Raw genomic sequence first — 72,089 nt, 5'->3', positions numbered from 1 at the left:
GATAATGCCACAGCCGGGGGACACTTTTATATTGGTCCCTGCGGCCATGGCATTAAATCACCAACTAGTCACCCCTGGCCAGGGTACCCTGGAGGAGTGGGGACTCCTTAAATCAAGGGGTCCCCCCCCTCCAGCCACCCAAGGACCAGGGGTGAAGCCCGAGGCTGTCCCCCCCATCCGTGGGCGGTGGATGGGAGGCTGATAGCCTTTTGTGTAAAAAAAAATATTGTTTTTTTGTAGCAGAACTACAAGTCCCAGCAAGCCTCCCCCGCAAGCTGGTACTTGGAGAACCACAAGTACCAGCATGCGAGGGGAAAATTGGCCCGCTGGTACCTGTAGTTCTACTACAAAAAAAATACCCAAATAAAAACAAGACACACACACCGTGAAAGTATAACTTTAATGTACATACATGCATACTTACATACACATACACATACTTACCTAAGTTGACACGAAGCACTCGGTCCCCTTGTCCAGTAGAATCCATGGGTACCTGTACATAAAATTATACTTACAAAGAATCCGGTGTAGATCGGTCCTCTTCTTAAAAGTTATAATCCACGTACTTGGTAAAATAAAAAACGAAATACCCGCTCCACGCACTGAAAGGGGTCCCATGTTTACACATGGAACCCCTTTCCCCGAATGTCGGGACCCCCCTATAACTCCTGTCAAAGAGGGTCCCTTCAGCCAATCAGGGAGCGCCACGTCATGGCACTCTCCTGATTGGCTGTGCACTCCTGCACTGTCAGTCAGGCGGCGCCCTGTGGATACAATGTAGCGCAGCGGCGCTACATTATAGCCATGGTGGGAATTTTGCGGTCTTTGTGGTCTGTCAACCACAAGAGTGACCCTACTTAACCTCGCGGTCTACCGCAGACCGAAAAGTTCCCATCATTGGATATAATGTAGCGCCGCTGCGCTACATTGTATCCACAGTGCACCGCTGACTGACAGTGCAGGAGCGCACAGCCAATCAGGAGAGTCTATTTGAAAACTGCTTTTTTTACGATCTGTACTTTTTCACGGCAGTGTTTGGCTATTGCCGGCAGTGATTGTGAATACGAATTTTTAGCAAATTACCGAGTTGTATAAAATAACAGGCGTGTTTGACCGATGGTGTTTTCATTTGTATTTTTTTTCTCTGACTTCAAAACAAATACGAATGCCCTCATCACTGCCGAGATTTGAGTTTAGTAAATTCCCGAGATGACACTTTGAAAAAAACAAAACACCAAATCAGTCAAAATCGAGAGCTTAGTAAATATACCCCCATGTATTTCCCTATTTTACATGATATCACATTGTAGGGCTGCCAGTACACGTTATGCCACACAGTATTCACATTATGACATACAGCACCCACAATCCATATTATGTAATGTCTCACAATTCGGGCTGGGCATTGGAGCAGACCCAAATACTTAGCAGGCAAATCTGGTAAATTGGTACGCAAATGTATAACCTGGGTCCAGCTAAGCATCTGGGCCACATAGCAATGGCACCCTTTGCACCCGCTATAGTTACGCCAATGCTAGTGTACATGTATTTGCTACTGTAGAACAGTACTTGGGACTGGTGCATGTCTGCAGGTGCATTAGTTGTATGATAGTACTTAGGGAAAGACTGATTCATTATATGCAGCCTAAAGAAAACTCTATCCGTTCTCAGAAAACAAAATAATTCCCTTAAGTGGTCTAAATATTACTATTAACATTTTTTATCTATATCATTTTTGGTCTATGGCATCTGAGATTTTTTGGGACAATCAGAGACTTTCCATTTAAAAGTGAAATGCTCATTCATTACCAGCAGTCATAGGCATGCGCAGGGGGGGTGCCTGGTGCACACAGGCACCCCCTAATGTCTGGCACCCCGATCTCACATGCCTGATGTAGTGATCGCCGAGCAGGCTGATTACCGTCCCCTCTGTGCTGCACCCTGTCAGGACTGCATTACTGATTGGACGCCTGGGTTAATCAAGGGTGCCACTGCCACCGGCTTTCAAACTCCCGGCTCCACCTCCATGTACAAAAACAGCGTGATGTGACGTGATAACGTCATGGTGCTCGCACGCCCACCCGCCACACCCGCCACATGCCCACCTCTCTCCTTCTATGCTATGCCATCGCCAGCCACTGATGAGGAGCAGCATGCAGCCAGCGTTCCTCTTAGAAAGACAAATTCAATACTGGCAGGCGGTCGGCAGCAACATTGCCACGTCACTCGTTTTTCCAGCAGCAGCAGTACTAGTCTGTGACTGTCAGTGTCAGTGAGTGACTGACTTTAAGTAAGCTGCTGCAGCTTGCAGGGGAAAGAGAGGGGGAGCCAGACCAGGCTGAGAAGGTGCAGTGTAATTGCAGTGAGTGCCATCAGGGGTGTTTGTTTGGTGCACACCACAACATCTGACAATGCATCTGCTTTATTAGGATTGGTACAAGGGTGGATATTTTATATTGGGTTGACCGTCAATAGATGGTGCTAGACACGCCCAAAAGGCCCCTCCGACGGTGCACCCCCTAATAAAATGTGCTGCGCACGCCTATGCCAGCAGGGTTTCTCATCCTGAATTGTATGCCAGAGGGTGCAGTTAATTTGCCGGCTGTCAGGATCCCGACAGTCAGGATACCAACACCGAAATCCTACAGCCGACAGCTGGAATCCCGGCACACAGGGGCTATTCCCACTCGTGGGTGTCCATGACACCCATAGAGTGGGAATAGAGGAATAGATCCTGTTGCTAGCGTAGTGAGCCACTGAGCCTGCAGCGTGGTGAGCACAGAGAGCCTGCAAGACATACTGGCGGCCGGGATGCCGTTCTCGGAATACTGACAACCGCATCCCGGCCGCCGGTAAATCATACTGATGCCTATGCCAGCAATACAGAAATGAATTAAATCTAAAATGTAATGCTCATAAAACAAAAAAATAAAGAAAAGCAACAAGTAGCCAGTGATAGAGTGAAGCACCAGGGGGCATTAGATCGGTTTGTGAGAGCTATCTGCAGAACCCACTGATTTACTACTGTACTGGACCTTCATTATTTAAACGCAGTTGATATTCTGATGAAAATATGGATTGATTTAATAGAGCTTATTACTTTTCATCTGATACTTGGTGCCTGCGCCTGTTTGGTTGGTTGTGATGTGGTTACATGTCAAGGAATTTGTCTGAACATGAAGAAGAAATACAATAAAGGAAATTGACTAAAACCCTAAACATAAAGAACCTTTGGGAGGTGGTCTGCCAACGGGTGTGATAGATTATCCCGGCGTTCGGGATGCCGGTTTTGACATGACCGACCGCAGCATTCTGAATCCGAGAATGCCAAACAGGTTTGGGGTTGAAGCACCCTAACCCCCTACCCACACCACCTTAACGTTATCAGTGATGGCTGGGGCTTAATCTACGTGGGTGATGGCTACGGCTAACCATCCCCTAGTGCCAAACCCTAATCCCCCCTGATGCCTAAAACTACGCCCCAGGCTGGGACTGGCTGGCAACTTTTACCCTGGGGGGCAAGTCCAGAGCACTGGCCCGTAAGTAATGGCGCCATCTTAAATGGAGGTTTTTTTTGTTTAAAAAATATTTATTAATAAAAAGAAATTAGGCCTGGTGTAAATTATCCCAAAGATACTTTATTATAAATTTGTCAGTGCGGCCGCGGCTTCAGCAGAGCTGTGTAGTGCATGGGTGGCCAACCAGTCAGTGGCAAAGAGCCAGAAAAGATCTGTATTCAAGGGTAAGAGCCATATCATGCGCACGCCGAAGGAACGCGAGCAAAAATGGGGGCGTGGCATAGTTGTCACAAAGCCACACCCCATTTTTATGCGCACACCTTTCGGTTTGACGTTTGTAGGAGTATGACCTTGTGTCATAACCCCATTTTTAGTCATGTTATACAGTGCCACATACAAATAAAGCCCCTATTGTCACGATCCGGGTATCTGGACGCCATTTCTTACCTATCAGATGCCTCCTAAGGCTGGCTCAGCGCTCCAGGACCGGATCCCATCTGTTATCCTGATGTGCACATTCCCGCATCTTCTCCTGTCTCTCTGGACGCAGTCACAGTAACGCCTTATATATCTGGCATGACGTCTCCCGCGGCCTCCGCCGCCGTCCCTGAGCTTCTGCATTCAGAGTGGCGATTACGTCAGCCGCGGCCTCCGCTGTGTCCGCGTGGTCGGATGTGCATCTGTCAGCCTGGCGTCTCCTGTCTCCGGTGGCCGGCGCCGCCATTACTGTTTTCCAGACCACATGGATTACAATCCAAACTTCCCTCCAAGTGTCTGCATGGGCGCAGCCATCTTGGATTCTGTGAGCTGATCTTTCCTACCAATCCGTTGTCAGTATTATTAATTTGCATAATTGCCTAGCCAATGCCTTCCTTGCTGCAGGTATAAATACACTGTGCCTGAGCAAGGAAGGCGTCAGTGCTTTGGTTGTCAAACCTAGTTCCAGTTTGTCTCTCTCCTGTGATTGTCTTCCAGGTTCCAGCTCCTGTCTCCAGACTTCTGCTATAGAGACCCGCACCAGCATTCCATCTGCGGTGTAGCCTGACTCTCCGATCCATTCTGGACTCACCTGTTTCCAGCTACAACATCACCTGCTTCCAGCTCAGCTTCCAGCAGTGTACAGCTTCTCTTAAAGGGCCGGTGTCCTTTCTGCAGTTTACCACTCTCCACCGGTATTATTATTTCTCCGCTCTCAAATTCTACATTTCATCTATATTGCATCGCTCTCAAGCTTTATTTATTATTTAACTGGTTCCAGCCAGTATCCACTCCGTGCCAACACCTGTCTGGTTCTAACCAGTACCCACAGCAGCATTTTATCTACAGCAGTCCAGCTTTCCCTGGAACACCAGCTGGTACGACCCTGGGCTTTCCTCATTGCTACAGTTGAGCCTGGTAAGGACTTTCCAACTTGCAGATAATAAGAACTGTCTCATACCACCAGAGCTCTGTGGCCCCTGCCACCCTGTAGTACCCAGGAACTGTATTATTATTTCTCTGCTGATTTTTATGTTTCTTTTTACTGCTACTGTGATGCATGGAGTTTGTCATAAATAAATATCATTGACTTTTACTCAAGTTGTCGTGGTCACGCCTTCGGGCGGTTTCTCTTCATGTTACTTACATGTCCAGGGGTCTGATACAACCTCCCAGGTTCCGGTACATCTCAGCCCCTACAACTGAGGCTGCCTTCCGTCAGCTCAGGCCCTCAGTTGTGACAGTAAGCACTGACCAAATGAATCCAGCCGGAGACCAGGATCAAGCGGCCAGGCCGATGCAAGAACTGGCAGCCCGACTTGAACATCAGGAGGCTGCACAGGGCCACATCATCCGCTGTCTCCAGGGTCTCTCTACTCGGCTGGATGGGATTCAGACAACTCTCCGTGGATCAGGCGCATCTGGGGCGTCAACCACAGTGACTCCAACTATAACCCCACCCACCTTACCCGTTTCTGCTCCACGTCTTCATCTTCCAACGCCAGCAAAATTTGACGGATCTCCAAGATTCTGCAGGGGATTTCTCAACCAGTGTGAGATTCAGTTTGAGCTACAACCTGGCAATTTTCCCAGTGACCGTACAAAAATTGCCTACATCATCTCTCTTCTCAGTGGCTCAGCCCTCGACTGGGCATCACCGTTATGGGAGAGGTCCGACACCCTGCTATCTTCTTACACTGCATTCGTGTCAACATTCAGGCGCATCTTCGACGAGCCAGGTCGGGTAACTTCAGCTTCGTCTGAGATTCTCCGTTTACGCCAGGGATCACGTACTGTAGGACAATATCTTATACAGTTCCAGATTCTGGCATCTGAACTGGCATGGAACGACGAGGCCCTGTATGCTGCATTCTGGCATGGTTTATCCGAGCGTATTAAAGATGAGTTAGCTACCAGAGACTTACCCTCCAAGTTAGATGAGCTAATCTCACTTTGTACGAAAGTTGACTTACGTTTCAGAGAGAGAGCAACTGAGCGTGGAAGATCATCTGCTCCAAAATCTTCTGCTCCTCCTCCTCGCCAACTGTCACCAACTAAAGATGAACCCATGCAAATTGGCCGTTCCCGTTTAACTCCTGCTGAGCGCCGAAGACGTCTCTCTGAGTCTCTCTGTCTGTATTGTGCAGCTCCGTCTCACACTATTAATGCCTGTCCCAAACGTCCGGGAAACTCCAAATCCTAGCTCGCCAAGGAGAGGGCCGGCTAGGAGTAATGATCTCCTCTCCATCTCCTCAAGATTGTAATCTCCCAGTCTCGCTTCAAGTTGCTCAACGTTATCAGAACGTCATTGCCCTCCTGGATTCCGGAGCAGCTGGGAACTTTATTACCGAAGCCTATGTTAAACGGTGGTCCCTACCCACCGAGAGACTTCCTTCCTCCTTTTCCTTAACTGCCGTGGATGGCGTTAACATTTTTGATACAGTTATTGCTCTAAGGACTCTACCAGTTCGTCTGAGAGTGGGAGTTCTTCATTCCGAACTTATTTCACTTTTAGTGATTCCAAGAGCCACACATCCTGTGGTCCTGGGCCTTCCATGGCTCCGTCTTCACAATCCTACAATTGATTGGACGACTACGCAAATTCTGGCATGGGGTCCCTCCTGTGCTGAGACATGTTTGTTTAAAGTGTTGCCTGTCTGTTCTTCCTCCCCCAGGTCGTCTGATGTTCCACCTCCTCCATATCAAGATTTCACGGATGTGTTCAGTAAAGCTTCTGCTGATATCCTTCCTCCTCATAGAGAATGGGACTGCCCGATTGATCTCGTTCCAGGGAAGGTTCCACCTCGAGGCCGAACTTATCCGTTGTCTCTGCCTGAGACGCATTCTATGGAGGAATACATTAAAGAGAACCTAGCAAAGGGGTTCATTCGACCTTCTTCTTCTCCAGCCGGCGCAGGCTTCTTTTTTGTAAAAAAGAAAGATGGTGGTCTGCGGCCGTGCATCGACTACAGAGGTTTGAACGACATTACCATCAAGAACCGCTATCCTTTACCCCTGATTACTGAGCTCTTTGACAGAGTTAGCGGAGCTACCATCTTTACAAAGCTGGACTTGAGAGGTGCATACAATCTCATCCGGATCCGTGAGGGTGACGAGTGGAAGACCGCATTTAACACCCGTGACGGACATTATGAGTACCTCGTCATGCCCTTCGGATTGAGCAATGCTCCAGCTGTCTTCCAGCATTTCGTCAATGAGATTTTCAGAGACATTCTATACCGTCATGTCGTGGTCTATCTAGATGATATCCTCATTTTTGCCAACAATTTAGAGGAACATCATTTTTGGGTAAAGGAGGTTCTGTTCCGTCTCCGTGTCAATCATCTCTATTGCAAATTAGAGAAATGCGTCTTTGAAGTCAAGTCAATTCCGTTTCTAGGGTACATTGTGTCCGGTTCCGGACTAGAGATGGATCCTGAGAAACTACAAGCAATCCAGAATTGGCCGGTACCCTTAACCCTCAAAGGGGTCCAGAGGTTCTTAGGGTTCGCCAATTATTACCGAAAGTTTATACGAGACTTTTCCACCATTGTGGCGCCTATTACTGCTTTCACCAAGAAGGGTGCTAACCCGTCCAAGTGGTCTGAAGAAGCCATGCAAGCTTTTCATCTTTTAAAACAGAGGTTCATCTCTGCGCCTGTCCTGAAACAGCCTGACATCGACTCTCCTTTCATCTTAGAGGTGGATGCCTCCTCCGTTGGAGTAGGAGCGGTGTTATCTCAGAGGGCTAAAGATGGCCATTTACATCCTTGCAGTTTCTTCTCACGGAAGTTCTCCCCAGCGGAGCGCAACTATGCCATTGGCGACCAGGAGTTGCTAGCCATCAAGCTCGCTCTAGAGGAGTGGAGATATCTGTTGGAGGGAGCTTCTCATTCAATCACCATCCTTATAGACCACAAGAACCTTCTATATCTGAAAGGCGCACAATGTCTCAACCCTCGTCAGGCCAGATGGGCACTTTTCTTTTCCAGGTTCGACTTTAAACTCCAGTTCTGTCCGGGCTCTCAGAATCGCAAGGCCGATGCCCTTTCCCGCTCATGGGAGCAAGAAAATGAGTCAGAGTCTTCAGACAAGCATCCTATTATAAATCCGTTGGCATTCTCCACGGTAGGGATGGACTCTACGCCCCCATCAGGGAAAAGTTTTGTGAAGCCGACACTAAGGAAGAAGCTCATGCATTGGGCCCATGCTTCCCGCTTTGCCGGACATACAGGTATCCAAAAAACCCTGGAGTTTATCTCTAGGTCCTATTGGTGGCCAACTCTGAAAAAGGACGTTTTGGAGTTTATTGCATCTTGCCCAAAGTGTGCTCAACATAAAGTATCCCGCCAGTCGCCTGCGGGGCAACTGGTTCCACTATCTGTTCCCCGTTGACCATGGACCCATTTGTCGATGGATTTTATTACAGATTTGCCCATGTGCAACAAGTTTAATACCATCTGGGTGGTAGTTGACCGGTTCACCAAGATGGCACACTTCATTCCTCTTACCGGTCTTCCGTCAGCTTCCAAGTTGGCTCAAGTATTCATACAAGAGATCTTTCGACTCCACGGTCTTCCAGAAGAAATTATCTCAGATCGAGGAGTTCAATTCACAGCCAAATTCTGGCGAAGTTTATGTCAAGTCCTCCAAGTCAAGCTAAAGTTTTCCACGGCTTACCATCCTCAGACCAATGGTCAAACTGAGAGGGTGAATCAGGACTTGGAGTCCTTCCTCCGCATCTATGTGTCCTCCTCTCAAGATGACTGGGTTCAATTACTTCCCTGGGCCGAGTTCTGTCATAACAACCAGTATCATTCTTCATCTTCTTCAACACCATTCTTCACCAACTTTGGATTCCACCCTAAAGTCCCTGAGTTCCAACCGCTTCCAGCAACTTCTGTTCCCGCAGTGGATATCACCTTGCATCAGTTTGCCAATATCTGGAAGAGCGTACGATCAGCTCTGCTCAAGGCATCGTTCAGGTACAAGAAGTTTGCGGATAAGAAGCGTCGAGCAGTTCCTGCTCTCAAGGTGGGTGATCGGGTATGGTTATCCACGAAGAATTTGAGGTTAAGAGTTCCCAGTATGAAGTTTGCACCTCGCTACATCGGTCCTTTTAAAATTGATCAAGTCATCAATCCTGTTGCTTACAGACTCCAGTTGCCTCCCTTCTTAAAAATACCCAGGACATTCCATGTTTCCCTGTTGAAACCGCTAATCTTGAATCGGTTTCATTCCTCACTTCCTCCAACTCTGAAAGTCCAAACTCAACGAGGCGTTGAGTATGAAGTAGCCAAGATCCTGGACTCACGTCACCGTTACGGTCAACTTCAGTATCTTATTGACTGGAAGGGTTATGGCCCTGAGGAACGTTCATGGACCAATGCTTCTGATGTCCATGCTCCTGCCTTGGTCCGGAGATTCCATTCCAAGTTTCCTCAAAAGCCAAAGAAGTGTCCTGGGGCCACTCCTAAAGGGGGGGGTGCTGTCACGATCCGGGTATCTGGACGCCATTTCTTACCTATCAGATGCCTCCTAAGGCTGGCTCAGCGCTCCAGGACCGGATCCCATCTGTTATCCTGATGTGCACATTCCCGCATCCTCTCCTGTCTCTCTGGACGCAGTCACAGTAACGCCTTATACATCTGGCATGACGTCTCCCGCGGCCTCCGCCGCCGTCCCTGAGCTTCTGCATTCAGAGTGGCGATTACGTCAGCCGCGGCCTCCGCTGTGTCCGCGTGGTCGGAGGTGCATCTGTCAGCCTGGCGTCTCCTGTCTCCGGTGGCCGGCGCCGCCATTACTGTTTTCCAGACCACATGGATTACAATCCAAACTTCCCTCCAAGTGTCTGCATGGGCGCAGCCATCTTGGATTCTGTGAGCTGATCTTTCCTACCAATCCGTTGTCAGTATTATTAATTTGCATAATTGCCTAGCCAATGCCTTCCTTGCTGCAGGTATAAATACACTGTGCCTGAGCAAGGAAGGCGTCAGTGCTTTGGTTGTCAAACCTAGTTCCAGTTTGTCTCTCTCCTGTGATTGTCTTCCAGGTTCCAGCTCCTGTCTCCAGACTTCTGCTATAGAGACCCGCACCAGCATTCCATCTGCGGTGTAGCCTGACTCTCCGATCCATTCTGGACTCACCTGTTTCCAGCTACAACATCACCTGCTTCCAGCTCAGCTTCCAGCAGTGTACAGCTTCTCTTAAAGGGCCGGTGTCCTTTCTGCAGTTTACCACTCTCCACCGGTATTATTATTTCTCCGCTCTCAAATTCTACATTTCATCTATATTGCATCGCTCTCAAGCTTTATTTATTATTTAACTGGTTCCAGCCAGTATCCACTCCGTGCCAACACCTGTCTGGTTCTAACCAGTACCCACAGCAGCATTTTATCTACAGCAGTCCAGCTTTCCCTGGAACACCAGCTGGTACGACCCTGGGCTTTCCTCATTGCTACAGTTGAGCCTGGTAAGGACTTTCCAACTTGCAGATAATAAGAACTGTCTCATACCACCAGAGCTCTGTGGCCCCTGCCACCCTGTAGTACCCAGGAACTGTATTATTATTTCTCTGCTGATTTTTATGTTTCTTTTTACTGCTACTGTGATGCATGGAGTTTGTCATAAATAAATATCATTGACTTTTACTCAAGTTGTCGTGGTCACGCTTTCGGGCGGTTTCTCTTCATGTTACTTACATGTCCAGGGGTCTGATACAACCTCCCAGGTTCCGGTACATCTCAGCCCCTACAACTGAGGCTGCCTTCCGTCAGCTCAGGCCCTCAGTTGTGACACCTATACAGTGCCACATACATATAAAAACACCAAAAAATGGGTGCCTCCACAGCGCCAAATACATATATGTCCCCACAGTGCCAGATACATATATTCCTCCACAGTGCCAGATACATATATGTCCCCATTGTGTCAGATATGCCCCCACTGCCAGATACACATCTCCCCAGTGCCAGATATGCCCCCACTGCCAGATACACATCTCCCCAGTGCCAGGTATGCCCCCAGTGTAAGATACACATGTCCCCCAGTGCCAGATACACATGTCCCCCCAGTGCCAAATATGCCCACCAGGGCCGGTTCTTGCCCTTTTGGCGCCCCGGGTGGGAAATAGGGGTGTAGCTTCATACAGGGGGTGTGGTCAGTTACGCCCCCTGTACAGTAGAGTAGCCCCGCTGAAAAAAAATAAAAAATAATGAATACTTACTATCCCCGGTCCCGACCACTGCAGACCTCCGCCGGTGCCGCTCCTCTCCTCGGATCTGGCATAGACAGACACTAGAGGTCAATTATGACCCCTAGCGTCTGTGTCAGTCCCACAATGCTGTGCGGTGTGCGATGACGTCATTGCACACCACACAGCAAAGGTCCTCTCCACGAAGGGAAACTAGACGCGTAGCGTCTAGTTCCCTTCACAGCGGGGGACCAGCGGGGGACACAGCGGGCAGCGGGGGGCACAGCAGTAGCGGATTTTGCCATGGTACGGCGCCCTCCGGATGGCACCGGCGCCCTCCGGAAGGTGGCGCCCCGGGCAAAAGTCCTGCTTGCCCGTGGCAAGATCCGCTACTGATGCCCACAGTGCCAGATACACATGTCCCCCCAGTGCCAGATATTCCCCAAGTGTCAAATATGCCCCCACTGTCAGCTACACGTCTCCCCAATGCCAGATATGCCCCCACTGCCAGCTAAACATCTCCCCAGTGCCAGATATGCCCCCAGTGCCAGATACATGTCCCCCCCAGTGCCAGATATGCCCCCAGTGCCAGAAACACATGTCCCCCCAGTACCAGATATGCCCCCAGTGCCAGAAACACATGTCCCCCCAGTGCCAGATATGCCCCCAGTGCCAGATATGCCCCCCAGTGCCAGATATGCCCCCAGTGCCAGATACTCGTCCCCCCAGTGCCAGAAATGCCCCCAGTGTAAGATACACACGACCCCACACTGCGCCCCCCCAAGTGCTGCTGACCGCTGCGCTGCTGCTCTGCTCAGTCTGCTGCTTGTGAGGGGAGGAGAGAACAGCGTGCGCCTCTACTGCCCCTCAGTCTCCACTCTCCGGTGGCGTTGTTTCTCTCTAATTAGGCGCCGGTCTGTGAGCCAATCAGAGTTCGCAGCCCGGCAGCTAAGACTCCTGATTGGCTGCCGGTCCGCGAGTTCTGATTGGCTCACGGGCCGGCGCCGGACACTGCAGACTAGGGCAGCGGGAGGCGCTGCGGGAGCTTACGAGCCGCATGTGGAGATAGAAAGAGCTGCATGCTGCTCGAGAGCCGCGGGTTGGCCACCGCTGGTGTAGTGGAGGGTGGCGGCCGGCCCGTGACCCTTGGCAGTAGCGTGGGCCGTGGAACACATGGCACCCTGCCCCCCGGGCCAGCCCGCCTCTGGCCCCCGGGCCCTAACACTAATACCCACTCAGATACTTGCCTTCAGGGTGTCGGCTGTCATTGTACTGGCGCTGGTATCCTGAGTCGGGTTTCCGGCATCGGTCATGCCAAATGTATCCCCAGCCAACATGTCCCCCTAGCTTCTCTGCCCGGTCTTATAGCAGTTGCTGCACTGGTAATCATTTATAGCTGTATACTGTATATATGTGCATATCACTACATACTGTATATGCACATATAACTGTATACTGTATATGCACATAAAACTGTATATACAAATACTGCATAACTGCATAATATACTGTATATATACACATATATCGGTATACTGTATATACACACATAACTCTATATGGTATATGCACATGTAACAGTATACTGTATATGAAGATACAACTATGTATGCATGTATAAGTATGTGCTGTATATGCACATATACCATAACTGTATACTATACAATGTAACAGGTGACCAATAAACATTAATGTCTTTTTGTTTACCATCATATTATTTAAATGAAGACACTGGATGAATAATTTATTGTAATATATTATCACAATAGATTACATTAAATAATTAATCCTGAGGATTCATTTAAATAAGAGGCGACAAAGAAATACAGATGGAGCCACACTAATCGTGACTCCATCTGTGCCTGGGCGCGCGCGCCCGGGAGTGCCTACAGCCGCGTCTGGGGCGCGCACGTGTCCGTGAGGGCGTGAAGCGCACGTGTCCCATTCAGTAGAATGGGAGCGTCTCTGTTCGCTCCCGGTGTGACTATACGGACGGATCGCTAGGCACGCCAGGATCGCTCTTATGCGATGGAGCCGCACTAGATAAGTACAGCTCCATCTGTATACACTGTTTATTGGTCAACTGCTGCTACCTATACCTTGCCCTTGGTATTGTAAGGATACTTTTATTATTACAATCCCCCTCACACCTAAGCACTCACCTGGCCTCAAGTCCCTTACACCATGAAGCACTGAAAAGGCTGGAGAAGTGAGCCTGTGGAGAAGTTGCCCATGGCAACCAATCAGCAGCTCAGTACAATTGTATAGTATGCAAATTATAACTGTTACTTCAATGATGATGGGTTGTCATGGGCAACTTCTCCACTGACTTACTTCCCCACACTTTTCACTGCTTCATGAATAGACCCCAAAGACTCTTAGGGGTCTATTCATACAGAAAACGAAAACATAATTGCTACTTATCACTATACATCGCATCGCTTCGATGCGATGTATAGCTGTAATAAGTAGCAATTCATGTATACTCACCCTTCCGTCGATGCGCTGCGGTGTCTGGGGCTCCTGCGGTGAGGTCATCTCCAGCGGTCCTTCCCAGCGATGCGCGGGGTCCAGCGGCGGGTCCCTTTGCGCATGCGCAGGGTGTTGACCTCCCGGCAGGCTGCAGTGGTTGCTAGGAGGTCGGGGGGCGGAGCCAGCGCGAGGTGCAGAGCAGCAATCAGGGAAGCATTGAGCTTCCCTGACGTCTCCGCACTACAGTTCAGGTTACGCCGTCCTGAGATGGCGAACCTGAACTCCATCAAAGGTATGGTGATGCGATTCAGGCAGAGAGCAGGGGTACCGCTGGAGAAGTCAGAGACTTCTCCACGGTAACCTGCTCTGTGAATTGCAGTAGGCAGAGAAAAGCCCTGTTTAACGCAAAAAGGGGCTTTTCACTGCTGCATGAATAGACCCCTTAGTGCATTATTCACCTCATGTAGCAGAAATGTGGTTTTGAGTTATTGTTGTTACTAACAATTATACAATTCCTTTAAAAAAAAACACAAGTGCAATCACTGCAATCAGACATTTATCTATTTTTATTTATATTTATTCGATTATCTATTTATATGTCTGTCTGCCTGTGTATCCATTCTGATTTATATTAATATATGTGTGTGTATAATTATTTCTTGCAGATTGTTAACATGAGACAGGTAGTCACTGTAGAAATTATATTTAAACCCTTAATTGAAACCAATAGTAAAAAGAACCTCTAGTATACTGGTTAGATAATTGTCTGCGAATGGGATAAAATCTCTTCCTAAGCTCCTAGTACAGGACATGGCACCAGGTAGAAGCGGTTGTCATAGAAAGATTAAACTCGGACACCTGTAATTTCAGCATGACAATAGTCCGAAAATCAGGGAGGTTGTTTCACTCCACAGACACCTAAGTAGGTGAAACAGCTGAGAGTCCTGAGAGAGAGGGGTTACCTAGGACCTCACCCCGCTACTTGCTAAATATAGGAATGTACACTGCAGCCGGACAGCCCTCTCTCGCTCCTCCTCCCAGCAGTCTCACCCTGCATCAGCGCTACTTCTCACTCACTGTCTCTCAGGCTGTCACACGCTGAAGGCTCCTCTCCTGCTCGCCTCTTCTCAGTCCCGTCCCCGGCAGGATGCAGCAATGGTGAGTGCTCGCACGTCCCCTGATGTTTCATCCATCTCTGTTCCAGCTCTTTGGCTTCGGCTTAAGCTACATTACTTCTACCCACTGCGTCTCCTTACTGCGGCGGGTACGGGGGCACAGTGACACTGCGGCGGGACGGGTAGGGTGGCACAGTGACACTGATATCGGCAATCATCCTCACAAGTATACGAGTATGTGTGTTCTCCGAGATCACAGGGAGCCGTGTGTGTACCAGTTGCTGCCTGCCTGCCTGCAGCGTTACCCGGTGCCCGGGCTTACAGCACAGTGATAGCTGCTTGCGGGGCTGGCGGTGTCTCTGGCTGTACCGGGCACTGGCCGGAGGCGGTGCGGAGACTTTGGTTGGGAGTTGGAGGTTCCGCAGCGGAGGGGACGCCGCATGTGACACACACCAGTGTCATGTATGTCAGGGGCAAGGCCCCCGGGGCCCCCGCTGCTGCTTCTGTGCCACCTGTCTTCTCGTTTTCCTCCAAGCCTTACTGGCGGCGGCATGTGGCGGAAATACATTAACTTTGTGTTGACACTTGTATACAATAAGATGTACTTGGAATTCATTCATTGTCACTGATTCTCTGCCACTTGCCTACTGTACCCTTGATAAAGTATTTCTGGAGATTGTGAGAGCAGCACCTATGAGCGCGGTGTGGAAGGTGGCGTGTACTGCTCCGCCTGAGAAGCGTGTTATAAAAATGACTTCCATCCGCCTATAAATGAGAATTATCCTGGAGCCAATGTGTTTTCTGTCGAAAACAGCTATAATTGGATAGCTCCATCGGGCTAAATGGCGATATTACTCTGTTTTTATACCACCGAAAAATTAGTACTGCTAATAGGATACATCCCTTAATGAAAAGTATCAATTCTGTTTCATTTTCTACCATAAATGAATATACCCCGCTGGCACTTTTCAGGACTTGGTCATGCACTGCATTATCTTTTACTCACAAGTGGTTCTCTATAAGTGGCCACAAGAAATGTTATTTGGATATGAATGTAGCATAGGGATCATTGTGCCTTATAACAATAAAGGGAAATAGACAGTACTAATGATTCCATTTGTATGTATATATTTCTGATTTAATTCTCAAGTGTATAAAGGTGCATTTCACAGAAAACTCCTGCAGAATGCTAATTAATACTACAGATTGCAATCCCCTTTATAATGAATGGGGACTACGATCTGGCCCCTACAGTATGTACTAAACCCTGGAAAGTGAAGCTTTTCAGAGTTTGGCCACATTACATTACACCATCTTCAGATGGTGTAAACTCCTTTAAGTCTATGGAGGCATGGTAGCAGTAGAGAGATCTTGGAATCCCTCTCCCTTAGCTTCGGTCTGGCTCCGATTCCGGAAACTGACACTGTGCGCATGCGCAGTACCAGATTGCCCCAGAAGAGTTTTTCACAAACGTGAAAAACTCCTTCAAGATCCCGGGGATGTAACATGCAGGGAGAGCGGTTATTGCTACAACTGTCCATGTGGGTTTCCCAACGTACCTATCGGGGATCTATTCCCTAAAACATGAAAATATCCTCCGCCAAACAGAGTGTTATTCTCCATGGGCCCTTTCACATTGCACAGTGACCCGTGTCGACCCGTCAATATGCCGGGTTGATACCGGGTTATTTTTGCGATGTGAAAGGGGTATAAAGGTGCATACACACTTGCCGAGAAAATGAGTAACGTCGCTCATTTTCACCCTTCCTGAGCGATGTTGCTCACTTTCTCGGCAAGTGTGTATGCTGCCACCAACCAGCGATGCGCGGCTCCGTGGGTTGCTAATGACCCTCGCTGTCGGCGTGCAGGCAGCTCAGTTTGAACTGTCGTCCAAGAGCTGCCTGCACGGCTCGGCAGCTGAGTGACGTCACCGAGTGATATGAATGTCATATCGCTCAGTGTGTATGCCCAGCCGCCGACCGCCCCGGCCCAGGAGGAGAAACACTAGGCAACGCCACTCATAGATCACATCGCCTAGTGTGTACCCACCTTTAGGGTTCTGTTGGAGCCTTGAAACACTGCATTGTGGGAGAATGCAGTAACAGAACTGCCTCTTCCCAACTTATCTCTAGTGTGACTAGACACAGATGGCATTAAGGTTTAAACTAAAGGGGGGTACTCAGGGAGAGATCCATGCTTAAAATCTAAGCAATCTGACTAGATTGCTTAGATCTTAAGCACAGATCACTCGTGTGTACCCCCCTCAGCGATAGTGATGCGTGGCCCCGCACATCGCTATCGCCGGTGCTAGATTGAGCCTGCATGCAGGCCAATCTAGCACATCGCTCATTTCACCCGCTGGGTGAAATGAGCGCCCCCCCCCCCCCGTCCTCCCCCGCATCGCTCAGCACACATCACGCTGTGCTGAGCGGCGGGAGAGATGTTTGCTGAGCGGTTCGCTCAGCACACATCTCTCCCATGTATAGGGCCCTTAAAATAGCATAGGAGAAGCAAAGTTTCCCTCATATCTGTAAATTCAGGACCTACGCAGCACCCGTTGAATCCATGGAGTATGCAGGAATCTGACAGCTGAAAAGAAAAGGTGGAGAAGTCTATGATTTCTCCAGATTTATAGCTTTACTATGTGTGTAGAAACTGAATAGTTTCCAGCTAAAATGCTGAAGAAAAGCCATGTATATATCTTTTTATAAATAGAGCTCTACTGTCAATATTGTAACCTGGATACAGTTGTGTCAATTGATAGCGACCAATGTTGCCGAATGAGTCACTGCTGTGTATGGAGAGGTCAGCTCTTATCTTCTACACTCAGTGGCCCACTGATGATAGCAACATGCACATGCAGAAGACTTGCGTGTCCAGTTCCCAGCATAATCAGCAACTAGATTAACCTGAACCCCTTCATGCTTTGAAACATTTAAATTAACAAATGGAAAATAAAGAAACATACAGTTTGAAAGATGGTCTCCCATAAGTTTTATGAAATATTTTTTAGACAATATAGATCAATTTAATATATAAAACACGGCATATGACGCATACTATGCTGAGTAAGCTGCCAGTGCAGAAGTTTTCCTGGGAGGTGGTTAGGGTTTAGTGGCAACATATAAAGAAGTTATTGAAGAAAATAAGCAAACTGTTTTCTTTGTCATATGTAAATATTGCGTTGTTGCATAACGCTGGCACTGTAGTTAAAATAACTACCTCACAATACTAGAGGTTGGGTTTTAATTCTAATTCAGACTACTATCTGAGTGGAATTTGTACTCCCTGCATTCAAGTAGCTTTATTCTGACTGTTCCTGACCAAAGACATTACTGGTAGATTAAGTAGCTTTGGACTCTATTGGCCTAGGTGTGTTTGTTTGTGTATTTGTGGTAAAGAAGTCACTTCTCTGCCTTTTGTCAAAAGAACAAGTGTAGATCTACATGTACTTATGGGGTTTAAAGGCATGTCATGGAAGTGAAGCAGTGTTACTTGGCGAGGAGTCTAATGTGGTGCATTTGTACAAACTGCAGGTTAAAAAAAATAATAATCTTAGAACAACCCGATACAAGAAAAAGGCCTGCGGTTTGTGCACTTTGACTGTCCTTTACCAGTTTTACTGTCTACATACAGTTTAGATGCCATATCCTGATTACTAGTCAACAGCAGTGGTTCCCAACCTTGGTCCTCAGGTATCCCCAACAGTTTGTGTTTTTCAGGTCACCAAGCAGGGGTGTGGATCATAGCATAGACAGTAACTAGGTCGACAGTGACTAAGTCGACCACTGTTGGTCGACAGTGACTAGGTCGACACCTGAAATAGGTCGACATGGTCACTAGGGCGACATAAACAAGGTTGACATGGAAAAAGATCGACATGAGTTGTTTTGGTGTCGTTTTCTTAGTAAAGTGACCGGGATCCTCAATTAGTGCACCGTGTCCCCTCGCCATACTTCGGGCTAGGTGTGTTCTTTTGCTACCGCTGCGCTCGGCACAAGTTACCGTTCCCAATTGTAGTCCACGTGGATCCTAAAGTATGAAAAAGCTAAAAAAAAAGTAAAAATGTGAAAAACTCATATCGACCTTTTTCCATGTCGACCTAGTGACCATGTCGACCTATAGACCATGTCGACGTAATGCATGTTGACCAATAGTGGTCGACCTAATGACTGTCGACCTAAGGATACCCCAAGCAGTTAAACAGGTGTATTCATTTCTCACTGACACATTATAAAAGACCCACAGGTGAAGCTAATTATTTCACTTGCAATCCTGTGAGGAGACCTGGAAAACATGAACTGTTGTGGCTACTTGAGGGCCACGGTTGGGAACCACTGGTCTACTGTACAGACTCCACATTCGTGGTGGTTGCTGACTAGTATACAAAACAAAAAGCATATTGCAGCACTTATTGCCTATTAGCCATTGACGTATGGAGGAATACAGTATCTTAGGTGTTGGTTACAAAGACGTGTGTGGGTGGCACTTCCGTTAGAAGTTAAATAGGGTTTGTGCTACAGCCTAGTGCTTGGTTAAGAGCAGGTAATAGCTGTCCCAAAAAATGATTAAACCCATAATTCATTTAACTTCCCAAATACTAACATTAGTAGGTTTATTTATACAAAGGAGAAAACCCTTTTTTTGGTGTAAATTTGTGTTTTTGTCCCCAGATAGGGCTTCTCCCTATCTATCAAAGGGTCAGGGGCTAGCTGGCAAATTATAGCATTGGACCCAAGAACATATTGCTGGCTCTTGAGATTATTGTTAAACAGTGCTTTACGGATAGCACAAGGAGATGAATTTATCAAAATGCAAAACAACTATTTTTAAATTATTTTCTTTAATTTGTAAAAATTCTGATCACTGTGTAATACAAAGAGCAGATTAGTTACCCTCCTGCAGTACAGAGAGACTAGTGACGACCAACATACAGTACAGTACAGAAAGCAGACTGGTAATCCCCATATAATACAAAGAACATTTCTGTGACCATCACACAATATCAACCCCTTCCTCAAAAGCAAAACTTCTTCAGCCTAGTCATAGCAAACATTAAAACATCATTAACCCCTATATAACCAGCACCATCATTTATTAATTTCCACATCATCAAATCCGTACTCATTTACCCTTCATTATATCCCTGAGTCTGATCAGAAGACTGAAATTGTGTGCCCAGTGTATCTGTCGCTGTATATTTTTGCCCACTGTATATTTCCCTGTAAATGTGTTCTCAGTGTATCTGTCGCTATAAATGTGTGCTCAGTTTATCTGTCCCTTTAAATGTGTGCTCAGTGTATATTTCCCTTTAAACGTGTGCTCAGTGTATATTTCCCGTTAAATGTGTGCTCAGTGTACCTGTCCCTTTAAACGTGTGCTCAGTGTATATTTCCCTGTAAAAGTGTGCCCAGTGTATCTCTCGCTGTAAATGTGTGCTCAGTGTACCTGTCCCTTTAAACGTGTGCTCAGTGTATATTTCCCTGTAAAAGTGTGCCCAGTGTATCTCTCGCTGTAAATGTGTGCTCAGTGTACCTGTCCCTTTAAACGTGTGCTCAGTGTATATTTCCCTGTAAAAGTGTGCCCAGTGTATCTGTCGCTGTAAATGTGTGCTCAGTGTATCTGTCCCTTTAAATGAGTGGCGACTGCATATTTCCCAGTAAGTGTGTGCACAGTGTATCTGACGCTGTAAAAGTGTGCTCATCGTATCTGTTGCTGTAAACATGTGCTCAGTGTATGTTTCGCTGTAAACTTGTGCCCAGTATATCTGTCGCTGTAAACATGTGCCCAGTGTATGTGTCGCTATAAACATGTGCCCAGTATATCTTTCTCAGTAAAAGTGTAAAGAAACAATTTTTGAGCACTCTGGGTTATTAAGTCATATTCCAGGTTATTAGGAGATATATGGGTGTTAGAGGTTTACGAGGGAGTGGGAAGTATAGAACTATGTACATCTGCTTACATGAGAGTGTCACACTTTGTAGCACTAATACATGCCCCATAACCTTGTAGTATAGAACTACGTACAACGTACAAATGCATGCATGTGTGTGTCACACTTTCTACACTCATACATGTTCCCTAACCTGGTAATCTAGAACTATGTACATATGCTTGAATGTGTGTGTGTCACACTTTCTACACTCATACATGTTCCCTAACCTGGTAATCTAGAACTATGTACATATGCTTGAATGTGTGTGTGTCACATGTTGTAGCACTCGTACATGCCCCCTAACCTAACTGGAGTATGTGTCAACCAAAGGGGCCCATTTATCAATAATAGCATTCGCATTGCAATCTGAGCGTATATTGGTGCCCAAAATCGCTTTGCAGTGTACACTTATGCCTCCTGGATGTAACAAAGATTACACACAGGGACATGGGTTCCGAAAGGGCAAAATACCTGGATTGCTCCGTACCATGGGGGTCATTCCGAGTTGATCGCTAGCTGAAAATGTTCGCTGCGCATCGATGATGCAAAAAAGGCACTTCTGTGCATGCGTATCCGGCGCAATGCGCACGCGCAACGTAATTTCACAACGGCCGATGCAGTTTCACACAAGGTCTAGCGAAGCTTTTCTGTTGCACTGCTGGCCGCAGAGTGATTGACAGGAAGGGGGCGTTTCTGGGTGTCAACTGACCGTTTTCAGGGAGTGTTCGAAAAAATACAGGCATGCCAGGAAAAACGCAGGCTTGGCAGGGAGAACACAGGGCGTGTTTGTGACGTCAAATCCGGAACTGAACAGTCTGTAGTGATCGCAAGCGCTGACTAGGTCTGGAGCTACTCTGAAACGGCACAATTTTTTTTTTTTGTAGCCGTTCTGCGATCCTTTCGTTCGCACTTCTGCTAAGCTAAGATACACTCCCAGTGGGAGGCGGCATAGCGTTTGCACGGCTGCTAAAAACTGCTAGCGAGCGAACAACTCTGAATGACCACCCATATGCTAGTTCCAAGAGGTCCGGGTCTGTTCTGCTGTCTGCAAGTAGTATGAGTGTGGTAAAGGTGGTAAGTAACAAGCATGCTGATAAAATAAAGCTTATTAATAATATGCTGGTTGTAAACTATATGCATTGTGCGGGTGTGACTGCAAGGAACACCAAACACTGTAATTGCAAGTCCGGAGTCACATTAATTACAAAGTGCAATCCATAATATAACAATCACATTAATTACAAAGTGCAATCCATAATCTAACAATCAGATATTTCCAAAGCGTTTCGCCTTTATTAGGACGTCCTCAAGTTCTTGATGAAGTCCTGGTAAAGGATGAATTACATTGCACCTCTACAGGTACCCATGTTGATTATGTTTCATGCTTGCGACCTAGCGGTTTAAGGGTAGAAAAGGTTAGTATCCTATATAATAAAGGCTAACCCTCCTCCTTACCTCTATAGGGGGAATTCAAGTGTTTTGCGCGGCGGTGGCCACTAGATGGTGCCTGACAGAGCAACTCAAGTGTTTCAGGTGCGCACAGATCATAGATGGCTGATTGCCATTTACTTTAGTACCAGAGCCAGATTTACACACAAAGGCCCCCCACCCCCATCTATCAAACAGCTTTCAGTGGAGTGCTAAATAACGTTTCCACTCACCGTGGTATATCTATATAAGATGAGCCTATCCCACGGTGAGCGGTAGTGATATTTGCCCTGCCAGCGCTGCTGTTTACACTGCAGAATGATGAATGATCTTTTTCACTAGGGGGTCTATTCATGCAGCAGAGAAAAGAACTGTTTTGCGGTAAACAGGGCTTTTCTCTGCTTACCGCAATTCACAGAGCGGGTTACCGTGGAGAAGTCCCTGACTTCCCCAGCGGCACCCCTGCTCTGTGGCTGAATCGCATCACCATACGTTTGTATGGTGACTGCAATTCATGTAGGAACGGAAAGCCCAGCTTTCCGTTACCCTTCGCAAAACCTCATCGCCATCTCAGACAGGCGATGGGGAGGCTTGTACAGGAGAAGAGCAATGAAGACGTCCGTCTCCTGCCTTCTCCCCGCCCCCTTCCGTGACAAGAGCCAATCAGAGGAGCCCAGTGCATATGCATTTGCATATGCCGGGTCACCTCCTCCTTGCTGCCCTTGCCCGCCGCTGGAGGTCTCGTTTCCCCGGCACATGCGCAGATTACACCTGGAGGCAGGAGGGGGACACTGCGCATGTGCAGAAGATCCCAGCCGCGGTATGAAGAGAGAAGACTGGGGAAGCCGGGATCGCGGAACAGCCGGATACCGCATTGCATCAGGGAACAGGTAAGTATTAATGAATTGCGTTAAACATCTGAAAAAACCCCTGAAATAAGAATGCGATGTTTAGTGATAAGTTAAACATAAACATCGCATTCTTACATGAATAGACCCCTAGAGTCTGTATCTACCGCACATGCGCTAATTCCCGGCACATGCTCAGTAGTGATTTCCTGATACTGCGGCCATCTCGGGACTGCAAGCCGAGCAGGGCGATGCTGTGCTACCTCTTCTCCGCCCCTCATTTCCATAGAAACCTGGCAGCCGCAAAGCATGCTGGGCTTACTTCCTGGAGCCGGGAGGCAGCGCAGGACAAACACCGCAACAGCGTTGTTTTAACAGCAAGAAAAAGGCGACGAATTGGAATAAGGTAAATGAGCGCTATTATAGAAATAGCGCTTGTTGATAAATAGACATTTGCATGCATCATTAAGGGGTGGACGCTAAGCTGATAGTGCTGCTTAATAACAGCGCTGTCAGGCATACTAAATAGAAACAAGCCTAATTATTATGGAAAATGAGTTTCCTGCAGGGAAACTCGTTGATAAATGGGGGTCAATATATGAGTCAAAGTGTACATGTGGGCATTATACACAGGTTCAGCAGTATATAGTGCTGGAAATTTGGTAAGCTTTGATCAGAGATGTGTGTGAAAGATAGGCAGGTGAGGCACTGCCACACCTGTCAGAGACTTTCTACTCCAGAGTTTTCACTATAAAAATGATAAGAATAAAACAAAGCAGATATCTATAATATATTCTTTGTATTTTTCATATACTTTATATAGTCAAACTCTGGCGTATACGTCAGTATGACAGGAAAGGCTTTACCTCACCTCACCGTACGTCACTGGTATTTGAAAATAGAAGCTGATTGGCTGGGACTTTATCTCTGTCACTCTATCTCTCTCTAAGGCTCAGTACATAGTGGAATATTAACTATGTGTGCTTTATGTAAGGTATTGTGAAAATACTTAATGTGCTGTCCATATAGCTTGTATGTTATGTGTAGTCATCTAGTTCATTCTAGTGCCTCTTCCACTGCAGGACCTGTTTTTGACCCCACTATATTATTTTTTATATTATTTCTACAATTCATGCAGGTACTTTTAGGTGCAACTTTTTGGGTGATTGGTATGATATCAATGACATTGTTGGCAACATAATGTTGAACACAGCATGCTGACATAGTACTAATATTAGTCTATGCATTGGAACTGTAACCGTGTTGGCACTATGGGGGGAATCCAATTAGCCCCGATCCATTTTTGACTGATAAAAATGAGTTGATATCGTGATTAATGACCGATGGTCATTATCACGGTATCCTATCACAGCCTGTTTTCATCGGCCAAAAACGTACCCGTGATCGTGCGATAACACACAGGATCGAGGTTAAGTCCCCAATCCCATGTGTTATCGCGGCTCCGGCAGCCCGCTTAGCGTGGATTATGCTTCAGGTGCCTGAGGCACCCGAAGCATAATCCCCGAGAAGTGCTGGTATCAGGGGGAGGAGCGCGCCACATCGGGGTTAATAGGATAGCCCCCGGCAATACAATTACCTGCGGTCATTGGCCGCGGGTAATTGGATACTCCCCTGTAACTTTAAACATAGTGGCAAAGCCTAATGTTAAAAGTTATAATGCTGCATTTGTACTGAAGGAATTCTATGGATGGAGTTTATTGTTAAAATGGAACATTTCAGATGTCGTTTTCCTTCTAATTAATATAATAGCTGTCTTACCTAGTACGTCATCAGTGACATTTATCACCTTCTCCCCCCCCCCCCTTTCTGCATCTCTGGACCTGCAATTAGGTAGACTTTCACAATCTTGTGACACCATTCCCAGTATTAACAACTTGCTCAATAGACTTCAAGGAAGTAATGATGGCAGTAAGACTGTGGAAAGCAGGAATACTTTTTACCGTGTATTTTCAACTTAACATGCACATGTTTATGATACATATTTTGGAATCTGTGGCCTATGAACTGATAAGGGCCCTACACACTGGCCGATTTTTTGAAAGATATGAACGACCTCGTTCATAAATGAACGAGAACTCGTTCATATCTTTCAGTGTGGAGACTCCTGCGATGAACGATGCGCGGCCCCGCGCTCGTTCATCGCTGGTCTCCCGTCGGCTGTGCATGCAGGCCAATATGGACGATCTCGTCCATATTTGCCTGCACTTCAATGCAGCCGCGTGACGGGGGGAGTGAAGAAACTTCACTCCCCCCGTCACTGCCCCCCCGCCGCCGGGTCGCTCGTCGGCCGTATCCGCCGTTGGGCAGCTCGGCGGCGGGTCGGCCAGTGAGTAGGGCCCTTTACCTTGAACATGCTCATAAAGACGCACATTGAGTTGGAATTGACATTTTACTATAATTTCCTGCTATAAAAAAATAAAACATGGCATTTTTAGAAGAGTTTATAAGTGGTTTATCATGAAAGGAAGTTTAAGATGAAAATGACCTCTTCTGGAACAAGCACCAAACACCTTAGGGTTTGGTAATTAATAGGACAGTTAACTGCTCACAATGTATTCCCCACATGTAAACAAATATAAAGGTAAAGGTGCAGAAATTTACCAAGGTTGTAACTCTTTCCTTGAAATACTGACGCTTTGAAATGATAAAGGTTCTGTGGCTGATGTACAGGGCCGTTTCTAGACAATTTGGCTCCCAGTGCGAGATTTCAAAATGGGCCCCCCCCCCCCCCATTGCTATAAAAAAAATTGTGTGCCCCCCCCCCATATAGCTATAAAAAGAAAAAGCATGCGCGCGCCGCTCCCGACAAGGGTGTGTGGCCTGATTAAAATGGGTGTGGTCTCATTAAAGTGACAAGGGTGTGTGGCCTGATTAAAATGGGTGTGGTCTCATTAAAGTGGGCGTGGCCTCGTCTGATATCATCACGCCCACCACAGGGGAAAAAAAATAAAAATAAAAAAAGTCCCCATTTTACACATTACAGGAGGCAAGTGTCCCCATTTTACACAGTGCGGCAGGCAGGTATCCCCATTTTACACATGGCGGCAGGCAGGTGTCAAGTGGGGGGGGAGGAAGGGGGAGAGAGAGAAAGATAGAGATAATACTTACATCTTTCCGCTCTTCGGGTCCCGCCGCCTCACGTCCCTCGCGCCGGCCGCCTCCTCCTTCCAGGCTAATCTCTCCTCCCTCTCCCCGAGCGCTCCTGCTCGGGGGGGCGGGGCTTCGCGGAATGACGTCACAACGCAAACGCGTCATTCCGCGAAACTCCGCCCCCCGAGCAGGAGCGCTCGGGAAGAGGGAGGAGAGGAGATTACGGACACACAAAGTGCCGCGGCGGGCGCCCCGTGCGGTTGCACGGCTCGCCTGCCGCTAGAAACGGCACTGCTGATGTAGTTATTTATTTAGTCAATATTTATTAACAGTTTCCTATATAGAGCAGCAAATTCCGTTGACCTTACAATTGGGAACAACAGTGATAGAACAAAATTGGGTAATACCAGACAGACATAGAGGTAGAAAAGCCCTGCTCGCAAGCTATAAGGAAATAAGGATTGATACACAAGGATAGGTCTTATCTATTGCATACAGGTCCAGCAGATTGCAAAGGTTCTTGGTGGCCTGTATTATATGGTCACACGGCAACTAACCCTGGGGTCAGGAGGAAGGTAAAGTGAAGAAAAAAAAAAAATGATGATATGTGTGGACTGTACAGTGAGGATGTAAATGGACAGGAAAGTTTATGAAGGTTATTATTATTACCAGTTATTTATATAGCGCACACATATTCCGCAGCGCTTTACAGAGAATATTTGCCCATTCACATCAGTCCCTGCCCCAGTGGAGCTTACAATCTATATTCCCTATCATATGTACACACAGACACATTTACACTAGGGTTCATTTTGATGGGAGCCAATTAACCTCAGTATATTTTTGGATTATGGGAGGAAACCCACGCAAGTACGGGGAGAATATACAAACTCCACACAGTTAGAGCCATGGAGGGAATTAAACCCATGACCTCAGTGCTGTGAGGCAGTAATGCTAACCATTACACCATCCGTACTGCCCTGTTATGTGGGCAGGTTCGGAATTTTATAAAGTTGTCTGAAGAGGAAAGTTTTCGGGGAACGCTTGAAAGTTTGGAGACTTAAGGAGAGTCTTAAGGGAGATACATACGGAGAGATCCGTGCTTAAATTCTAAGCAATCTGACCAGATTGCTTAGAAATGAAGCACGGATCTCTCCGGGTGTATGCCCGTCGCAATAGCGACGTGCGGCCCACGTGCTGCTATCGCTTACTCTAGATTTGGCATGCATGCCAAATCTAGTTAGATCGCTCATGGTAGCATACTGGTTGGTATAAGGCAGGGGCTTGCTGTAAGGTAAATGGCTCAGGAGGCACTAGCTAGTACCATAGCCAAATGTGCACACAATTCAGTTGTTTGTTCCCCTGAATGCCACTAGATGGCGCCCAATGGAACAATTCAATTGTTGCTCAGGTTGTGTTTGCATGCAGCCAGGGAGACAAATTTCAGCTTACAGGCTCCTGATGTGCGAGCTGAAATAGCATAAACTCTGTGGTTTTTTGAGCGCCCTAACCTGTACTTTAGACTGGTTTAGCTGCTTTCCGCGGCTAAATCCAGTACTAATTGGCATGCATACAGGACATGTACGCCCAACGTGGTTAACAAATGAATAGCCCCGGTGGGCGCCCACAAAACAATTGAATCGGTTGTGTATACTGCTGGAAATTTGGTGAGCTTTGATCAGAGATGTGTGGAAAAGGAAGGCAGGGGAGGCATTGGCTCACCTGCCATGGACTTTTTACTCCAGAGTTTTGACTATAAAAAGGATTAGAATAATACAAAGAAGATATTTAGTATATATTTTTTGTATTTTTCATATACTTTATAGTCAAAACTTTGGCGTATACTGGAGTATGACAGGAAAGGCTCTGCCTCATTTGCCTCACTCCACCGCACGCCACTGGTATAAGGTCCAGTGTACAATAAACAAACATGCAATAAAGAAGTAAACCATTATGTTGACAAATGTATGCAATGGGATCTGGTCTCTAGGTCGACAGTAACTAGGTCGACACTATCTAGGTCGACCACTATTGGTCGACAGTAACTAGGTCGACAGGGTTTCTAGGTTGACAGGGTCTCTAGGTCGACAGGGTCTACGTCGACAGATCAAAAGGTCGACATGATTTTTTCACAATTTTTTTTACTTTTTTTTATCATTTTTATACTTAACGATCCCCACGGACTACAATTGGGAACGGTAACCTGTGCCGAGCGCAGCATGGCGAGCAAACACGGTGCACTAATTGGGGTTCCCGGTCACTGTACGAAGAAAATGACACAAACCCCCCCATAAAAAAAACATGTCGACCTTTTGACCTGTCGACCTAGACCCTGCCGACCTAAAGACCCTGTCGACCTTGAGACCCTGTCAACCTAGTTACTGTCGACCAATAGTGGTCAACCTAGACACTGTCGACCTAGTTACTATCTACCTTCCATACCACTCCCGTATGCAATATAGCAGATCCAGATCCCTCTATGCAGAAGAAGATAAATGTAGTAAACAACCAAAGCTGCATACACACAGTGCGATATAACTACCAGTATGGAGTATATAGTCCATATCGGTAGAAAACATAGTGCATATCGCACCATGTGTATACATCTTGCGATGCCGATGCGCGGTCCCACGGGATCGGCATCGCAAGAAAATATAGACTGTGCAGGCAGGCCAATGTTGACTATATGCATCCGGCCAGATCGCATAGTCAATATCGGCCGTAGCCTGCATTGCACCGTGTGTATGCAGCTTTAATTGTGTTTACATGAAATCAAAGAACAACACACATGCACCTAAATACACACACATGTATTTAATACCACTATATTAATTATACAATGAAAAACAAATCTATTTTGAGTTAGTTAAAAGAAAAAGTAGGAATGGTAAAGATGGTTATGAGTTACAAGAATTACAATCCGACATTGCTACAGGCATTACATAATTACAATCGAAACATAGTTTAGAAATAAAAAATGACTTATATGTTGACATTACTTATATATCTAATTATAAGGTCAATAATTATATCAAAACTGGTTGCCAGTTTAGTACACAATGAGGGGAGGTAGTAGGGTATGCTGGTGTACGTAGAAGGGACAAAGCAGAGGGCGTGAGAAAAATAAGATTTTACTTACCGGTAAATCTATTTCTCGTAGTCCGTAGAGGATGCTGGGACTCCGTAAGGACCATGGGGAATAGACGGGCTCCGCAGGAGATAGGGCACTTTAAGAAAGCTTTGGACTCTGGGTGTGCACTGGCTCCTCCCTCTATGCCCCTCCTCCAGACCTCAGTTAGGGAAACTGTGCCCAGAGGAGATGGACAGTACGAGGAAGGATTTTTGTAAATCTAAAGGCGAGATTCATACCAGCCACACCAATCACACCGTATAACTTGTGATAAACTTACCCAGTTAACAGTATGAACAACAACATAGCCACGGTTCCACCGAAAAACTATAACATAACCCCTATGTAAGCAATAACTATATACAAGTCTTGCAGAAGAAGTCCGCACTTGGGACGGGCGCCCAGCATCCTCTACGAACTACGAGAAATAGATTTACTGGTAAGTAAAATCTTATTTTCTCTAACGTCCTTGAGGATGCTGGGACTCCGTAAGGACCATGGGGATTATACCAAAGCTCCCAAACGGGCGGGAGAGTGCGGATGACTCTGCAGCACCGATTGAGCAAACAGGAGGTCCTCCTCAGCCAGGGTATCAAACTTATAGAACTTTGCAAAGGTGTTTGTCCCCGACCAAGTAGCTGCTCGGCAAAGCTGTAATGCCGAGACCCCTCGGGCAGCCGCCCAAGAAGAGCCCACTTTCCTAGTGGAGTGGGCCTTAACCGATTTTGGTAACGGCAATCCTGCCGTAGAATGCGCCTGCTGAATCGTTTTACAGATCCAGCGAGCAATAGTCTGCTTTGAAGCAGGAGCGCCAACCTTGTTGGCCGCATACAGAACGAACAAAGCTTCAGTCTTCCTGATTCTAGCCGTTCTGGTCACATAAATCTTCAAAGCCCTGACTACATCCATGGACTCGGAATCCTCCAAGTCCCATGCAGCCACAGGCACGACAGTAGGTTGGTTCACATGAAAAGATGAGACCACTTTTGGCAGAAAGTGAGGGCGAGTCCTCAACTCTGCCCTATCCACGTGAAAAACCAAGTATGGGCTTTTATGTGATAAAGCCGCCAATTCGGAAACACGTCTTGCCGAAGCTAACGCCAACAACATGACCACTTTCCACGTGAGGTATTTCAACTCCACAGTTTTGAGTGGTTCAAACCAAGGTGACTTGAGGAAACGTAACACCACGTTAAGATCCCAATGCGCCACCGGAGGCACAAAGGGAGGCTGAATATGCAGCACTCCCTTCACAAAGGTCTGAACTTCAGGAATAGAGGCCAATTCTCTTTGAAAGAAAATGGATAAGGCCGAAATCTGGACCTTTATGGACCCTAATTTTAGGCCCAAAGTCACTCCTGTTTGAAGGAAGGGAAGTAGACGGCCCAAATGGAACTCCTCCGTAGGAGCAGCTCTGGCCTCACACCAAGAAACATATTTCCGCCATATACGGTGATAATGTTTTAACGTCACGTCTTTCCTAGCCTTGATCAGGGTAGGAATGACTTCCTCCGGAATCCCTTTTTCTGCTAGGATCCGGCGTTCAACCGCCATGCTGTTAAACGCAGCCGCGGTAAGTCTTGGAACAGACAGGGCCCCTGCCGCAGCAGGTCCTGCCTTAGAGGAAGAGGCCACGGATCCCCTGCGAGCAACTCTTGCAGCTCCGGATACCAAGTCCTCCGTGGCCAATCCGGAACAATGAGTATTGTTCTGACCCTGCTTCTTCGTATTATTCTCAACACCTTGGGTATGAGAGGAAGAGGAGGAAACACATAGACCGATCTGAACACCCAAGGTGTCACCAGAGCGTCTACCGCTACTGCCTGAGGGTCCCTTGACCTGGCGCAATACCGCTTTAGCTTTTTGTTGAGACGGGATGCCATCATGTCGATTTGAGGCAGCCCCCAACGATCCGTGATCTGCGCGAAGACTTCTTGATGAAGTCCCCACTCTCCCGGATGCAGGTCGTGCCTGCTGAGGAAGTCCGCCTCCCAGTTGTCCACCCCGGGATGAACATCGCTGACAGCGCGCTTACATGGCCTTCCGCCCAGCGTAGCATCCTGGTCGCTTCTGCCATGGCCATTCTGCTCCTTGTTCCGCCTTGGCGGTTTATATGAGCCACTGCCGTGACATTGTCTGACTGAATCAGAACCGGTTTTCTCCGAAGCAATTCCTCCGCTTGACGCAGGGCGTTGTATATGGCCCTCAACTCCAGGACGTTGATGTGGAGACAAGACTCTAGGCTTGACCAGAGACCTTGGAAATTTCTTCCCAGTGTCACTGCTCCCCAGCCTCGGAGGCTTGCGTCCGTGGTCACCAGGACCCAGTCCTGAATGCCGAACCTGCGACCTTCTAGTAGGTGAGCACTGTTCAGCCACCACAGGAGAGATACCCTGGTCCTGGGAGACAGGGTGATCCTTTGATGCATTTGTAAATGGGACCCGGACCACTTGTCCAAGAGGTCCCATTGAAAAGTCCTCGCATGGAACCTGCCGAAAGGGATGGCCTTGTAGGAAGCCACCATCTTCCCCAGGACCCGCGTGCAATGATGCACTGAAACCTTTTTTGGTTTTAATAGGTTCCTGACCATGGCTATGAGTTCCTGAACCTTTTCGATCGGAGGAAAAACCTTTTTCTGGTCTGTGTCTAGAATCAGCCCCAAAAAGGTCAGACACGTTGTAGGGACTAGCTGGGACTCCGGTATATTGAGAATCCAGCCGTGTATCTGCAACGTCTTCATGAACAGAGACACGCTGTCCAGCAACCTCTCCCGAGATCTCGCCTTTATGAGGAGATCGTCCAAGTATGGGATAATTGTGACCCCCTGCCTGCGCAGGAGCACCATCATTTCCACCATTACCTTGGTGAAAATTCTCGGGGCCGTGGAAAGCCCAAACGGCAACGTCTGAAATTGGTAGTGACAGTCCTGCACTGCAAATCTCAGGAACGCCTGATGCGGGGGGAATATTGGAACATGAAGGTAAGCATCCTTTATGTCCAGGGACACCATCCAATCCCCCCCCTCCAGGCTGGCGATGACCGCCCCGAGTGATTCCATTTTGAACTTGAACCTCTTCAAGTACAGGTTCAGAGATTTCAGGTTTAAAATGGGTCTGACCGAACCGTCCGGTTTCGGGACCACAAACAGGGTTGAGTAATATCCCTCTCCTTGCTGGAGATGAGGAACTGTGACAATCACCTGTTGAATATACAATTTTTGGATTGCTGCCAACACTAGCTCCCTCTCTGACGGGGAAGTCGGCAGAGCCGATTTGAAAAATCGGCGATGAGGCAAGTCTTCGAATTCCAGCCTGTATCCCTGAGAAACAATCTCTAATGGCCAGGGATCCACCTGCGAGTGAACCCAGACGTGGCTGAAATACCGAAGACGAGCCCCCACCAGATCTGCCTCCCCTCGGAAAGCCCCAGCGTCATGCGGTGGACTTTGCAGACACAGGGGGGGACTTCTGCTCTTGGGAACTAGCTGTGTGCAGCTTTTTTCCCCTGCCTTTCCCTCTGGCAACAAAGGATGATCCACGTACCTTCTTGTTTTTATTGGAATGAAAGGACTGCATTTGATAATGAGGTGCCTTTTTTGTATGCTGCAGGGGGACATAAGGTAAGAAATTTGACTTACCAACCGTAGCCGTAGAGACAAGATCCGAGAGGCCGTCTCCAAACAACTCCACTCCTTTGTAAGGCAAGGACTCCATATGCCGCTTTGAATCGGCATCTCCCGTCCACTGTTGGGTCCACAAGAGCCGCCTAGCAGAAATAGACATAGCATTTATTCTGGAGCTTAATAAACAAATGTCTCTCTGAGCATCCCTCATATACAAGGCAGCATCTCTGATATGCTCTATGGTCATTTGAATGGCGTCCCTATCTAAGGTGTCAATTTCCGTAGATAAGGAATCTGCCCGTGCCACAACCGCACTACAAACCCAGGCCGACGCCATAGCCGGTCGAGCAATAGTACCGGAATGATTGTAGATGTGCTTTAAGGTAATTTCCTGCCTGCGATCAGCAGGTTCCTTGAGGGAAGCCGTATCCTGAGAAGGCAGTGCCACCTTTTTGGACAAACGTGTCTTGTCAACTTTTGGCGAAGATTCCCAGCGTATCCTATCAGTTTGTGGAAAAGGATACGCCATGAGAATCCTTTTGGGAACTTGTGATCTCCTATCGGGAGATTCCCAAGCCTTTTCCCCCAAGTCACTTAATTCAAATGAGGATGGAAAAGTGACTTCAGGCTTTTTCCCTTTATACATGTGTACCCTCGTGTCAGGGACAGGGGGTTCCTCAGTAATATGCAAAACCTCTTTAATGGCAATAATCATGTACCGTATACCCTTAGCCACCTTCGGCTGTAATTTTGCATCTTCATAGTCGACACTAGAGTCAGTATCTGTGTCGGTATCTGTGTCATCGATCTGGGATATGGTGCGCTTCTGAGACCCCGAAGGACCTGGTGCCCCAGGGACAGGCATGGACTGGCTACCTGACTGATCCCTAGCTTCTGCCTTGTCTAATCTTTTATGCAATAGATTGACATTTGCATTCAAGACATTCAGCATATCCACCCATTCCGGTGTCGGCGTTGCCGACGGCGACCTGACGTTCAAGCACACCCCCTCCACATTAAGCGAGCCTTCCTCGTCAAACATGTCGACACACGCGTACCGACACACTTCACACACACACAGGGAACCCCTTTCCTGAAGACAGTATCCCTGTCAAGGCCCTTTGGAGAGACAGAGAGAGAGTATGCCAGCACACACCCCAGCGCAATAACCCTGGAGACCAACACAAAATGTTTTTCCCCAGCAGCGCTGTATAATATGTAAACCGCCAATTATGTGCCCTCCCCCCTCTCTTTTAAGCACCCTTTCACCGTGTGTAAGCAGGGGAGAGTCCGGGGAGCTTCCTCTCAGCAGTGCTGTGGAGAGAAAATGGCGCTGGTGAGTGCTGAGGGAGAAGCCCCGCCCCCTCGGCGGCGGGCTTCTGTCCCGCTCAAACTTAGTAAAATATGGCGGGTGCTCTTTTATATACATGTACAGAGCCCACCTGTACATGTATATAGTCTTTTTGCCATGCAGAGGTTTATATTGCTGCCCAGGGCGCCCCCCCCCCCCCCTTCGCCCTGCACCCTTACAGTGACCGGAGTATGTGAGGTGTATGGGAGCAATGACGCACAGCTGCAGTGCTGTGCGTTACCTCAGTGAAGCTGAAGGCTTCTGCCGCTTGACGACTTCTGTCATCTGTACTTCTAGCTCTGTGAGGAGAACGGCGGCGCGGCTCCGGAGGTGGACGCCCAGTAAGAACCTGCGTTCACACCCTCTGGAGCTAATGGTGTCCAGTAGCCGAGGAAGCAGAGTCTATCTTTGACAAGAAGGTCTGCTCCTCTCTCCTCAGTCCCTCGATGCAGGGAGCCTGTTGCCAGCAGTGCTCCCTGTGAAAAAGTAGTAAAAGGTAGAAAGAAAAAAAATCCAAACAAAAATGCTTCTAGGCAGAGAACTCTGGAGAGCTCTCTGCAGTGCACCCATCTTGCTCTGGCACAGTGTAAAACTGAGGTCTGGAGGAGGGGCATAGAGGGAGGAGCCAGTGCACACCCAGAGTCCAAAGCTTTCTTAAAGTGCCCTATCTCCTGCGGAGCCCGTCTATTCCCCATGGTCCTTACGGAGTCCCAGCATCCTCAAGGACGTTAGAGAAAATGAAATCAAGAGTTTTGGTGTATTTGTTATGCAGGGTCCAATGGTCAAATACTTAGGAGCTGATTCTGAATTCAGAGCAAATTTACACTATGGAAAACCATGAGTCACTGCACTTGGTGCAGGTTTAGAATTTGGAGAGAGATTTGGGGGTATATTTATTAAATGTTGATTTTTATCGATTTAAAATAGATGAAAATCAATCTAAATCAATGTTGGGTTTCCAGGGCTAAAACACACATTTTCTTAAACGTAAAAATTTATATTAAAAAATTGTTAGTAGTTGTTTGGTTTTTTGCTTCTGAAACCGAGCAGAACGCTAAACTGTATTGCAAACGAAAACCACCCAGCATTTGTGGGCTACTGCAGGGATTCTCAAACTGTGTGCCGTGGCACCCTGAGGTGCCTCAGCACTTGCAGGGGTGCCTTGAATAGGTGATACAGGACCAAATTATTTATGGTCAGTGTAATAGGCAAAACCGGTGCTGGTGCTGTCAAACATAAAATATGTGGACAAATAGAAGCAAATCTTGCACCTCACCACACAATTCAACCTAAGGATGACATAGAAACACAATTTAGTTAATTTAATATTTCAGAATTTCTCAATAAGTAATTTTTGGCCTAGAGGTGCTGCGAAAAATATTCTAATACTCCAGGGTGCCGTGGGAACCACTGGGCTACTGTATATACATACGCAGACAGCATTTACCCAGCATGCAAAAGAAAATATAAATGTATTTACACTTCTTGCGTTAGAGCATGGGCCCTCATTCCGAGTTGTTCGCTCGCAAGGCGAATGTAGCAGAGTTACACACGCTAAGCCGCCGCCTACTGGGAGTGAATCTTAGCTTCTTAAAATTGCGACCGACGTACGCGCAATATTGCGATTACAAACGAGTTAGCAGTTTCTGAGTAGCTTCAGACTTACTCTGCCTGTGCGATCAGTTCAGTGCTTTTCGTTCCTGGCTGACGTCATAAACACACCCAGCGTTCGCCCAGGCACTCCCACCGTTTCTCCGGCCACTCCTGCGTTTTTTCCGGAAACGGTAGCGTTTCCAGCCACACGCCCCTAAAACGCCGTGCATCCGCCCAGTAACACCCATTTCCTGTCAATCACAATGCGAACGTCGGAGCGATGAAAATGCCGTGAGTAAACTTACTTTCATCATAGTAAAGTTACTTGGCGCAGTCGCAGTGCGAACATTGCGCATGCGCACTAAGAGAATTCTCACTGCGATGCGATGAAAATCTCCGAGCGAACAACTCGGAATGAGGGCCATGGTTTGTCCAAGTGCAAAGTTATACCTTACCTCACCTCTGAACTGAAGTGTATGTCAGGAAAGCTCAGTCATTATACACTCCTTATATATATATATATATATATATACATACATACACACACAATGGGGCAAAAAAGTATTTGGACAGCCACCGGATTGTGCAAGTTGACCCACTTAAAAAGATGAGAGAGGTCTGTAATTTCCATCATAGGTACACTTCAACTGTGAGAGACAGAGGTGGTCATTCCGAGTTGTTCGCTCGCAAGCTGCTTTTAGCAGCTTTGCACACGCTCAGCCGCCGCCTACTGGGAGTGAATCTTAGCATAGTAAAATTGCGAACGAAAGATTAGCAGAATTGCGAATAGACAGTTCTTAGCAGTTTCTGAGTAGCTCCACACTTACTCGGCAACTGCGATCAGTTCAGTCAGTTTCGTTCCTGGTTTGACGTCACAAACACTCCCAGCGTTTGCCCAGACACTCCCCCGTTTCTTCAGACACTCCCGCGTTTTTCCCAGAAACGGCAGCGTTTTTTCACACACACCCATAAAACGGCCAGTTTCCGCCCAGAAACACCCACTTCCTGTCAATCACATTACGATCACCAGAACGAAGAAAAAACCTCGTAATGCCGTGAGTAAAATTCCTAACTGCATAGCAAATTTACTTGGCGCAGTCGCAGTGCGTACATTGCGCATGCGCAATTAGCGGAAAATCGCTGCGATGCGAAAAAAATGACGGAGCGAACAACTCGGAATGACCACCAGAATCTGGAAAAAAAAACTAGGAAATCACATTGTATGATTTTTAAACAATTTATTTATATATTCTTGCGGAAAATAAATATTTGGACAAGCAAAAAGTTTAACTCAATACTTTGTAATATAACCTCGGTTGGCAATTACAGAGGTCAAACATTTCCTGTAGTTCTTGACCAGGTTTGCACACACTGTAGCAGGTATTTTGGCCCACTCTTCCATGCAGATCTTCTCTTGATCTGTCATGTTTTGGGGCTGTCGCCGGGCAACACGGACTTTCAACTCCCTCAACAGATTTTTTATTGGGTTGATGTCTGGAGACTGGCTAGGCCACTCCAGGACCTTGAAATGCTTCTTATGGAGCCACTCCATAGTTGCCCGGGTGGTGTTTTTGGGGTCATTGTCATGCTGGAAGACCCAGCCATGTTCCATCTACAATGCTCTTACTGAGGGAATGAGGTTTTTGGCCAAAATCTCACGATACATGGCCCCATTCTTCCTCTCCTTAATACGGATCAGTCCTGTCCCCTTTGCAGAAAAGCAGCCCCAAAGCATGATGTTTCCACCCCCATGCTTCACAGTGGGTATGGTGTTCTTGGGATGCCATTCATCATTCTTCTCCCTCCAAACACGGCGAGTGGAGTTTATACCAAAAAGTTCGATTTTGCTCTCATCTGACCACATTGCATTATCCTAATCCTCCTCTGGATCATCCAGATGGTCACTGGCAAACTTTAGACGGGCCTGGACATGTGCTGGCTTAAGCAGGGGGACCTTTCGGGCGCTGCAGGATTTCAATCCATGACGACGTAGTGTGTTACTAATGGTAACCTTTGTGACTGTGGTCCCAGCTCTCTTGAGGTCATTGACCAGGTCCCCCCGTGTAGTTCTGGGCTGATTCCTCACCGTTCTCAAGATCATTGATAACCCGCGAGGTGAGATCTTGCATTGAGCCCCAGGTCGAGTGAGATTGTCAGTGATCTTGTATTTCTTCCATTTTTTTATAATTGCGCCAACAGTTGATCTCTTCTCAACAAGCTGCTTGCCTATTGTCGAGTGCTCATCCCAGCATTGTACAGCTCTACAATTTTGTCCCTGGTGTCCTTGGACAGCTCTCTGGTCTTGGCCATGGTGGAGAGGTAGCAGTCTGACTGCTGGAGGGTGTGGACAGGTATCTTTTATACAGATAACCAGTTCAAACAGGTGCCATTAATACAGGTAATGAGTGGAGGATAGAAGAGCCTCTTAAAGAAGAAGTAACAGGTCTGTGAGAGCCAGAAATCTTGCTGCTTGATAGGTGTCCAAATATTTATTTTCCACAAGAATAATCAAGTAAATTGTTTAAAAATCAAACAATGTGATTTCCTGTTTTTTTTTCCAGATTCTGTCTCCCACAGTTGAAGTGTATCTATGATGGAAATTACAGACCTCACTCATCTTTTTAAGTGGGTCAACTTGCACAATCGGTGGCGGTCCAAATACTTTTTGCCCCACTGTGTGTGTATGTGTATATATATATATATATATATATATATATACTAAACCTCCAGCATGCACAGAATACTAAATTTTATAAAACAAATACACATGAGATGAAGGTTTATATTCAGCAAGCAAATTTCTGCTTAAATTGTACAGGAACGAGCATATCTGCATAATTTCAGTATCCCATTATTTAGCAAAGGGTTAACGGAGAAGATAACACAGTTATCTCCATTAATACCCTGCTCCTACAATATCGCACTGTAGAGAACAAGCCATTGCTCTGTATAGCACTTTAACGTTTTCAGCTATTCATGTAGCAGGAAAACATAAAAAATGGGAAAAAAACGACATTATATAATGCAATCTCAGAATGACATTTTATGAAAAGAAATCCTTATTTCAACCGAAAACTGCAGGGACAACCAGTGCCTGCAGCCGGATGAAACTCCACCCACTCTCAACCTCTCATTTGTTAATTACACTGGCACTTACTTTTTCCCTCACACAGAAAAAGAAAAAAACAGCACTTACTTTTTTTTATTCTTACAGATACATAGAAGTCTGTATGTCAGCTGTAGCACACATATGTACTTCTATGGATCTGTAAGAATAAAAAGAACCAATTTTTTTCATCAAAACATGAGTGCTATTTTTTAAATCTTTTTCTGAGTGCTGGAAAAAGTGAGTGCCTATATTTAAACCCTCCTGGACCCTGCCTGCACCACCATCTTAATTTTCAGTGTGCTGTCTTGTTCTTTTTAATTAATATATATATATATATATATATATATATATATCTATCTATCTTAACATATAGGGGAGGGGATACGGTCATTAGTTCGACAGCACTTAGGTCGACCACTATTGGGCAACATGCATTAGGTCGACATGGTCAATAGGTCGACATGTATGAGGTCAACGTGGTAAAAGGTCGACATGAGTTTTTCACATTTTATTTCCATTTTTTTTACTTTTTCATACTTTACGATCCACGTGGACTACCATTGGGAACGGTAACTTGTGCCGAGCGCAGCTGTAGCAGAACAACACATCTTGCCCGAGGCATGGCGAGCCATGCGAGGAGACACGGTGCACTAATTGGGGTTCCCTGTCACTTTACAAAGAAAACAACACCAAAACAGTAAAAAAGCTCATGTTGACCTTTTTCCATGTCGACCTATTGACCATGTCGACCAATAGTGGTCTACCTAATGACTGTCGACCTAAGTGTGGTCGACCTAATGACCCATACCCCAGGGGAGGGAGTAGTTTTTCACATTTTATTTCAATTTTTTTAACTTTTTCATACTTTACGATCCACGTGGACTACAATTGGGAACGGTAACCTGTGCCGAGCGCAGCAGTAGCGGAGCGAGTCACCTTGCCCGAAGCTGCGAGGAGACACGGTGCACTAATTGGGGTTCCCCGTCACTTTACGAAGAAAATTACACCAAAACAGTCAAAAAACTCATGTCGACCTTTTTCCATGTCGACCTATTGACCATGTTGACCTACTGCATGTTGACCAATAGTGGTCTACCTAATGACTGTCGACCCTGGGGGAGGGAGTAGTATTCATTCAAAGCAGAGAAGCGCCTGGAAGGGCTACATATATAACCAGTGTTCGCAAATACGCGCTATAGCGCGTATTTTACCCGGATCTGAAGGTGGGGACTCACTTTTAAAACATGTGAGGGTCCCCGGGGACGCGCTCCGCTGCAGCCAACTCCTTGTAAACTGACGGCGACGGCGCTTCTTGCCCATACAGAGCGGAGGTGGAGCCTTACCACTGGCAGTCTGGCGGTGCCCCCTCCCCCTCCTAGTCACGTGCAGCGGCATCACACGGGGGCCGGGCAGAGAGAGACGACGGCTCTGCGACTGCTGTACGCTGTGGGCGGTGACTCACCAAGACCGTGAACTGCAGCTCCCTCCCAACCCGATATCTGCCTCCCTCTCGGCTGCCTCCTGTGTGCTCTTGTGCTCTCCCGCGATCTGTGTGAAGGAGAGCAGCGGTGACCGACCAGGAATCTCACCTCCAGCCCCTGCCGTGTTTGTCCACCATACTGCTGCCGTGAGAAGAGCGGGCTGCACCATTACCATCAGGTGTCCCCAGCATCCCTACGGACGCCCAGCTACCGGGCCTGTGATAGGGGAGCCAGTTCCCGAGGTGGCCGCATTGGGTACACCCCCCCCTCAAACTTCTCACTTTTATCTGACGGAAGCAGCGGTGACAGCACAGGGCCCTGGTGCGGAAGGTACGTTCCCATATAGCAGGCGGCAGAGGGGGAGTGAGGTGCATGCACAGAGCGGAGTCCTAGCTTTCATGTCCATGGGTATGTAACTGAGTTGATCACCTGGAGTAATATGTGCTTTCTACAGTAGTTTTGTAGTAAGTGTGCCCCATGTACAGAGTCTTTAGTATATATAGCATTAAGGTATATGGTCTTCGTTACTGTACTGCGGCGTGCTCTACCTGGTGCAGTGTGTATAACATGCTCTACCTGGTGCAGTGTGTATAACGGCATGCTCTACCTGGTGCAATGTGTATAACATGCTCTACCTGGTGCAGTGTGTATCACGTGCTCTACCTGGTGCAGTGTGTATCACGTGCTCTACCTGGCGCAGTGTGTATAACATGCTCTACCTGGCGCAGTGTGTATAACGTGCTCTACCTGGCGCAGTGTGTATAACGTGCTCTACCTGGCGCAGTGTGTATAACGTGCTCTACCTGGCGCAGTGTGTATAACGTGCTCTACCTGGTGCGGTGTGTATAACGTGCTCTACCTGGCACGGTGTGTATAACGTGCTCTACTTGGCGCAGTGTGTATAACGTGCTCTACCTGGCGCAATGTGTATAACGTGCCCTACCCGGCGCAGTGTGTATAGGAGGTTCTACCTGGTGCAATGTGTATAAGCGGCACTACAGTGTGGTGTAATGTGAATTGGCACTATTATGTGGTCACGCCCCTTCCCCATGAAGCCATGCCCCTAAATTTTTGCGGCGCGCCCCGCCTGTAGTTTTGATTCTTGGAGGTGGAGCTCCAATTCACTTTCTGCCAAAAGGCACCAAAATATCTAGTTAAAGCTCTGGGGCAGAGTGTCCTGCATGCTACACAGCCCAGCAGCACTGTCACCCCATTACCCCACCTTGCAATACTTCTGTAGTGTCCAAATAAGATTAATATTAATAAAAACCTTAATTCCGATGGGACCCAGAAAAGGACCGGTAGGACCCCAATTTTTAAAAGTGAGGGGTCCCTGGGACCCACTTTTTTTTGGGCTCAGCGCGATCACTGTATAACGTACATATAAATAAATATACTACATATAAATAAATATATAGAATCCACAGTACTCACCATTCCTAGATTTAGGGTGCAACGCAGTATGTGGCCACATTGATGCACCCCAAATTTAGTAACGTGGATTAGTGCTTTTTGTTCATTAGATTCATTTTTTAATTCATATTTTTGTGATTACATTTTCTCATGCACCCTATTTTATCTGATTTATTATAGCTTGTGTCAGCTGTTTTCCTAGTTTCTTTGTAGCAGGTGTTTTGGTAACTGCCTCATCTTTAAAAGCAACGTTGCTGTGAGCTTTAGACCAGGTAGCATACAGTACCTAAAGTTTAACACTAATGTGATAGCTATTTTTATGGTAATTATTTTGAGCAATTGAGTAGGACCTGCAGCATAGTGGGGTTCCTTGCCGTGAGCTGCAGGCTTAAATGCATTGATCATTGCATGAACTAAAACTCCACTGTTTGTTACTGTTAGTTAATGTAGTAAGTGCAGAGCCCCAGTGATTTCTACATATATGTATATGCTGTGCGGGGATGGGGCCTGCACAGAGCAAGCAGTCTTTTTGGATACATGAAAAGACTGCCTGCGGGCACTACACCAGAGACAGCAGTTAATGCAACCACTGTCTCTGAGATTTTTTTCCTTAATAGTGGGGAAAAACTGGAGAGAAAAAAATATTGTGTGTATGTTACCCGAAAATATTTGGGGCAATAACGACATTTTTGGTGAATAGAGCCTGAAATCTTTGTTTTTAATTTTATACATTATATAGGTAAAAACAAGTTTAAGTGAAAAATAGTATTCTGTGATTAATCCTTTGCTTGCGATAAGTACATCCCTATTGTGTACCCCCAAATGTAACTAATTATTTCACCCTCTCATTTGTCTTTCCAAAGGATATGCTGCAACAGCAACAATTTATGTGCAAAGTGAAAGTACTGTATGTGTAGGTCTGTTAGCCACACCTGCCAGGGAAATGTGGAAATTATTGTGATATAAATCTGAAATAATTGGGGACAGTTCAAACCGATGTTAATAGCTCCGTGAAGGTGGTTCCGGAGCTATTCAATTGGCCTTGCTATTAATGCCGATCAGAGGATTTCTTCTCGCACCCTTCTAAGCTGCAAGCAACACTCCGACTAAACTAGTGCCGTGATGCTGTTTTGTGCCTTTAGCTTGGCACAAACAGCATCGTGTCAGACACTTAAGTCGGAGAATGACGGTTCTACTGACTAAACATCCGGCTTAAGGCGCGTGAAGTGACATCTCCCGCGATGAGGACAATTGAATTGCTCTGGGACATCCTTCCAGGTGCTATTGACATCGCTTTTAATTGAATTGACCCCAGGCTTCACGAGGAGTGAGATGCTACCGTGTCTGTATGGAGACTGTGGTTTGAATTACAAAAATGGGTCTCCAGAGTCAGTCTAAAGCTGCCAGGGCAAGCTTGACATTATGAAATTACTCAGTCAGCTTTTATTTGTGCCTTTCTTTTATCTTTATCACTCTGAAATTAGTAAGTAACACTCCCTCGACTGTCAATAATACACTGACGATTAGCTTTAGTGCGGCTGCATATTTAGCTTTTTTTCCTGTGTAATCATGTGACTATAGAAAATGAGTTACTGAAGAATAGAGACTATACAGTAATAACATTCCTTGGTGAAGAGAAATCTGATATATAGTACTTGTCTCATAAAGATGCATTGTTGTGTCAAACAGGTGCACTCACTCACATATATTATTATACCAATGGCTGCAGTCATTTCAAATTACTTCCTTATTGCTTACATTTTTTTCAAGACGTCCTTTGCAATACAGTATTTAAAATACTGTAACAAGCACATACTGGATTCAATTGGGAGTACAAAACTGTTCATTATATTCTTTCAAAAAATGCTCAGTTACATCTACTTAACATATACAGTGGTGCTTAAAAGTTTGTGAACCCTTCAGAATTTTATATATTTCTGCTGAAATTTGACCTAAAACTACCTCAGTCCTAAAAGTAGATAAAGAGAGCCACATCAAACAAATGAGACAAAAACATTGCAGTGCTTATTTTTTATTTAGGAAAATGATCCAATATCACATATCTGTGAGTGGCAAAGGTATGTGACCCTTTGCTTCCAGTTTGTGGTATGGCCCCCTTGTGCAGCAATAACTGCATTGAAACGTTTCCAGTAATTGTTGATTAGTCCTAAACATCGGCATTGAGGAATTCTACCCCTTTCCTCTATAAAACAACGTCAACTCTGTTATGTTGGTGGGTTTCCTCCCATGCACTGCTCGCTTCAGGTCCTTCCACAACATTTCGATTGGATTAAGGTCAGGACTTTAAATGTATTCATCTTTACCCATTATTTGGTCGAATGACTTGTGTGCTTTGGGTCGTTGTCTTGCTGCATGACCCACGTTCTCTTCAGATGCAGCTCATGGACAGATGTCCTGACATTTTAATTTAGAATATTCTGGTATAATTCAGAATTCATTGTCCCATCAATGATGGCAAGTCGTCCTGGGCCAGATGCAGCAAATCAGGCCCAAACCATGATACTACCACCAACGTGTTTCACAGTATGAGTTTTTTATGCCGTAAAGCAGTGTTCTCCTTTCTTCAAACATAACACTTCTCATTTAAACCAAAAAGCTCTATTTTGGTCTCATCTGTCCAAAAAAACATTGTTCCAATAGCCTTCTGGCTTCTCCAGGGGATCTTTAACAAACTGCAGACTGGCAGCAATGTTCTTTTTGGAGAGCAGCGGCTTTCTCCTTGCAAACCTGCCATGCGCACCATTTTAGTTCAGTGTCCTCCTCCTGATGGTGGACTCATAAACATTAACATTAGCTAATGCGAGAAAGGCCTTCAGTTGCTTAGATGTTACCTTGGATTCCTTGGCGACCTTGCAAACTAGTAGATGCCTTACTCTTGGCGTGATCTTTGTTGGTCGACCACTCCTGGGGAGGATAATAATAATCGGGAATTTCCTCCATTTGCACACAGTCTGTCTGACTGTTGACTGGGGGAGTCCAAATTCTTAAGAGATGATTTTGTAACCTTTTCCAGCCTGATGAGCATCAACAACTCTTCTTCTGAAGTGCTCAAATCTCTTTTGTTCGTGGCATGCTACACTTCTACAAACATGTGTTTTGAATATCAGACTTTGATAGATCCCTGTTCTTCAGGTTGTCCACTTATACCTGATTGTCATCCCATAGATTGAAAATACCTAACTCTAATTTCATCTTCAAAATATCTGCTATGCCTAAAGGTTCACATACTTTTGTCACTCACAGATATGTGATATTGGATCATTTTCCTAATTAAAAACTGAGCATGTATATTTTGTCTCATCTGTTTGATTTGGTTCCCTTTATCTACTTTTAGGACTTGTGTGAAAATCTGAGGTAGTTTTAGGACAAATTTCAGTAGAAATAAAGAAAATCCTGAAGGGTTCACAAACTTTCAAGCACCACTGTATACGTGAATGATAAATATTACTGGTACGAGTATTTGTGAAAAGACTAAAACTACATTCTATAACCATGAAGCCATTGTAATTAAATGGCCACATTAAGAAAAATTATAAGAAGTCCACCAAATGCTGTCCCTACCGATCACAAAAATGTTGTGTAATATTATGGGGTATATTCACGAAAGTGTGGGTTTATAGAAGTTAACATGTTGCCAATAGCAACCCATCAGATTCTGACTATTATCTTCTAGAAGGTGCTAAATAAATGATAAGTAGAATCTGATTGGTTGCTATGGGCAACATCTCCACTCTAAACCCAAACTTTAATAAACATAGCCCTAAGTATTTTTGGAATAATGAAAAAAAAAAAAATAAGAGGTGTAGATAAGATGGCGGTAGGGAAATGGTCTTTCACTGGTGAGCTTGGTAATTAATTATAATAACAGGAATTCATGTGTCAGTTAATTGGGTGAGAAATGAATAGTTTTATTATGTTACTGTATTCCAGTTTTATTATGTTACTGTACACCCATCACCAAATTAGTTTACTGAACTAGTCTATTTAAGTAATCTGTAATATGCAGCTTCCAATTGATATTACATTGCAATGTACTGTGTTACTGGATACTTAAAGTACATGCATAGAACGCTAAGTAAGTAAAGTATGTGAATAAGTAAACACATACATTCTTATTCACAAAGCTTTTTTTTCTTGCTTTGTTGAGTATTTATCAAATAATAGAGCAATTGTGGGGTCAACGCAGTTGCTATTGAATTTGTATGACACGTGATTATGTTCTAACTAGATATGCTGCTTATGTTACAACCTGTGCACGAAATCCTGTCATTGATGAAAGATCAGCTTAAGAGCTACTTGCTCTCTGGTCCCATTGTATTTAGATCTTGAAATTGGTGCTTTATAGGAAAGTGTAAAGTGAAATACAGAATGCATTATTTTGTATTATTAAATAGTGATATATTCAGTGGTACCTCTGAGTAACCCAGTAGCAGCTATGCGCTGATTTTTAGACCTGATGTTTTGTGAGCCCACGTGAAAGCATGATTTGATATTATTAGTGCCAAGAAAAACCTTTTGAAACTACTTATTTTTTTTTACTTTCCAATGGGGAATGTGGTAGGAATGTGCTGAGGGAGCATAGGAAATGAGTACAGATGTCCTGTATATTATGATCCTGGAGAGTCCCCGGAATACTTCCTGTTGTTCGTTGAACAGCAGTTTTTGTTACAGGATAATGAGATGTGCTAGTTACGTGCTGTATAAAGGTGTATCTAACAAGGAAACATACTACAGGTATTTCGTTTTTGCTTGTGTGCACCATATTTTGCCAACTTTCATATGACTTCTTCTGTTTCCTTATACACTTCCCTTTAACAACGGATGAACCATTGATGTCATATGGAGCCGAAAAAGACAAGGGCTGCATATACAGAAATGTTGCAGTCAAGGAAAAAAACCTTCTGGTCATGGTCGGAGGCTGCCACAACAACATAATGTGAATGATCCTGAGTCGGAAGCAGATTCTCCCCTCTATGTGCTAATGCCGCTACAAAGTCATTCCCTGGTGTAGATCTGGGTGTCTGAATGTGCAAGGACTGGTACGCCCACTGACAGCATTCGTAGACACTGAACAACTGCTTGGTGCGTCTTTAGACACCAGCATAGGTTGTACCATGGAAAATTGCACATGACCTCCTATGTGAGCTGTTCAGTGTCTCTGGATGATACAGGGCTACGGCACTCCAACAAGATGCAACATCTCTGTGCGTCTTTTTAGCCGCCCCCTGTTACTTCCCAGTTACTGTCCAGGAATGCCCCTTACATTTCTGATACTGTGCCTCCAAATCTGTACAGACACCATCAGGACACGTGCCTTGTGCGACTTAGACACATATGAAAAGCACTACTCAACTGTGTCCAACATCACCGCTGCCTCCGAATAAGGCCCAATGTTCCTGTGTTCTGTGGTTGGTAATGAGTATTACTCAGCACAAGGGCAAAGTGGTCGGTATTGCTTCCTCAGGTCATGTGTGTGTGTGAGTTTCCCCTGGATGTGTGTGTATGTGTGTGATTGTGTAAGTTTCCTCTGGATGTTTCTGTGTGTTGTTAATAAATATTGTTTTTGAACAACTTGGATGATAAATAGATCTATATAGTTACCTACGGGGCGATGTATCAAATCTTGGAGAAATAAAAATAGAGAAGTTGTCCAAAGCAGCCAATTAGCTTTTTTCACTTATCTAACACAGTCAATGACATGGCAGTTACAGGCAACTTCACTTTATTTCCAATGCTTGATACAGTTAACCTCTGGGGATTGAATCCCACTGTCCTTTTTCCTCCTTACCGAGGAAGGACCCCACTGCTGGCCATATAGGAGAGTCACATGTGCTACTTCTAGTGTCTATCATACAGCTTAGCCTCACTGCCATCCCATTACCCAAAGGGTGTAGACTACCTGTTGCTTAAATCCAGGGATGAAATGTTGCAACTTCCATTTGTGTACTGTTACATGCTATACGTACCACTCTGCTTTATAGTTAATTAGGTATGTGTTCATAGCAGTTTAAGTGTAGTTATCATACCAAATGTTACTTATTGTTGCAAGCTCCTCTTTCCTGGCCACAACACAGTTATATCCTTTTCCACTGAAATCCGTGTTTGACCCAGGTTTTGGAACACCGTTTCAACCCGGGACAGACCCTGTGTACACTACTGCCTTGACCCAAGTTATTCCCGGGTTGGCCTCCTTCACACTGCACCCGTGTACATTGTGTTCCTGTTCTGCCGGCACTTGGAGATGGGTTGGGTATGGGTGACCGGTGGCTTGGACACTGCCAGTCACCATACCAACGCCGGGATCCTGGTGTCTAGAATGCTGACTGTCGAGCTTTCCACCGGGTGGGATTCTGACGTCTGTCACATAACCGCATCCCCTTGGAGGTGATGTCATCTCCAAATACTGGTGAGCCTGCTTTCCCTGCTTTTAAAGTGACCAAGGGACCTTGGTTATTGTGGCAGTGGAAAAGGGTTAATATATTAGGGTAGTATTGATATGTTTAGTATTCTTATTAGATTAGTAATCATAGGTTTTTAATTAGAACCATTGGTGCCTCCGGTACACTATATTTGCCTAATTATGCACCTGTGTCATTATGCACCAGAGGGAATGCTATGATGACACGGTTCACAAGTCAACCTAGTGAAGTGTGCAGGATCGGGATGGTAGCTTATTCTATCAGGGGTTTGGAGGAATCCCAAAAATTTGGCATAACGACAGTTCCAGAACAGTAGGCAAGTAAACCCTTGTACAGTATTCTGAAAGTTACTGTTACAGAAACCTGTTCTGAGTACACATGTTACTCTGCATACCTCAAAAAGCTGAACAACCTGATTCAATATGAGTTCAACATTTTGAGTGGTAGAAACTGGTCCATAACATGAAAAAAGCTTTTATGGAGGATAATGTACTAAATACTTAATGTGGGGTCGAGTGAATGACGCCGGGAAAGTGGTCCCGGCGCTATTCAATTGAGTGCGCTGCTTTGGCCGACTAGTGGATTTCTGCTCGCACCCTCCGGAGGAGCAAGCAGAAATCCAACAAAACTAGTGCCGCAATGCTGTTTTGTGCCCTTGCGCAGTGCAAACAACATCGCTGCGGGGCATTTATGTCGGAGAGTGCCCGTTCTCATGCCTTCAACAGGGTGTTTAGGCGCGAGAATTGGCACTCTCCGACATACAGGTATTCTTGGACAAGGCAGCTTGCTAAATTGAATAGCAGCGGGACCTCCCTCTGGGCGCTATTAACTTCACAATCAATTGAATGTTCCCTTAGAACTCCACTATAGCTTTTGAATGTTGAAACTGATGCAGACTACTTTAGGGAGTGTGCATGTTAAGAGTCTGATTGCTTTCATTATATATTTTGGTCAATCTTCGTTAAAGTGAATTTAGCAGACTTCGAATATTAATGGCCTGATACTGAATGGATTTATTTGATTTAGACACGGGTCTGCGGCCATAGTGGGCATGCATGACCCTTCTCCTTGTGGCTGCATCCAGGAAGAATGCAGCCGCAAGATGATTGACAGTGGAGGGCATTTGCGGGGTGGCGACGCGGTGTTGGGGGGGCGTGGTGGTCCAAATGGGGGAGGGCTGAGAGCGTTTACGTGGCTGATGCATGATGTCACATTCAGTCACTCTGATTAAAAAAATGGCAGCAGACCTCATGACACGCTGCCGGAGGTCAACCTTAATTTGATGTGTCCGCAATGTAATTGCAGACACATCGGGAGGCGGCTCGTCACACATGCTGGGTGGCCTTGCCCTGTGCTTGGCGGCCCCCAGCATGTGAGGAGATGGACGCAGATCTGGCTGCATATGCAAAAGAGTTAAAGGGTTTTGTAAGGTTGGTCCGAGTACAGCAACTGTTTGAGCAACTGTGAACATATGCAGACACAGAAGCATATGAGTAAGCCAAATTATCTGCGGGTAGGCAAATAGCAGGTAATGATATCAGTCAGCAGCACTAGCAACCTGCTTGTGCATTCTTTGTTGCTTTGGCATATATTATGCTCTTGTGTGCATGTTTAAGTCATTTTACTTTCTCATATGTGAGCCAGGGAGTCATTTCCAATGTATTGCAGAATTATCTACAGATTTATTGATGTCTAACAGCAAATGCATACTAATACGAATTGGGCTACTGTGTGGCATAATGTGTATTGGCAACCCTACATTGTGACATAATGAGAAAAACTAGGGCACCACTATGGGGGATAATATTAACTAAGGCTCTACTATGGTTCAGAAAATAAACTAGGGCGCTATTATGTACTATAAAATTACCAGCTGCTGCAGAGAGGTATGTCTCTACAAGCACTGGGACAGGGGCTCCTTCAAAATGTTGCTATGGGGCCCACAAAGTTCTGGCTACACTTCTGTAGATGAGCATTAACATATTACAAATACATCTGAAAACATTCAGAGTCAGGAGGAAATAAAAAAGGAGCAATTTGCAACTTGGTAAAACCATGTTGCACAGCAGGTTGGGGCAGGTATAAAATGTGCATAGAGATTTACATTTCTAAGTCCAGTTGAGGTGCATCCTAACTCAGTTCTAAGTTTCAGTGAAAAAACAAAGCTGCCAAGTGTTTATTCACTACATGCAAAAAAATAGGTGCAATTGCTCCCCTTGCATTGCCACATGGTTTGTGTTCCAAGTGCAAATAACTCCTTGGGCTGTGTTTGCGAAGTGGCGGATTTTGTAAGCCGGGTTAGAGGTGAAAATTTAAAGCAGCACTCACGTTCTGTGTAAAGTCACTGCTTCATCTTTCTATCTACTGTATTTCAGAATCAGGCCCATAAAATTTTATCCACCATATACTGTAAAAATAATTTGCTTGCAAATCTTGTATCAAGATTGGATGTGGTCTTTATAACCAAGTTTTGGTTAGTAAAAATAGAATTCTTTATTTTATTACATGTCAGTACAGAGCAGGATAGTTTTACAGATACATTTTGTTTTATATGTAATACATAAATATGTAATTGTGCTTAATACTAATCTATACATACGGTATATCATCAATACAGTTAAACATGTGTCCTGCTGCCAAATAGTCCTCACAGAGCACAGTTTGATTCCCATGTCCTATTCCCTTCCATTAAACAGCATTTTACTGCTCACAGAGGAGAAAGCCCTCTTTCATTCCAAAGTCCCATTTAATTGCCTCGAAACTGAAGAGGCTTCTCTGTAATGTAAACGTGCCGGGCAGGGTGTGCGAAAGGCGTCCTGAAGGTGATCTGAATCGTGTTAACTTCTCTAGTCTCTATCTACACAGGAGCAGGAGAGCTGGTTGATAAGTGTGCTATTCAGTCCTAAAAGTAAACACCATACATACTCTCCCATCCCCCTATTTGCTTCTAAAATCTTAAGTAAGTAAGCACAAAGAATACATAAATACTCCCAAAATTCAAAAGTAGTATATTCTCCAGATATATAAATTCTCTGATGCACAGTGATTACTACTGCGGATTGTATAGTGCGTTTTGTGTGATTTTGCTGTGCGCATGCTCAGAATGCATACATACAGTATGTGAGAATGCACACCTGCATACATCTGATACTTGTAGCTCCACACAACTGGAAAGGCTGAACACTGGATGGAAGGTGCCGTCAAATGTTGTCTGCGTACAGTAAAGTGTTTTTACGCAAATGGGGCTGATGCAGCCCTGCCTAAACACACAGCTGTGCAGTTGGAAGGCATAGCTTTGTATCTGCTACAGAGCGGCAGCAAATACAAACTAATGGTCAAAAATCAGGAGCCTATGCTGCCGGTGTGGAGGAGTGAGCATCTAGGGGAATGTGCCATTATTCCATGTTTTATTTACTTATTTATGCACAATTTGCCAACAATACAGTAGCTGTCAAAGTAAGTAATACATTTGGTAAAGAAAGGACACAGAGGTAGACTCTCTTTGTTGGGGCAATCTGTCGTTAAAAAAATATATACTTCATTAAATTTCACCTTAAAACAATAGACATGCCACTTCTTGGTTCACATAACATAACAGAACACAACATATTGGATGCACAAAAGCATACAATGTAGCAAAGATATATTGGACAAAAGCATACAATGTAACAAAGAAAAATTGGATAAATAACTTAGTATTAAATCAACTGAAACAGTACATATTTTTTTCCCTCTTGTATCAATCTCATACATAAATGAATTTATCTTGGTAGATTCCCTTGTAGGTCTTGTACAGAATATTGATTCAATAAATATAAAAGAATGTTCCAGCCAATGATCTTTGTGATTTCATACTTGGATAATAAAATGTAGCCTGCAATCACATATTGTCCAGGCTGTCTGTATTTGGCAATGTTTACATAGGTTCTAAATATTCAACAAGACATAAAAATTCTCAAATATTTTTTATATAGTTACAGTATACCCGTTATACAGGAGCTCCCAGAGTGCGACCCACCTCAGGCCCCATGCCGCTGCTGTCTGCAACCTTGCATATTGCTGGGTTGGTGACGTCAGCGGTGACGCGCTGGGGGCTGCGCTTGGAGATCACATGATCTCCCAGCGCTGGCCGTCAACACAGTGTGAATAAAAAAATGGGTCGCATCGACCCGGCACCCGTTCACACCGCACAGTGAGCCATGTTGAACACGAGTTCAACCCTGCTCACTACCAGGGTTGAAATACCGGGATATTTCCCCTGGCACCTTTCAGACCTCACAAAAACATGGGTTATGTGCACTCATGTGCCAATAACCTGTGTTCAAAGCTAATGGTCTGAAAGGGGTAGTATTTAAAAATATTTATGCTTTCTTTTAGAACATGGGGATAGTTGAGCCTGTGTATCTGTGCAGATTAAATGTGATACTTTTGTAGCGACCTTGGTGCGCTATAGTTCCCATCATAACAAGTAACCAGTGACAATTTAATGCAGTTTTATATGTAAACAATACTAGTTCTGTGTTTATATAACACACAGAGGCTGGGATTTAGTTACCTGCAATTACCACAGGTGAAAAAGTGAGGTAGCCTCAGGCTGTAATGCCCGGGACTATTCAGTTGTGCTTCCTTTTTCTCCCAATAGCCTTGTTAAAGCCGGTAAACTTAGCATGTTAATGGCCATTATCACAGGTTAATGGGCCTTAATCCGTGATAGCATCACAAATTTGTGCATTAACAGAGGTCGCAGCACCCGTTAACCTGCTGGTGAAAAAAACAAAACCGTTATCTCCTGGCTTCAGGCTTAATTGGATAGCCCTGGGGTACCACGGCTAAAGGAGTCACGGCCAAAGTGCTCAATGCAGAAATTTCATCATAGTACTTTTATGTTTCTTTGTAAATGTGACCAACGCTCTACTTATATAAGTAATACTGGGGTGGCAGCAGTACGTGTGAGAGGTTAAACCCAGAAACCTCCAGTATTTAAAGTTCAAACAGGATTTACACAACTGCGCCTACTTGCAAAATAAATTGTCAGTATAAGTGAAAGAACCACGGAATAATATGTAGTATGAAAAATACTGACGTTTATTTGTATATAAATAATATAGGGTCAAAATTTGCTTTTACCCAAATGTATGAAAAAAATGATAGTGATAATCATGAAGTTGGGCAAAGAATGATGATAAAAAAAAATAAAAAAAATAAAAAATATATATATATATATATATATATATATAATATAAAAAAAGAAAATGAAAAATATAAAGTGGAAATGAAAAAATTAGAAAAAATATGTCTAAGTCCCAAAATGTCTGGTGTGAGCAGAGTGTGGCGTCCCACCTCTTTTCCACCTTATTGTCGTTATTTACTATCCGGTATCACAGTATAGATTGATATTTCTGGATTAGCAGGAATGTTGAATTCCACAGTTAGTCACAGTATCGCTGTGGGGTACCCCAATCTGGACAGTGGTGGGATGAGGTGATCAGGGTGAAGGTAAAATTAAATATCCCCGGACTCCCCGCTAACCTCCTCCGTCCTGTGCAGCAGGAGACGTCCGCAAACACAGACGTCTGCCAGTGTTCAAAACCGGAGGGACGCGGTCATGCCTCTGGGGGGAAGGTATCGACGACTTCTGGACCCACAAGGGGACTGTCCGCCGTGAACCTTCCCTCCTACGGGGTGTATTACCTTTTCTCCTGCGCTCGATCCCGTCACACACTTCCACTCCTTTCTTCTGTCTTCTCTCAGCCTGACGATCGGTGCTCCGCTCTCAGGTCTGTGTCCTCTCGGCCGTGCGGCTCCGTTTCTCCTCCACAGTGTCTCTTGCGAATCAGTTTGTTCCGTCCAGATATATTTCAAAATACTGTTGTTTTCTATAGATGATATGGAGAGTGGTGATGCAATGCTCAGAAGGAACTGAGCATTGCATCACCACTCTCCATATCATCTATAGAAAACAACAGTATTTTGAAATATATCTGGACGGAACAAACTGATTCGCAAGAGACACTGTGGAGGAGAAACGGAGCCGCACGGCCGAGAGGACACAGACCTGAGAGCGGAGCACCGATCGTCAGGCTGAGAGAAGACAGAAGAAAGGAGTGGAAGTGTGTGACGGGATCGAGCGCAGGAGAAAAGGTAATACACCCCGTAGGAGGGAAGGTTCACGGCGGACAGTCCCCTTGTGGGTCCAGAAGTCGTCGATACCTTCCCCCCAGAGGCATGACCGCGTCCCTCCGGTTTTGAACACTGGCAGACGTCTGTGTTTGCGGACGTCTCCTGCTGCACAGGACGGAGGAGGTTAGCGGGGAGTCCGGGGATATTTAATTTTACCTTCACCCTGATCACCTCATCCCACCACTGTCCAGATTGGGGTACCCCACAGCGATACTGTGACTAACTGTGGAATTCAACATTCCTGCTAATCCAGAAATATCAATCTATACTGTGATACCGGATAGTAAATAACGACAATAAGGTGGAAAAGAGGTGGGACGCCACACTCTGCTCACACCAGACATTTTGGGACTTAGACATATTTTTTCTAATTTTTTCATTTCCACTTTATATTTTTCATTTTCTTTTTTTATATATATATATATATATATATATTTTTTTTTTTTTTTTATCATCATTCTTTGCCCAACTTCATGATTATCACTATCATTTTTTTCATACATTTGGGTAAAAGCAAATTTTGACCCTATATTATTTATATACAAATAAACGTCAGTATTTTTCATACTACATATTATTCCGTGGTTCTTTCACTTATACTGACAATTTATTTTGCAAGTAGGCGCAGTTGTGTAAATCCTGTTTGAACTTATAGTACTTTTATGGTAATTTGTTTTGCTAAAGTAATAAATGAACAATCATATGCTGCTTCTTTCTTCATTATTATGCACAACTTCATAACTTTCTGCATGTTTTAAAAAAGTTTAATAGTATTTTATATTTTCTGTTTCCAGGAAGAAGACAATCTACAAATGCTTGTGCATCTCATTCTTACTTGTGGTCACACTTGCCATCTTCCATAGAGGAACTTCCCCCAGTCTTACTCTTATCCCAAAAAGTATGGATTCTGAAGAGCTATTGAACACTAGGAACAAAGACACCTTTCCTGCGCCAGAAAGCTTTTGGTTATCTAACAAAGAGGAACAGGTCACCATAGATTCTATTCCTAATACTATTGAATGGGATGTAAACTCCATCAATTGCACTGCCAACAGGAACCTAACCAAGTTGGACTGGTTCAAGATGCTGGAACCCAACTTTCAGCAATTCTTGCTTTTCCGGCACTGTCGGTACTTCCCCATGATTATTAACAACCCGCAGAAGTGCAGTGGAGACATTGATCTGCTGATAGTGGTGAAGTCAATAATCACTCAACATGACCGCAGGGATGCGATTCGTAAAACCTGGGGAAAAGAAAAAAAGGTGAATGGTAAGAAAGTAAGAACACTGTTTCTTCTGGGGACAGCTATGAAGGAAGAGGAACGAGCCAATTACCAAAAACTGCTGGATTTTGAAAACCAGATATATGGAGATATTCTACAGTGGGATTTTCTTGATTCTTTTTTTAACTTAACTCTTAAGGAAGTTCATTTTCTGAAGTGGATGACCATCTATTGCCATAGAGTAGCGTACATTTTTAAAGGGGATGATGATGTTTATGTGAACCCTGAAAATGTTTTGGACTTTCTGGATGGCAACAAGTCACCTGACCTCTTTGTAGGAGATGTGCTCTTTAAAGCTCGACCCATTCGTAAGAAAGACAATAAGTACTATATCCCCATCTCCTTATATAACAAAACCTTATATCCTCCATATGCAGGTGGTGGTGGGTTCATTATGGCTGGATCTTTGATCAAAGCATTATACAAAGCTTCAGAGACCTTAGATCTCTATCCTATCGATGACGTTTTCTTAGGTATGTGCCTCGAAGTTATCAAGGTCACTCCTATAATGCACGAAGGGTTTAAAACCTTCGGAATTGTAAAGAACAAGAAAAGCAAGATGAACAAAGATCCATGCTTCTTTCGAAGTGTGATTGTTGTGCACAAACTGCTACCTCCTGAACTGCAGCAAATGTGGGAACTTGTACATAGTAACTTAACCTGTTCTCGAAAAGTTGAGATCCTTTAGTACCTGGACCAAAAGACTTGTAAAAGGTCAAGATAAAAACATGACAGATCTATTATATTGTATTTTATTTTATTTTATTTTATTAAGGCTGTTTCCCTGGCAGGTTTCGGGAGAAAACATGTTCTAAAAGATTTTGTTTTTAAAGTTATGTATATATTGCTAATAGAATTTTGTGACTTTTTGTGAAAGGTTTTAAGGAACCATATCCGGGTACGATATGTTAAATTATGTGACAATGAATGAAAGCTTGTTTTCAGCATTGGGACTTTCAGCTGTGCTGTATCTGATGTGGATGAGGCTCTCAATGTATTTAGTTGGACTTTTCTTACAATTGAGCCTTATATGGTACAAACAGATTGTCAGCCCAAAGGACATCTTATTATAGCTTTCAACTTGAATATAAACTCAACACTGGGTATATCTGTAACATGGAGTCAAGCCATGCAGCTTTCCTGATCACGGTGATCTACAATGGTGCAATCCAGCTGACGGCCCAGAGGCTGGGGGTAGCCCTCTACAAAAGTGTGCAGATATGTTTTATAACTGTGAGCTCCAGGACTTTCAAAATCATGGAAGTAATTTGTTTTATACTATTTATATTCAAGCAAGTGGAGCTCTTTTGTTGATGATTGATTGTTTTGAGATGTTTTTGAAAATTAATATAATTTATAAAAGTAAAGATTAAATGAATGAGCACTAACATGAAGTTTTTAAACAAAGAAATTTATTGAAAACATGTAGCAGTACTTTATTTTTCATTAATGGTAAAATACATTGGTCCTTTCTTAACCACTTGCCTGGCATGGTCGCATCAGATGCAACCATGCCTGCAAATGCTTTATCTGACCAGGTAGCACAGGATGCGACCATTCAGATAAACTGTTAGCGGCAGGGAAGGGAAACTTCCCTCCGCTGCTGCTGTCAGAGGGACCGGAAATCCAATGTCACCGATGTTCCGATGGTCAAGATGTTCCCGATCGATGTTTGGAAAAACTTACTGTTTTTTTTGTTTGTTTGTTTTTTACATTTTTCTATTTATTTTAACTAAAATCATTTTGGATAGGGTTAAATTCATGTTCTTCACGTAATTCACTCATAAAAAAGCCTGACAATTTCTGAGTGGGTTTTGGGGAAAAAAATTATCAGTTAAGTGGTAAAAATATAACATTTACTATGAGAATGAGCCTAATTGTGCCCAGCAAACAGATGTTGTTCTTTTAAGTGACTGAAAATGTTATCTTATTTTTTTATTTTATTATATTCTAAATACAAAATATAATTCTTCATTGGTTGTTGTGTTTCTCCCCATTACTTTTCAAGCATTTGGGTCTGCATTTCTTCCATGTGCTTTATCTGTCTAAACATAAAATGCAGTGTATGCACTGAGTCACATTAGAAATGACTGACATTATGTACAATCTACATAAACTCCTAAAGAATAACCATTGCAACGTGAGAATGTGCCCATAGCAAACATGCAGTAATATGACACTGCCGCGTTGCAACAGCATGCTTCTTGGCAAAAATCAAGGAAAATAAGTAGTGCCTCATATAATAGGCTATATTTGTGGACAAAATTAATGGAGAGGATGATATTTATTTATTTATTAGCAGTTTCTTATATAGTGCAGCATATTCCGTTACGCTTTACAATTAGAACAACAGTATTAGAACAAAACTAGGCAAAAACAGACGTAGAGGTAGGAAGGCCCTGCTCGCTAGCTTACAATCTTATAATTTTGTACTCAGTGTTTTGCCTTAGGTTTGTCCTCCTTTCGGGGGGTAAAATTGTGCACACGTTTGACCTCCACTAATTTGTATAACATAATAATAAATAACAATAAATGTATTTATCTAGTGCTATGACAGAAAGTACTTCATATAAAACATGTAAAAGATTAACATAATACTGAAAAAGGAAATAAGCATTAAGTATTATAGGAGGAGAGAGGAATCATATAAAACATGTAAAAGATTAACATAATACTGAAAAAGGAAATATGCATTAAGTATTATAGGAGGAGACATGAATCAGTAAACAGGTAAGTCCTGATATTTCTAGTGTGGTAGCCTTTTGGACTCACAAAGCTAAAAGCTTGTGCCTGGAATGCAGTACTGTATAGGAGTTTTCTAGGTTATGTTAGTTCAGTAGGTGATGAGTGGAAGTATAGGGAACTAGAAGCTACTTCAGGTATCTAGGACCCTGACTATGTAAGACTATAAATGGCGGAGCTTCCATAATAAGAACCTCCTTTTCTCCGGCAGGGTCCACAGGTTATCCACAGGATAACATTGGGATATGATGAAGCGACAGCGGATTTGCACCAATCAGTCAAAGCTTTTCGGCCTCCCAGCATGCAACGGGCCCATCCATATATAGGAACATAGTAACTTAGTAACTAAGGTTGAAAAAAGACAATTGTCCATCGAATAAGAATTTACTTAACCCATTCTTAAAGGTGTTGACTGAGTCCGCTGTGACTACTCTCTCAGACAGGGAATTCCAAACACGTATTGTCCTTACTGTGAAAAAACCTTTTTGCCTCAATGTGCGGAAACTCCTCTGCTCTAACCTAAGCGAGTGACCACGTGTCCTCTGTGCTGATCTTATAGAAAACGGGTCCCTCCCGAGCTCTGTGTAATGGCACCTTATATATTTTTAGATGTTGATCATGTCCCCTCTTAGTCTCCTCTTTTCTAATGTAAACATGCCTAGCCTTGCGAGCCTTTCCTCGTATTCCAGCGTCTCCATGCCCTTGATTAGTTTGGTCACCCACCTTTTCTAGCTCCAGGATATCCTTTTTGTAATATGGTGCCCAAAATTGCAAACAGTATTCAAGATGTGGCCTCACTAGTGATTTATATAATGGGAGTATAATACTCTCGTCCCTTGCATCAATTCCCCGTTTTGTGCATGCTAATATCTTATTAGCCTTCTTTGCTAATATCTTATTAGCCTCCTGGCTCAGACAAATCAGTTGTGTGGTGTGGCAGGAGCCGGAACATGGTCAATGGGCTGCTGGTTTTTAGCAGCCATAAGCTTTCTTATTTTATTTTTATAGTCTTAATATTTTTTTTGAGTGATCATTCTAAAAAGCGTCTTATACATACCTTAGAAATTGTCGCTCCAACAACTCTCCGCTGGGCCGCGACGACGCTTACCTACGAGTACAGTGTTGTTTCAGCAGGTGTCTGTGTCGGATATACTAGCAGGTCCAGTACAGCTGGACAGGTTGATTAGCTAGATCTCTTCTTATTTGGCCACATCCATGTGTATCCTTATTTCTCATACGTCCTAGAGGATGCTGGGGACTCCAAAAGGACCATGGGGTATAGACGGGATCCGCAGGAGACATGGGCACACTATAAGACTTTGAATGGGTGTGAACTGGCTCCTCCCTCTATGCCCCTCCTCCAGACCTCAGTTAGACTCTGTGCCCAGAGAGACTGGACACACACTAGGGGAGCTCTCCTGGGTTTCTCTGAAATATTTTATGTTAGCTTTATTATTTTCAGGGAAAAAGGGTGCAGGTGCACCATACACCATTAAAATTATTATAACCATAATATAATATTTGAGGTTCTTGGCATATATTGGCCAGTATATGAGCCTGCCCACCTGCTTCACGGTGACCTCATCGGACAGGTCCCTAACACTATAGGGGTTCACCTCCGGGACGCAGAGCACCCCCAGACCACCCCAGCCAAACCACCCCAGGGCATCACACAGAAAAAGGATAGGAGTGAAAGATCAGTGTTAAGCAAATGAATGAGGCTGCTGAATGTAAAAGAAAAGAAGAGGACAGCAGTAAAGTGTCAGAGTGTTAGAATGTGAAGTTTAGCTGAGCAGTGTTAAAAGTGTAAATAATATGTGAAAAAAGCTACATAAATATAAAACAAACACAATGTGATATAAGTGTTAAAAGTAAATGTAAGGTGGTGATGCCCCAAGGTGGCCCAGCCAGAGCAATACAGGGAGCTCCACGCCCCAAAAGCTCACCCCCAAACTGACTTTGTATATAATTAAAAATAAGATTTTACTTACCGATAAATCTATTTCTCGTAGTCCGTAGTGGATGCTGGGGACTCCGTCAGGACCATGGGGATTAGCGGCTCCGCAGGAGACAGGGCACAAAAATAAAGCTTTAGGATCAGGTGGTGTGCACTGGCTCCTCCCCCTATGACCCTCCTCCAAGCCTCAGTTAGGATACTGTGCCCGGACGAGCGTACACAATAAGGAAGGATTTTGAATCCCGGGTAAGACTCATACCAGCCACACCAATCACACCGTACAACTTGTGATCTGAACCCAGTTAACAGTATGACAACGTAGGAGCCTCTGAACAGACGGCTCACAACAATAACAACCCGATTTTTTTGTAACAATAACTATGTACAAGTATTGCAGACAATCCGCACTTGGGATGGGCGCCCAGCATCCACTACGGACTACGAGAAATAGATTTATCGGTAAGTAAAATCTTATTTTCTCTAACGTCCTAGTGGATGCTGGGGACTCCGTCAGGACCATGGGGATTATACCAAAGCTCCCAAACGGGCGGGAGAGTGCGGATGACTCTGCAGCACCGAATGAGAGAACTCCAGGTCCTCTTTAGCCAGGGCATCAAATTTGTAGAATTTTACAAACGTGTTCTCCCCCCGACCACGTAGTTGCTCGGCAGAGTTGTAATGCCGAGACCCCTCGGGCAGCCGCCCAGGATGAGCCCACCTTCCTTGTGGAATGGGCATTTACATATTTTGGCTGTGGCAGGCCTGCCACATAATGTGCAAGCTGAATTGTACTACACATCCAACTAGCAATCGTCTGCTTAGAAGCAAGAGCACCCAGTTTGTTGGGTGCATACAGGATAACAGCAAGTCAGTTTTCCTGACTCCAGCCGTCCTGGAAACCGATATTTTCAGGGCCCTGACAACATCTAGCAACTTGGAGTCCTCCAAGTCCCTAGTAGCAGCAGGTACCACAATAAGCTGGTTCAGGCGAAATGCTGACACCACCTTAGGGAGAAACTGGGGACGAGTCCGCAGCTCTGCCCTGTCCGAATGGACAATCAGATATGGGCTTTTGTGAGACAAAGCCGCCAATTCTGACACTCGCCTGGCCGAGGCCAGGGCCAACATCATGGTCACTTTCCATGTGAGATATTTCAAATCCACAGATTTGAGCGGTTTAAACCAATGTGATTTGAGGAATCCCAGCACTACGTTGAGATCCCACAGTGCCACTGGAGGCACAAAAGGGGGGTGTATATGCAGTACTCCCTTGACAAACTTCTGGACTTCAGGAACTGAAGCCAATTCTTTCTGGAAGAAATTCGACAGGGCCGAAATTTGAACCTTAATGGACCCCAATCTGAGGCCCATAGACACTCCTGTTTTCAGGAAATGCAGGAATCGACCGAGTTGAAATTTCTTCGTGGAGCCTTCCTGGCCTCACACCACGCAACATATTTTCGCCACATGTGGTGATAATGTTGTGCGGTCACGTCCTTCCTGGCTTTGACCATGGTAGGAAAGACCTCTTCCGGAATGCCTTTTTCCCTTAGGATCCGGCGTTCAACCGCCATGCCGTCAAACGCAGCCGCGGTAAGTCTTGGAACAGACATGGTACGTGCTGAAGCAAGTCCCTTCTTAGCGGCAGAGGTCATGAGTCCTCTGTGAGTATCTCTTGAAGTTCCGGGTACCAAGTCCTTCTTGGCCAATCCGGAGCCACGAGTACAGTTCTTACTCCTCTACGTCTTATAATTCTCAATACCTTGGGTATGAGAAGCAGAGGAGGAAACACATACACCCACTGGTACGCCCACGGTGTTACCAGAACGTCCACAGCTATTGCCTGAAAGTCTCTTGACCTGGTGCAATACCTGTCCAGTTTTTTGTTCAGGCTGGACGCCATCATGTACACCTTTGGTCTTTCCCAACGGTTCACAATCATGTGGAAAACTTCCCGATGAAGTCCCCACTCTCCCGGGTGGAGGTCGTGCCTGCTGAGGAAGTCTACTTCCCAGTTGTCCACTCCCGGAATGAACACTGCTGACAGTGCTATCACATGATTTTCCGCCCAGCGAAAAATCCTTGCAGTTTTTGCCATTGCCCTCCTGCTTCTTGTGCCGCCCTGTCTGTTTACGTGGGCGACTGCCGTGATGTTGTCCCACTGGATCAATACCGGCTGACCTTGAAGCAGAGGTCTTGCTAAGCTTAGAGCATCATAAATTGCCCTTAGCTCCAGTATATTTATGTGGAGAAAAGTCTCCAGACTTGATCACACTCCCTGGAAATTTTTTCCCTGTGTGACTGCTCCCCAGCCTCTCAGGCTGGCCTCCGTGGTCACCAGCATCCAATCCTGAATGCCGAATCTGCGGCCCTCTAGAAGATGAGCACTCTAACCACCACAGGAGAGACACCCTTGTCCTTGGAGATAGGGTTATCCGCCGATGCATCTGAAGATGCGATCCGGACCATTTGTCCAGCAGATACCACTGAAAAGTTCTTGCGTGGAATCTGCCGAATGGAATCGCTTCGTAATAAGCCACCATTTTTCCCAGGACTCTTGTGCAATGATGCACTGACACTTTTCCTGGTTTTAGGAGGTTCCTGACTAGCTCGGATAACTCCCTGGCTTTCTCCTCCGGGAGAAACACCTTTTTCTGGACTGTGTCCAGAATCATCCCTAGGAACAGCAGACGTGTCGTCGGAAACATCTGCGGTTTTGGAATATTTAGAATCCACCCGTGCTGTCGTAGAACTACTTGAGATAGTGCTACTCCGACCTCCAACTGTTCTCTGGACCTTGCTCTTATCAGGAGGTCGTCCATTTTCTTCGAAGAAGAATCATCATTTCGGGCATTACCTTGGTAAAGACCCGGAGTGCCGTGGACAATCCAAACGGCAGCGTCTGAAACTGATAGTGACAGTTCTGTACCACGAACCTGAGATACCCTTGGTGAGAAGGGCAAATTTGGACATGGAGGTAAGCATCCCTGATGTCCCGGGACACCATATAGTCCCCTTCTTCCTGGTTCGCTATCACTGCTCTGAGTGACTCCATCTTGATTTGAACCTTTGTAAGTGTTCAAATATTTCAGATTTAGAATAGGTCTCACCGAGCCTTCTGGTTTCAGTACCACAATATAGTGTGGAATAATACCCCTTTCCTTGTTGTAGGAGAGGTACTTTGATTATCACCTGCTGGGAATACAGCTTGTGAATTGTTTCCAATACTGGCTCCCTGTCGGAGGGAGACGTTGGTAAAGCAGACTTCAGGAACCTGCGAGGGGAAACGTCTCGACTTTCCAATCTGTACCCCTGGGATACTACTTGTAGGATCCAGGGGTCCTGTACGGCTCCAGCGTCATGCTGAGAACTTGGCAGAAGCGGTGGAAGGCTTCTGTTCCTGGGAATGGGCTGCCTGCTGCAGTCTTCTTCCCTTTCCTCTATCCCTGGGCAGATATGCTTATGGGGACGAAAGGACTGAGGCTGAAAAGACGGTGTCTTTTTCTGCATAGATGTGACTTAGGGTAAAAACGGTGGATTTCCCAGCAGTTGCCGTGGCCACCAGGTCCGATGGACCGACCCCAAATAACTCCTCCCCTTTATACGGCAATACATCTTTGTGCCGTTTGGAATCTGCATCACCTGACCACTGTCGTGTCCATAAACATCTTATTGGCAGATATGGACATCGCACTTACTCTTGATGCTAGAGTGCAAATATCCCTCTGTGCATCTCGCATATATAGAAATGCATTTTTTAAATGCTCTATAGTAAATAAATACTGTCCCTGTCAAGGGTATCAATATTTTCAGTCAGGGAATCCGACCAAGCCACCCCCGCGCTGCACATCCAGGCTGAGGCGATCGCTGGTCGCAGTATAACACCAGTATGTGTGTATATACTTTTTAGGATATTTTCCAGCCTCCTATCAGCTGGCTCCTTGAGGGCGGCCGTATCTGGAGACGGTACCGCCACTTGTTTTGATAAGCGTGTGAGCGCCTTATCCACCCTAAGGGGTGTTTCCCAACGCGCCCTAACTTCTGGCGGGAAAGGGTATACCGCCAATAATTTTCTATCGGGGGAACCCCGCGCCTCATCACACACTTCATTTAATTTATCTGATTCAGGAAAAACTATAGGTAGTTTTTCCACACCCCACATAATACCCTTTTTTGTGGTACTTGTAGTATCAGAAATATGTAACACCTCCTTCATTGCCCTTAACAAGTAACGTGTGGCCCTAAAGGAAAATACGTTTGTTTCTTCACCGTCGACACTGGAGTCAGTGTCCGTGTCTGTGTCTGTGTCGACCGACTGAGGTAAAATGGGCATTATAACGTCCCTGACGGTGTTCTAGACGCCTGGACAGATACTAATATGTTTGCCGGCCGTCTCATGTCGTCAATCGACTTGCAGCGTGTTGACATTATCACGTAATTCCTTAAATAAGCCATCTATTCCGGTGTCGACTCCCTAGAGCAGGGGTGTCAAAGACAAGGCCCGCGGGCCAAATCCGGCCCGCCAGACCTCGTCTGATGGCCCGCGGTGCCGCCGCCATGAAACCCCCTTCTCCCGAGTGCCCAGCTCGGGGGGGGGGCAGGGTTTCGCGGAATGACGCGATTGCGTCGTGACGTCACGGCGCAAACGCGTCATTCAACGAAACCCCGTCGGAGGAGGGAGAAGGGAGCCGCGCAGACGAGGAGGGAGAGGCGGCTGAAGAGCGGCGAGAACCGCTTCAAATGTAAGTCAGCCCCTCTCCCTTCCTCTCTTTCTCTCTCTCTCCCTCCTTCCACCACCTGCCGCAATGTGTAAAATGGGGACCTGTGCCTGCCGCTATGTGTAAAATGGGGACCTGTGCCTGCCACAATGTGTAAAATGGGGACCTGTACCTGCCGCTATGTGTAAAATGGGGACCTGTGCCTGCCACAATGTGTAAAATGGGGACCTGTGCCTGCCACAATGTGTAAAATGGGGACCTGTGCCTGCCACAATGTGTAAAATGGGGACCTGTACCTGCCGCTATGTGTAAAATGGGGACCTGTGCCTGCCACAATGTGTAAAATGGGGACCTGTGCCTGCCACAATGTGTAAAATGGGGACCTGTACCTGCCGCTATGTGTAAAATGGGGACCTGTGCCTGCCACAATGTGTAAAATGGGGACCTGTGCCTGCCACAATGTGTAAAATGGGGACCTGTACCTGCCGCTATGTGTAAAATGGGGACCTGTGCCTGCCACAATGTGTAAAATGGGGACCTGTACCTGCCGCTATGTGTAAAATGGGGACCTGTGCCTGCCGCAATGTGTAAAATGGGGACCTGTGCCTGCCGCAATGTGTAAAATGGGGACCTGTGCACTATAAAAGGGGGCACATGGCTGGGCACTATAAAAGGGGGCACATGGCTGGGCACTTTAAAAGGGGGCAGATGGCTGGGCACATATAAGGCAGGTGGAGCGGTAAATTTTGGATAGACCTACAGATACAACCGGCCCTTTGATGGGGACCAAACTGCTGATGCGGCCCCCGATGAATTTGAGTTTGACACCCCTGCCCTAGAGAGTGACATCACCATTACAGGCAATTTGCTCCGCCTCCCAACATCGTCCTCATACATGTCGACACACACGTACCGACACACAGCACACACACAGGGAATGCTCTGATAGAGGACAGGACCCACTAGCCCTTTGGGGAGACAGAGGGAGAGTTTGCCAGCACACACCAAAAACGCTATAATTATACAGGGACAACCTTTATATAAGTGCTTTTCCCTTATAGCATTTTAATATATGTAGTCATATCGCCAAATCAGTGCCCCCCCTCTCTGTTTTAACCCTGTTTCTGTAGTGCAGTGCAGGGGAGAGCCTGGGAGCCTTCCCACCAGCATTTCTGTGAGGGAAAATGGCGCTGTGTGCTGAGGAGAATAGGCCCCGCCCCCTTTTCGGCGGGCTTCTTCTCCCGTTTTTCTGAGACCTGGCAGGGGTTAAATACATCCATATAGCCCCCAGGGGCTATATGTGATGTATTTTTAGCCATAAAAAAGGTATTATACATTGCTGCCCAGGACGCCCCCCCAGCGCCCTGCACCCTCCGTGACCGCTGTGTGAAGTGTGCTGACAACAATGGCGCACAGCTGCAGTGCTGTGCGCTACCTCAGGAAGACTGAAAAGTCTTCTGCCGCCTGCTTCTGGACCTCTTCCATCTTCGGCATCTGCAAGGGGGGTCGGCGGCGCGGCTCCGGGACGAACCCCAGGGTGAGACCTGTGTTCCGACTCCCTCTGGAGCTAATGGTGTCCAGTAGCCTAAGAAGCCAATCCATCCTGCACGCAGGTGAGTTCACTTCTCTCCCCTAAGTCCCTCGATGCAGTGAGCCTGTTGCCAGCAGGACTCACTGAAAATAAAAAACCTAAAAACTTTTTCTAAGCAGCTCTTTAGGAGAGCCACCTAGATTGCACCCTGCTCGGACGGGCACAAAAACCTAACTGGGGCTTGGAGGAGGGTCATAGGGGGAGGAGCCAGTGCACACCACCTGATCCTAAAGCTTTATTTTTGTGCCCTGTCTCCTGCGGAGCCGCTAATCCCCATGGTCCTGACGGAGTCCCCAGCATCCACTAGGACGTTAGAGAAAGGATCATACCTATGTCTTTTGTGCAGTCAGAATGTGCTGGTTCCCCAGCAAGGTAGCACATCCCATTATAATAAACTAGGGTGTGCAGTCCAGGCCCCGTTTCCATATAGTCTATATTATGTGTGTGTATACACACCTGAGGGATTGGGACAGCCCTCATCTCTGGATTAGCACCCCACCCACGGCCTCTCAGGCTTTTAAACAGGGAACCAGCACATTCTGACTGCACAAAAGACATAGGTATGATCCTTTTAATTATATACAAAGTCAGTTTGGGGGTGAGCTTTTGGGGCGTGGAGCTCCCTGTATTGCTCTGACTGGGCCACCTTGGGGCATCACCACCTTACATTTACTTTTAACACTTATATCACATTGTGTCTGTTTTATATTTATGTAGCTTTTTTCACATATTATTTACACTTATAACACTGCTCAGCTAAACTTCACATTCTAACACTCTGACACTTTACTGCTGTCCTCTTCTTTTCTTTTACATTCAGCAGCCTCTTTCATTTGCTTAACACTGATCTTTCACACCTATCCTTTTTCTGTGTGATACCCTGGGGTGGTTTGGCTGGGGTGGTCTGGGGGTGCTCTGCGTCCCGGAGGTGAACCCCTATAGTGTTAGGGACCTGTCCGATGAGGTCACCGTGAAGCAGGTGGGCAGGCTCATATACTGGCCAATATATGCCAAGAACCTCAAATATTATATTATGGTTATAATAATTTTAATGATGTATGGTGCACCTGCACCCTTTTTCCTATGTTGTAGTATTACAGTACTTAGTCCCAGCAAGGTAGCACATCCCATTATAATAAGCTAGGGTGTGCAGTCCAGGCCCCGTTTCCTTATTTTCAGGGAGACCTGCTGGCTACAGGCTCCCTGCTTCGTGGGAGTGAGGGGAGAGAAGCAGACCTACTTCTTCTGAGTTCAAGGGCTCTGCTTCTTAGGCTACTGGACACCATTAGCTCCAGAGGGTCTGATCACTTGGTTCGCCTAGCTGCTCGTTCCCGGAGCTGCGCCGTCACCCCCCTCACAAAGCCAGAAGAAAGAAGCCGGGTGAGTATTAGAAGAACAAGAAGACTTCAGTGACGGCAGAAGACATCAGATCCTAAAGGTACCGCGCAGCGGTCGCGCTGCGCGCCATTGCTCCCACACACACAGGCGGCACTACATGGGTGCAGGTCGTAGGGGGGGCGCCCTGGGCAGCAATATACCTCTTGGCTGTGACCTGGCAAAGTAATATACAGTGCTTAAGCACTGTATAATGACCTCCGCCAGTATAAAAATATTCAAACATATCGGGACTGAAGCGCGCAGAGAAGGGGGCGTGGCTTAGCCCTCACAACTCTCTACAGCGCCATTTTCTTGCTGGGCCCGCCAAAACACTGCAAAACAGTTACCAGTGGAAAATGAGGGAGGGCACAGTTATTTAGTGCAGTAATAGGCATGAAGCACTATATATATATATGTATATATAATGGGCGTGTCTAAAGTGAGTTGCTTAAAATTTCTGTGTTTCCAAGTCAGAAATCTGCCCTTTTTATCAAAGTTGGTGGGGGTTTAGTACACGTGTGTCGACATGTGTGAGTGCTCTACCACAAACAGATAGGGGAATCCCTCTGTTGGCTTTGCCGACTTCAGATGGTACTTGATTCATGTGATTAAGTGTCAGTAGGTCAGTAGTGTAAGCTTTTCTAAAGTACACACTGTTTGGGAGACACAGACGTATGTGGGTGACCCTGTCGGCACCAACTATTAGGACTGGGTGTACAATAATGTAAAAAACCTATACCTGTATGTTTATATATGTATGGTACGTTTGCATTGAGCTGTAGCTCGAGTACAATAGTATTTGTGGGGGCATCCTAGTGAACTTAGGTATATGTTTCCCTCAGACCCCTCGGGGTCACAAAAATTTTATTTTACCCAGTTACTACTCCCTGTTGTCGACACGAATACTGTGTTCTATGTCGGCCATAATGTTTCCTGATTAGATCCGCAACATTGGCATTCAGTACATATTCAGAACACATTAATGTCACTAGGGACCCTGATGTTCCTGACAGATTTTTATATATATATATATATATATATATATATATAAATGAGATGTATTTAGTGATGAGCGGATTCGGTTTTACTCGGTTCTCAAAACCGAATCTTATTGACACTGATGTCACGTGTTTTGGATAGCCAATAAGATTCGGTTTTGAGAACCGAGTAAAACCGAATAAAACCGGTTCCGCTCATCACATGTGTATATATGTGTATTTAAATGTGTACATTTATATTACAGATTATTATGAATGCTGAAGTAAAGCTATTCCTTCTCATGTGCTGGTCACTCTGTTGATGAAGCTATACGTCAGTCGTGACAAGATGGTCTCGAATACTCACGAGGAGTCCGAGTGTTTATTCTTCTCCCGCCGTGGATAGAATAAAGTGAATGTCAACCCCTGGTCTGCACTGGGCCCTGTCACAAAGGATCGTATACAGGAAGCTAAGGGATATTTTACTTATATGCTTTGATGATGTTTGCATTACATACGCATGGGAGAATGCTTGTATTCAGAAATGGTCGGTTACCTTGTTATCCGATATAATTACCCTGGGGAGAAATGGGATATTCCTTGGGTCTTATCTAGTACATTGCAGCTTGCTGCCGTGCGACTACAAGAGGTATGCGCTGACTCCGAGAAATACGTGGGTATCTTCCCTATGCAGGGATAATCTGGTTTGGGGATGACTTGGTTAAGTTGATCTCGCCAGGTAACACTGGTAAGTCTCCCTTCTTGTGCTATGTTCCATCACAAAGGTTGGTGACGCATTTGTTGTGGGATGCAGTCCTTTTGATCGGTTGGATACTGTTGTTATTCCCCTTCTTTGTAGGGAGAGGGGGGTGAAAAGGTAAGCAGCCTTTTCAACTTCACAGAACCTGATATCGTCCTCTGTGTCTACCAACCGCAGGTCGCTGGGTCTGTCTTGCTGGAGCCCACGCCGGAGGGAAATTGTCTAATACTCTTCAGTCAGTCCTAGAATGGACTTGACACAGTGAGTTAAGAATAGAGTCCAAAGGGGGACATACTCGAGTTGTCCAAATGATTCCCCTCACTGAATTTTCAAATAGATCTTACCGATTCTCCTCGGAAGAGGTAGTATGCGACGCCTTACAAGAGTTGGGTCAGGATCAGGACATTGTCCTGCTGTCCCTGTCACAAATAAAAAAAAAAAGCTGTTATTCAAGCTTTTTCGTGCTTCTGAACCAGGACAGCTCGGTCAGAACAATTCCATAAAAGATTTCTACTCAAGAAAATGAACTACAAGATGGAATCTCTCAAGGCAGGGATCTCCATCCTGTAAAAGAAGAAAGAGGGTTTAAATCCGCATTAAGCTTACCTAGTTTTGCTATTCAGGATTGCCATTTCACCGGAGTGATAGCAGTATGATGGTTTTCCTTCTATAGTAAGAACCATTATTATCCTGTACTGGGACGCTCTCCTGACTACGGCGAGGTCAAGAAACAAGTGGTACAATTCATTGTTTCTCTCTAATAGTTCTTCAGCACAAAGACTCGCTGTTGATCCCTCCGATGCAGAGGTCGGAGTTGGGAATAAGATTAGATACTGATCTGTTAAGAGTTTCTTTTTTCCTGTGAAAAGAGATCTGATGATCCAGAGTCGGATCAGATAAACCCGTCAATACGTTCCGTTGATGCAGAAGATGGTTGCGGCATACGAGGCCATTCAGTGAGCAGGTCAAATGCCAGAGTTGGTTTTGCGGGACCAGTTGGACAGGTGGTCCGGGTCTTACCTGCACATGCACCGGAAAATAATCCTATTTTCCAGGACCAGGATATATCTCCTGTGGTGGCTTCACAGTTCTCACCTCCTAGAGGGACGTAAATTCGGGATCCAGGATTAGATCCTGGGGTCCATGGATACAAGTCTCCGAGGCTGGGGAGCAGTCTTTCCAGGGGGAAAGGATCAAGCCGGGAAGCTTGTCTGCAATAAGCATTCTTAGATTAAGAGCTATTTACAACGGAACATCTTCTTCGTGTTCTGCCCGTCTTTTTTCTGTTGGACGACTAAACAGCAGTGGCGTAAGTAAGCCGCTAGGGCGGAACAAGGTGCAAAGCGCAAAAGTTTCCGAGGAGCGGAAAGGCATGTAAACGCTCTGTTAGAGGTCGTCGTTCCGGGTGAAGACAACAAAGAAACAGACTTCCTCAGCAGACACGATCTCCTTCCAGGAGAGTAGGGTCTTCATCAAGATGTTTTCACAGAAGTGACAAGTCTTTGGGGAATTCCTCGATTAGACATGATGGCGTCTTGCCTCAACATGAAACTTCAGGGATATTGTTCCAGGTCAAGAGACACTCAAGCTATAGCAGTGGACGCTCTCGTGACACCATGGGTGTTTCAGTCGGTCTATGTGTTCCCTCCACTTTCACTCTTTCCGAAGGTGATAAACATAAGAAAAACAAAGGTTCAGGCGATCCTCATTGTACCGGTCTAGCCAAGGAGGGGTTGATATCCAGTTCTTCACGACTTACTCATAGAAGATCCCTGGCATCTTCCTTTGCAAGAGGACCTGTTACAGCAAGGACCGGGCGTCTATCACGACTTACCGGGGCTGCGTTTGACAGCTTGGCGGTTGAACGCCATATCCTAGCCCGAAAGGATATTCCCGGTGAAGTCATTCCCACATTGCTTCAGGCTAGGAATGAAGTAACGGCGAAGCTTTACCACCGTATTTGGAGGAAGTATGTGTCTTGGTGTGAATCCAAGAAGGCTCCTACGGAAGATTTTCAGCTGGGTCGTTTTCTCCTATTTTTGCAAGCAGGTGTGGATGCAGGCCTATAGTTAGGCTCCATTACAGTGCAGATTTCGGCCTTCTCAATTTTCTTTAAGTAAAAATTGGTCACCTTTCCGAAGTTCAGACTTTCGGGAGAGGGGTGCTGCATATCCGGCCTCCATTTGTGCCCCAGTGGCACCAAGGGACCTTAACGTGGTGTTGCAATTTCTTATGTCACACTGGTTGGAACCTTTCCGAAAGGTTG

The 72,089-nt window shown here is 45.6% G+C and overlaps 1 protein-coding gene across 1 annotated transcript; it reads left to right on the top strand.

Annotated features, from left to right (window-relative positions):
• The first annotated feature begins 14,586 nt into the window (after window positions 1-14,586).
• B3GNT7 (UDP-GlcNAc:betaGal beta-1,3-N-acetylglucosaminyltransferase 7) lies at window positions 14,587-57,612 on the top strand. The gene is made up of 2 exons (XM_063916554.1): window positions 14,587-14,820; window positions 55,213-57,612. The coding sequence occupies exons 1-2, from the start codon at window positions 14,810-14,812 to the stop codon at window positions 56,387-56,389; spliced, it is 1,188 nt and encodes a 395-aa protein (XP_063772624.1). The 5' UTR covers window positions 14,587-14,809; the 3' UTR covers window positions 56,390-57,612.
• Window positions 57,613-72,089: the final 14,477 nt, after the last annotated feature.

This window comes from Pseudophryne corroboree, chromosome 4 (genome assembly GCF_028390025.1).
Source record: "Pseudophryne corroboree isolate aPseCor3 chromosome 4, aPseCor3.hap2, whole genome shotgun sequence".
Lineage (NCBI taxonomy): Eukaryota > Metazoa > Chordata > Amphibia > Anura > Myobatrachidae > Pseudophryne > Pseudophryne corroboree.
Note: the sequence above shows the minus strand (reverse complement) of the source record. Positions and strands in the feature narration are given on the sequence as shown.